The sequence below is a fragment of the Hyaena hyaena genome, unplaced genomic scaffold (genome assembly GCF_003009895.1).
Source record: "Hyaena hyaena isolate Hyena2069 unplaced genomic scaffold, ASM300989v1 scaffold_359, whole genome shotgun sequence".
NCBI lineage: Eukaryota > Metazoa > Chordata > Mammalia > Carnivora > Hyaenidae > Hyaena > Hyaena hyaena.
The window spans coordinates 1,255,136-1,327,224 of NW_024080994.1; the positions used below are offsets into that span (position 1 = coordinate 1,255,136).

At 41.1% G+C, this 72,089-nt stretch overlaps 1 long non-coding RNA gene across 1 annotated transcript; it reads left to right on the top strand.

Moving 5' to 3' along the window:
• The first annotated feature begins 21,937 nt into the window (after window positions 1-21,937).
• Window positions 21,938-42,669, top strand: LOC120243887. Its single transcript, XR_005531420.1, has 3 exons — window positions 21,938-22,064; window positions 25,047-25,164; window positions 42,610-42,669. It is a non-coding gene; the product is annotated as an uncharacterized LOC120243887 (long non-coding RNA).
• Window positions 42,670-72,089: the final 29,420 nt, after the last annotated feature.

Sequence of the window (72,089 nt, forward strand, 5' to 3'; positions counted from 1 at the left end):
ACTAACTCAGGTGCTTCTTTGCATGGCCTTGCCCCAGCCCCTGGTTGTGAAGGCATCCCGTGAGGGGATCTCCTTCCCCAGCCTCACATGAGAAGTGGAGAGACTTTTGACTTCCTTTTGACTTCCTTAGGCCTTTCTAACATACTTCTCTCCAGGACTTGGGCCCAGAGTGGGTGAGACAGTAGATACATTTCTCCTTCCCCTCCTCTGGGAAGCCCACAAGGCCTGAAAGATGAAGGCTATCTGTTTCCTCTCCCAGGCACGGGACTTCTCCTTTGTTACCTTGTCCCTCTTCCTCCTCCATAGGGTGTCATGCCCTGCATCTCCCTGAGCCAGTACTCGTGGAGCAGTGGGTGTGAGTACCGTGTGAGGGAGGAAGGAATCCCAAACTTAACCGTCTCTGAAATATTATCCCCCAACACGTACCTCTTCATTTCACTTCTCTCTAGTTGAAGTACTTTTTCCTATGCCTCAGTAAAATATGGCCAAGTCAATGTATGAACCGGAGTTTCAGGTTTCTTATAAAGTTGGACATCATCCGAGGTGTAGCTGTTTGAATGCCATCTCCCAGAAAGATACCTTGCCTTCTGGAAACTGTGGGAATGTAACCTTATTTGGAAGCAGGATCTGTGCAGATATAATTAAGCTAAGGAGCTCGAGAGGAGATCATTCTGGATTATCCGGATGGACAGGGCAGAAAAAACATAGAGAAGGCTGTGTGACCGTCAGGTCTTGGTTGAATTAGTGGCCACAAGCCACAGAAGGTCCACAGCAGCCAGAAGCTGGAAAAGGGCAAGGAACGAATCGTACCGACAGCCTGGAGGGAGCATGGCCCAGCACACACCTTGACTTCAGACTTCCGGGAAGAGGAAAGAAGAAATTCTTCTTGTTTTAAGCCACCCATTTGGTGGTAATTTGTCACAGAAGTGGCAGGAAACTAACACATGAGGTGATGTCAGATTGGTTTTTCCAGTTGTGGAAAACTGGATTTTGTGAGTGTTCGATAAATTCTACTTGACTGGTTTCTGTGCAATACTTCTCAATGGCTTCCCTATGCTATTTATGTTGTTGTTGTTTTCATAAATATCTCATTTAATTTTAACATTTATTGAGCGCCTACGAGATGCCAAACATTATACGCTAGGTGTGCTGGGAGCAAAGGATGCGTGAGACCCAGTCCTTTCCCTTAGGAAACCACACACCCATGCCTATTAGCATAAGAACGTAGTGTTGTGTCTCTGGCTTTACTCTGGAGTTGGGATTCTAAATGCACCTCTTTGTAAGCCTCTCCTCCAATCCAAAAGAATAATTTCTACACACGTCTGAGCCAAGAAATTTCAATGGTTCTCATCCCAGCCCAGTTTTCAATCTTTCTTCCCAGGAATGTCAAATTAGTCCCTGTTTTCTGACACCGACTCCCCAGAATAACAATAATAAGGACAAATATCTCTAGATAATAAGATAGCCTGGGAATTAAAGCATGTACCAGCATTCATTTTGCAGTGATTAGGCTGCGTTGACTGGACTGGGCCGGATAACAAGTACTAATCAAGTACATACATGCAGATTAGAAGGGTTCTGGGACTGTCTGTGGGAATCTTCAGAGATCACCAAGATCATTAAGTTCAAACACAGATTCGGTTTCCTTAGCCACATCTTTAATTTATTGAGTGCACTGGGAGGGCTGGGTTTACATGATAAACTATGCCCTGTTGGGTCTCCAGGGTGCTCTTGGGATCATGAGACAAGAATTATGGGCGTGGGTGCTGGGTGCTCTATATTAACAAAAGAGAAGAAAGCAAAAAAGCTGAAGACCTAGAAGTATGCCAGTGATTTTCTCTATATTTTTAAAGATGGCAAGAAGCTGAGAATCTAGAACTGAGTCATTGATTCAGGATTCCCACTCTTGCCTCTGAGAGAGGAAAGATTGGCCAGAAAAGCAAGCTTTGGAATAAAGTAGACCTGGTTTTAAATCGGGGCTCTGACATTTCCTACCATACAGTTTGGGGCAAGCGTCCTCTGTGCTTTTAGTTCCCTCACCTGAAACATTGAGACCCTGCTACTTACCTTTTGGGCTTATTAAAAGATGAAAACTAGCATTTTTAAAATGCCGAGCAGGGTGCTTGTCACTTTGGGGTCACCTAATGAATGAAAACTGTTATTTGTCTGCCTTTTGTTCCCGTTCATCAATTTAGCTGAAGCAGCAGGGAAGGAGAAGTGTCAGTGGAACACCTTTACTAGCACAGGGAGTAAGGGCTGATGGAGCAGTACACTCTGTAAAGGAAAAGAGAATAAAAAAGAGAGATCAGGGCCATTCAGTCAAGAGGCATCAGAGAGCATAGACAAGTGGCCTGGCCTGGGAGTCAGCCTTCTGCTGCTCATCTGCTGGGTGACCTGGGGGAGAAAAGGAATCACTCTATGTCTCAGTTTCCTCACCAGTGAACTGTAGGATTTGAACTACATTAATACTCCTAAACACCTTTCTGGGAACTAACCAAGTTTTCACTGGTATGCATTGATCTAAGGGAAAAAAAAAAAAAAAAGGACACTAAGGTAGTTTTTCATAACGTTAAGTGGATTTCCTTCAAAGGGTCACCTATAATCTGAAATTATGTCTACCCCAATTTTTTTACTTATAATGTACTTTCTTTTAAGAAATCATGGCGATAGTAGTAGATGGCAACTACATCTTGGCAAAATAAAAAAACCCGGAAACCTAATAAGTGCCCCCAAAGTTGTCAGTGTTTTTTTTTGTTTTTTTTTTTAACTCATTGGACCATGAAATCCCCAGACTTGGGAGCCACTGAGCTAGATGATCTCTCAAGCGCCTCTTAGCTGTAAAACCTCTGGCCATATGAAGTATCTCTAATAATATTTTTCTCTTGGGTTGCTTGCTGGAATGAGAACTTGATCCAAGAAAACTTATAGGAGGGATTGAAAGCAATTCTGGAAGGTGTGATTTGAGAAGGGAGTGTGGGAGCCAGTGTGTCTGAAAAGGGCCACAGCGGCTGGTAGGCAGTGGGATGGGCCACATCGAGAGAGAGGTCCTAAGATCTAGAAACAAGACATGTCCATCATGATTGAACTACCATTTGGAGGTGGAGAGAACTTGAGATCATGTAACTCAGTGGTTCCCAAGTCTGGTTCAATAAGTTAAAAGAAAGCCAAAAACCAAAAAACCTTGAACAGTTATAACGTTCCCCTTTTAAAAAAAATTATTTATTTTAATTCAAGTTAGTTAGCATACAGTGTAGTATTAGTTTCAGGAGTAGAACCCAGTGATTCATCACTTATGTGCAATACCCAGTGCTCATCCCAGCAAGGGTCCTCCTCAGGGCCTGTCACCCATCTAGCTCATCCCCCCACCTAACCTCCCTCCAGAAACCCTCAGTTTCTTCTCTGCATTTAAGAGTCTCTTATGGTTGCCCTTTTTTAAAAACAATTTTTGCCACAATGCTATTGTCATCCATTATCACCATCATTTCTTAAAAGACAGGGCATTATAACACCATTATAACCCTGAGGACACGGTCTCAGAGTAAAAGACAATCCTTTGAATGTAATCAGGCTGGTGATGTGAAAAGCCATAGCTTATGGAAGGAACCCCATCTGGTCCAGAAACAGCATGGTGTCCAGATGACATGTGGACAGGTGACGGAGGAAGGTCCACTCGGAAAGAAGGACTCTGGCTGCTAGGTGGAGGGGTGGGGAGCAGGCATCTCGGAGGAGACAGCTGGGGCTATGCCAACAGGCAGGCCTTGAGCCAGCATCAGGATGTTTGGCAGCTGAAAGTGATCTTTTCATTAAGAATGGGGTTCAGGGCCTCGCCTCTTGTCCTGGACAGGGTCCGATGGATGGATGGATGGTAAGAATAAGGCAGGGCCCCACTGCGGGAGAACTTAGGGTAAAAACCTGGTCATCAAGGAGATAAACCAGGCAGAGAGATACAAGACCAAGAGAACCAGTTACTCAAACTGGGAGACTGGGGGAAGTTATGGAGCCAAACTGGAATACAAAATCAGAGTGGGGCTGAGCTTACCAGCTAGGGGGGGTCTTACATCTGCTCAGCATATTCAAACAATCACTGCCCACGTTCTACCCCTCAGACTCTGATCAAAGTCTTACGGGGTTGGTGCTAGGCTTTGGCATTTTATTAGAAGCTTCCTCAGGCAAAGCTAATGTGCAGCTGGGGCTGGGAGCCCTTGGGTGATTCAGAGCTTCTGTGGAGAGGATAGTATCTAAGCCGATGGGAGAGGGCTGAGATGCAGTTGGGCCCTGCAAGTGGACAGGCAGTATGACAGCGGGGACAGCTGCTTTTCTGAGAGGAGAGAGCACATATGCAGGCATTGCTCCATGGCTGTCTGGACAGGAGCTCAGGGAAAAACTAGTTTGCTGAAAAATTCAGAGCTCTTTGCTATTCACTGGCATAAGCTAACACCCCCGTTGGGGAGCACTGGCTTAGCAAATATAGCTTTGTGTGTGTTAATTGCTTCGGTAGATGTAAGAAGCATGACAGGTATTCACTCAAGCAGAAAGATCAGAATTTCTCAGATATCTTCCACTCATTTTATTCAAAATTGAAAGGATATTCTGCCGTCAGCTGGGACATTCTGCTCTGCAAAGGAAACACAAAACCTTCATCACCTGCCTGATGGTCTCAAGCTGGAAACCTGAAGAAATGGGCACAGCACTGGTCGTTTCTACTACTCCTTGAAGTCAAATGTTAAATTCTGCTTTGAAACCAACGCAGTAAGAAAGGTTGGGTGGTGGCCTTTTTTTTTTTTTTTTTTTTTTGCTTTGGTAGTTTGACCAAGCAAAAGAAAACACCCATTAGAAGAGCTTGAGAATCTTTTGGTGGGAGACCCATGATATCAAATAATAAAAATCATAATAACAACAGTAGCCAACATTCACCAAGTGCTTACTGTCTTAGTCTGCTTAGGCTGCTATAACAAAATATCATGTATTGGTTAATTAAGCCAACCAACAGAAATGTATTGCTCGTGGTACTAGAGGCTGGAAAGGCCAAGGTCATGCCAGCCCATTTGGTTTCTGGCAAGAGCTGCCTCCCTGGTTTATAGTTGGCTACCTTCACTGTGTTCTTATATGGCAGGGGAGACAGAGAGAGAGAGAGAGAGAACTCTCTGGTGTCTCTTCTTATAAGGATACTAATCCCACCACATTAAATAATATCATTTAATTTTTTACCTCCTTATAGGCCGTCTCCAAATCCAGTCACATTGGGGATTAGGGCTACAACACAGAAGTTTTGGGGGACACAATTCAGTCTATTGCACTTGCTATGTGCCAGAACTGTTTTAAGAATTTTGTACATGTTATATAATTTAATCCTCAGAATCCTATGAAAAAGATACTCTAGTTATCCCCATTTTACAGAAAAGGAAATTGATGCTGAGACATTAAGAAATCTGCCCAAGGTCACATGGCTGTAAGTAATCTCTTTGAAATATGAAGTATGTAAGAAATGAAGAGACAGAAGTGCTTTTATTACTTTCCTTGATCCTTGTAGACTAAATCCTCTTGGTTATGTCAAGTTCCCCAAGGCCTCTATGCAGCTAATGAGCTCTGACACCCACGATTAGGAGAGTTCTATTGGAAATATTTGATACTTATGCCCACTCTCTTCACAGTGAGCCAAAAGCCAAATTCAAATGCCCAATATCATGCTTGTTTATAACACCATTAGGTCAATTCTACTTCCTTTATGAATTACACCAAAATATTTATGAACCTACACTTATCAGGCACTCAGACCTTTGTCTCTTCTCAAAGAGTTTAAGTGAGAAAGCCAGACATAGTTATAAATGATCACAGTGCAAGGTAATGACTGCCGGGGTACCTAGGTGGCTCAGTTGGTTAAGCGTCCAACTCTTCACTGCGGCGCAGGTCATAATCTCATGGTTGGTGGGTTTGAGCCCCGTGCTGGGCTCTGCACTGACAGCATAGAGCTTGCTTGGGATGTTCTCTCTCTCAAAATAAATAAATAAACTTTAAAAAAATCATTTTCAAAGTAATGACTGCTATAAAAAGTAGTATCCAGGAGCTGGGAAAGAGATGGGAGAGAACACAGGTCGCAGAGACCACCAGAGAAGAGGTGGTGCTCAGCTGAAGTCTGGAAGGGTGGATGCGAGACACCCAGTGATCCCTGCAGCAACAGCGTTCCAGGCACATGCAGAGACGAGCAGGCTGGGCACCCTGGCAAGACTGAACTGAAAGTCCTATTTGGGAAAGGATTTCGCCAAATCCCGAATCATGCAGAGCTTCTCTACGTTTCTGGGAAAACACTCCTGCTGGAGCTGTTTCTCTAAGCCTGGAAATGTGTTTTGTGTTTCTGAAGGATGATAGCAAAGACACCAGAGAGTTGAACCATCAGATTAAAGACAGGGAACCATTGCTGTAGATGTTGCCGGACATTCTGGGAGCCTGAACTCAAGAGCCAAGCGTGGAGATGGAGAAGCTAAAGCAAAAGTGGTCTTGATACTAATGATCAGTATTGAGGCAGTAAATCCAGTGGTACTCAGTACTTGCTCCCCATTATCTGATTACATGTAAATATAACTTCTTGGAAAACAGGAAGCAATTTGTTTCTTTCCAGCTTATGACACTCTAACTACCTTTCATCATCAAAAATAATACTATAAAATGACTGTGCACATGTAGAGCTCTCTGATTCCCAATGTGAATTGCCCTAGTTGCTGTACTGCTCTAGAGTTTATGGTCTGTTATACTTGAAACTCATTTAAGTCTTTCTTCAGATTTTTCTTAGTTCTGTTACTGTTGTAAGCAATAGGCAGATGGGAAGAGGTCCAGAACCGTAGTTCTCTTCAACTCTGTCAACACCGTGAGTCCGTTTCCTTAGCTCCTTATGCCTCACCTCCCAGACTTCTCTAGCTGATTGTAAAAACATTCTCTCTTTTACTTTCCTGAACTTGGGATTAATTGTTCTCTTGACTCCTTAGTTTGACTGAGATAACCCTGGAAAATTTTTTTAATGTTGGACATTTTTAAAAGGTACTTTATAGGGGACAGATTTCTTATCATACGTCAAGGAAAAAAATAGCCCCTCTAGATTTCCTTATGCATGACACAGCTCCCAGAATTTTCTGTCAAAGTACTTTGGCTTCTTGGAGGAATGGCTGTGTCATATTTTTTCTTAAAAGGTAAAAGGCCTCACTTTTTGCTTTGGTCACCAGGGAGCTCAAAGCCAAATTGTATCCTCAACTATAATAAATGTTAAGAGTTTACACTGGCTTCCTCCATCCCCAGTCTTTCTTTGCTTAAGTCCCATTTTTAAAGCTTTTAGTATGTGATCTCAAATCCTTTCAGGGAAGAAGTGGGCTACAAGCAAACTCTCATTAATAAATGTTTGTCAGCTGAGCTTGAGGCACACATGGATTTGCCTGGAAGAAGTTCTCAGGTGTCAGTTCACTGCCCTCCTGTCTGATTCAGTCACATGTAACAACAGCGTTACTTCTGTCTTATGGGACAGTCACTGGAAAAGTTTGAAGCTGTGTGCACTCTGGAGCAGAAAAGTGGTCATAAACAGGGCAAGTAGGTCCTCAAAGTGGGCACCTGTTGCCCTCTCCTCGGAGACCTTCCCCTCCCCACCCCCCCAGAAGGCAACTCTGCCCCCTCTTCTAAGCCCACAACACTGCTCCATTCCATGTCCTCGCCCTTACTTCCAGACTAAGAGGGCCCTAGATTTTTGCTTGCCTTTTAGAGCAGAGGCTACTGGTTTGTTTGGGCCCAGTCTTCAAACCTTTCCTGGTGAGGTCACCTAGACCTTGTACTTCCCCCAGAAAGAGTTCCTACTAATAATAGTTATGTTAGTCATCAACACATACTATCAATTTATCATATGCCCAGAATTGTGCTGAGGGCTCCCAATCCATTATGTTCTTAAATCCTCACTGACCTCCTAGGAGTTCAGAAATATTTTCATTCCCAGTTTTGAAGAGAATTCTGAGATTTAGAGAGACTCCATAACCTACTCAAGGACCCATAGCCAAGTAAGTTCAGATCAAAGCCAGGACTTGAACCAGGCTTAAACCAAGACCATCGGATTCTTAAGTGCCCATTCGTGAGCCTCACAGCAACCTTTCCCTGCAGGGGCGCGTCATGCCATGGAGTGGTCACAGCAAATTCTGATCATCACATATCAGGACACCATCAACTTCCTGGAGCAGTAACAGGTAAGAGTAGGTGTTTGTCTCACACACCTATTTCTTAATTTACTTTTAGTTGTTTTGTCATTTTTGGCTTGAGTCCAGATGGGAATTTTGTGTGATGTGAATCATCTTGTGCATGCTATTTCTGATCATTATCCTGCTTATGGTGAAACCCCATTTTTGTATTCTTTATATTTTCAGATTACAAAAATAGTAATTGCTTACAAATGTGAACTCATTCCTTCAAAGAAAATAATGAACAGGACTTTATTTTTGCCTTAAAGAGCTAACAGCCACTCCTCTCCATGTGTGGTAGACTTTCTCATCAGAAACTGCATATACAAAATGTTCAGAAATAAATAATAAAGGACAATGTTATGCAGGAAAAAATTCCTCAAGGTCAAATGACCATCACATTTAGAATATCTCAAATGTCATTGTTGTCTATCTGATCTAGCACACCGGGACTGGGTCTCCATATCCTCTGAGAGCAATTTTTAAAGTTAGTATAAAGAAGAACACCTCACTTTAGCAGTAAGAAAAAGGTTTCTAGTGCAGAATCTGTATCAGGTGGTGTTGTCCTGAGAATATACTATTCTCTCTCTCTCTCTCTATTTCTCTCTCTCTCTGTCTCTCTCTCTCTCACACACACACACACACACACACACACACACACACAGAAATCCTTAGCTCACAATACGCAGATACCCCTGAATGGGTTAAAAATAAACACAAGCCCTCAAAAGAAAGGCAGGAACAGTAATGACAGTTTTGAAGTATCCAGTACCTGTTGTGACAGGAATAACAAATTAATTGGGACTATAACGGATTCTTTGTAAAGGTGAAGTAAACACACTTGACTGTATATTTTTCACCATCAGTTAAGTCTCAATTGGTTCTAAAAATAAACAGAAGACATTGAACAGTTTTAATGGATTCTGACACCCAGGTATTATGCTGTCACTCCAGTATAAATGAATCATAACTTTAGACTGCACCCAGGAATTACTACACATTTGGAGAAAATTTATGGTGCACCAAGCTTTGAATCATGATGTGGTATCAAAACTAAAGTCAAAAGAGGAAAAAATCTGGGCATAAATTATTAGCCTCAATCCCATATGTATCTTCCAGTGCAACAGGTAAAGGTTTGAGGATTTAGGAATACTGCCAATAATTATCATGGGTGCTGAAACGAATTTATCCTTCTGAAGGTGGTTTATAGTTTTTTTAAAAAAATCCAGCAGAAGGCCAGTCTTGTACCCATGACAGAAATGTTTAATGTCTGCTCTGTGTGTGGGTTCCTCTGCCCAGCGAGACTGACCACTCTTGAAGGCACGGGTATTTGTCCAGTCTTGGGGTATCTCTCAAGGGCCACACATTTCTATTTTCAGTAAAAAGACCATCCACAGAATGAACGGCTTTAGTCACTGTAATCAGTCAAGCTCACTGTTTCCAGTGACGTAGGCATAAATCGGTACTTCTTGCTCTTCAAATGAACAGTTGGTATGGTCTAGACGTTGCCCCAAAGTCTGTGACTAATCAAGACAGGAAGGCCACCAGAGGATATGCCATTTTGAGATGAGAAAGCGGTGAATGAATAACTAGGTATTTTGAGACTCCAAACGTATCATCAGGAGACTGTTGAATGTTCATGTATTTATTTGGTCAAAATAAATGGTTTTAAAGAGAACAATGCCGAAAGATATCAGATTCCAATGTGAGGAGAACATTTTTATGAAGGGCTTCTATTGCACAGTGGAAATGATAATACTGCACATTTGTATGGCATTTTCCAAAGCATTTTCATCAGTAATACTTTATTCTGTCTTCTGTAAAGCACCGGGGCTGGCATATTACTCCATGTTACGGATACCAAAATGGAGATAAACAGGTTAACGCAATTGGTGAAGAAGCAGAGATATTAGAATGCTGGTCTTTGCTTTGAGGACCAGTATTCTTTCCAGAAGTTTGCTAATTTTACCTTTGGATAAATAGAACAAAATCTAACATTTGCACAGTGCTGTGCATAGCACTGACAGGGCAGGTATGCATATCCTCATTTTACAGAGGAGAAGACTGGCGATCTGAGAGATATAGGGACTTGTGCATGGTTGTACAGCTAGAACTGAGAAACTCCCACTTTTCTCAAAAGCCTTCTTTCATTTGCATCGGCTATGGAAACCTGGAGTATCAAACAGGGCTACTCTCCTTTCTGCTATTCAACTTACTGTATTTGGTTCCAAACAACCCGTTAGTCAACCCATTGGGTTTGTGGATTTTCTCCAAGACACTTTAGTTGCCACAGCTGAGGCCCTACAGAATACAGGTTGAAGGCTAACCATAGATAACCCCCTGCAGCTGGTTTATAAGTTGGTTCTGTCTGACGTTTGAAGAAAAAATGGCAATGCCTGTCTTTTAATGATATGTCTCATCTTTTAATGATAAATTTATCAATAACCACACATGTACCAAACTTTAGGAGACTCAGAGTGGATGTCCCCGAATAAGTTGCCACGTATCTTTTAGAGGTTGCTAGTCTGGGTCATGGCAAGGCCCAGAGGACAAGCCAAAGGCTGTGCGTGACAGGAAGGGTGAGAACAGGGTAACTGGGGAGGACTTGGGGAGGGGGGAGGTGGGAAACAGACTAGAAAAGGGCAGAGTGGGAGCGCCCCCCGCCCCCCAGGTCAACAGGCCGGGCCTGGGAACCTCCCCCCACCGCCCTGGCCTCACCTGCAGGTTGGCCCAACGACACCTTTCAGGTCTATTGGCTCCGCCCTCTTTCGGCTGCCATTTTGGCGGCGCGTGTCCTGAAATGGCATCCGCCCGTCTGCGATGTTCGCTCTAACTTCTAAGTTTAATCCATCCCCTGTGGCTACTTGTGCCGGTTCAGTTTCGATGCAAGCCTTTCTGCGTTGACCTTGTACAGTTATAAATGTTTTAACATCCATAAAAAAATAAAAACGTGCGCCCCCATAAAGAGCAGCAAACAGAAAACACAGTAAGTAGCGGGAAGATTTGAGGCCGCGCAGCGCAGGCTCCAGAAGGCCGGCGCTACCGCCGGCTTGCATCGCATCCCTGAAGTTTAATGGCTGTGAACACGGTTATCGCGGGCCTTTTAGAGGGCATTATATTAGTGTGACCGCCGGTAAGTGCCAACCTCACATTTTTATTTCCACCGCGGAGCAGATCATTTCCTACGCTCCTTTAGGAAGGGAAACGGGGCTTTGCAGCGTTTTTCACCCCCTGGAATATAGTCTGCAGCTGCAGTATCACAGCCCACCCGCCTCCGAGGCTTTGGGAGCTTTACTTCGGTTAGGAAGCTGTGCTGTTTCTGCCTGAACGCAAGTTTCCGAGCCCTTTTGTTTTGAAGATTAAAAAACACTGGAGAGGGAAAACAAAGCTTTTAAAGCGCCATTAAAGGTTGGGAGTTCACTCCTTTCTGTTTCTTGAGGTTGTAAACATGGTTGCAGGAAAAGCTCCATCTCGGAGCCTGGAGTCGGGAGACCAAGCAGCTATTTAAAGGGGTAGCACCTAAACTTGTCAATTTCCAGAATACCAAATGATCCTGGAGGGTTTTTTTTATTCCTTTAATCAGCTGTAATTTTCAGCTCTGATGCTGTCTGACAGGCTTCATCTCAACCCCCGTGGAACATTGCTCTTCTGGCTTCTTCGGTACAAGATATAAATAAGGGGGAGGGGATCTGAAACATGAACTGACAGCGTAAATTGGATGGGATCTCCCCAACCTGGAGGGACTAGTGCCACAGTTGGAGGGCGGGAGGGGAAGGGTTGTGCTGATGCCCTCTTTGTGGAAGGGGACACGTGCCAAGACTTCTTACGTGTCTTCCTTTTTTCTTTCTTTCTTACCTTCCGTATCCCTTCTCTCTCTCTGTCCCAGTTCTTCTCTGGATGATGATAGGCACACACATACGCATATATATATATGCACATACATACACAGCATGTATGCCGGCAGGCATATATGCCGAAATATATACACGCTCAGAGAAACACATACACGTCTACACTCACAGGATAGGCACTGAACAACAACAGTAAGAGTAGCTGTCACTTACTGAGAGCTTTCTACATGCCATTCACTGTGATCTGTGCTTTACAAAGCATCGTCTCAAATAATCTTCACATCATCTCCATGAAGCTCATTTTATAGATGAGGAAGCTAATAGAAGCCTTGGGTGTGGATGAAAAAGAGACCAGCTCCAGAAGTCCATGGCCTCCAGGTCAAAAATATCCCTCCTTGAAATTATATTCGCTCTCAGTTTTATCTGTAACAGGTGGTCCCTCCAGACACACTGACTTCCAGGAGTTGGACTTTGCAAGGAGTCATGTAGGGTCTGCTGGCCCCTGCGGGGGTGTGTCTCAGGTATAAGGGCCTGAGTTGCTCACACTCAGGTCCAAAAAGCTCATCTTTACTGCACCCAGATCTAGATGGAGTTGGCGGGGCAGTGAGATCAAAACTGTGGCCTTAGGCTCCAAGTGTCGGGATTTAAGGTGTGTTTTCCTGCCAGTATGAGGGAGGAAAGGTGATTTGGGGTGTGCTTTCTGATCTTGCACCTGGGAAAGGGTCATCCCAGTGCTTTCTGGACTACCTGTCAGATAGCGGGGAGACCTGTTTCCATCAAGTGGAGACCTTAGTGCCAGTTTCCACACATGTAATGCAAGAGTCTTTTCTCTCTGTCTCTCCTCTCAAGGAAGGCTTCAGGCCTTTCCTGGGGAAGGCATCCTAGCCTTAAAACATATAGATACACATGCCCTGAATTTCTTCAGAGTCATTTTCCGGAATTCTCTTTCGTTTAAATAATTGGTTTCCAAAATGTTCACTGCATTCCCACCTGAGCTTCCTTGTGAGTAAAATGAAAACCACGGATCCTTTTCTGTTTGGAAAAGATGATGCAAGAAGATACTAAGATAAAAATTAATGTTAATAATCAAATGATTTTAGATCTATATGAGTAGTAGGGTCCTATCTGATGTAATTTTGTCGCTGTATAGTGACAGTCCACATTATATTTCGTAGGTAGATCTGTGGGTATCCCAGGCAGCTTTGAATGAGGATATGAAAACCATACTTCTTACCTCTGTCCAGCCAGTGCTTTCTCATCTTCATCCTCCTCCTCCTCCCCGTCCACCTCCCTACCACAAAACAACAACAACAAAATAAAACAAGCAATTGACTAGACTTCCTCTTAAGCTCTTTTCTAGCTTAAGATCATACCTGAACAAGTTGAGTACAAAGGTCATACAATTCCAAAATGCATGTATTCACATTGTATCAGGTATTCCGGTTTTTCTTTTGTAAAAAAATATATACATGCAAAAAATCCCACAATTTTGTATAATTTGCTACTCTTCATCCAGGAGTAATTTCTTATGGAGGCATCCTCTCCCTAAATTATAGTTCAAGGTCATTACTGACTTACTAGTTCAATCAAATCTAATATAATCGTTGGCACTAGACCCCCCAATTCTTTTGCTCTTTGCTTACTCTTGTTAATTTGAAATCATACTGCATCTTCTAGCTACCAAATGATGTCAAAGATACAAAATACTACCTTGACGAAGTAAAATAATTAAGTGGGTTTTCAGGGCCTTAAACTTAGAAAAACACCTGTGCAGTTGCATGCAGGTGAGACCATCACACATCATGAAAAGAATTATGCTCTGGAATTATGGTAATTAAGTACCTCCCCAAATAGCTGATTGTACTTGGAACCCTCACGTGAGGAGAAGAATCCTTGAAATAACTACCGTGTTTATGGTTCTAATTTGGTTTGTGATGGATTCTCCTAAAAGCCATAAGCCAGAAAAGTGCTTATTTTACAGACCACGATATAACATTCATGAAAGCTATTTTAAAATTACTCTGGTGTCCTACCAACTTCAAGATCTTTTGTTTTCATAAATGATGAAAGGGAAATGTCACAAGTGTGCACCGTTGTGGGGCCCCAGCTCTGTTGACAGCTGTATGATGCGCACTCAGTGCAGCTGGTTGGGAGCTGAGAGTTTCATCAATAAATATGACTCTGATTGCTTCATGTCGACGGTCAAGGTAATGGCGTTTAGTATCTTGGAAACATACACCACTACCAGTCATATGTGGACTTGAGAGTTGAAATCCACAGTGTGGAGCTCATCTCATTCTTCCCTCTTGACAGAAATTTCACTTTTTATCTTTCTCACAATTCTCGATGATGATCTGTTTTTAATACAGTCATATTTCTTGCTTGTACTATACCACCACATAAGGCTGCTCATACATAGTATACAGCATGTGGAAATAAGAATTGAAGCTAATTTTGTCTATTAAAATAGAAGAAGGATTTCACTTCCCAGCCAGTTTTAGTTTTAGCCTGGGCATGACCACTGCTTCTCTAGATCCCTAAAGGCGATCAGATCAGATCAGTGTTTTAAAATATAAGAAAAGCAAACCACAGAAGACCAGGGAAACTAATCCTACATATAGGAAGAATCGTGTGAAATAAATCTCAAGGGCATGTTTTGTTTTGTTGGTTTTTTTTAAGAAATCCATATGAAAACATTTTGTGTGTGAATTAATTTAAAAATAAACTGCAGCTCTCCATAGTATATAAGCTGCCCTACTTTATCAATTTTTCCACTTACCTTTTATTCTTTCTCTGCAGATATCTCTACCATGAAGGATATTTTGCATGGATGTTATATCCAAATATGTACATAACTAGCCTCTAAATCCATTCATTTCATTTATTTTCAAAGTACATTAAAAATAAATGAATATAAAGGAAAATTACATTTGTTTACATTTTGCCTCTCTCCCATTTTAGTACAAGAGCTCAATATGGAAAATTGGTAGATGGAAAGGTATTTTTGATAAAAAGGGTTTTTTCAAAACAGAGATACTGTACTAAATATGGAAATCTCCATACACGTGGTAACTGAGGATTTTTATTTTCTGCATGCTCTTTTATTATGAAGCAGTTGTTTTCAGACAGTCCTTTGTTCATAATGCTCTGCTTGGAAACATTTTGAAGTTAACATGAAACACCTAGGTTTAAAATGTCACACACAAAAATAAGTTCATATCTCTGTGCCACTAAATTTTTGCTTCAAGATTTTCCGGTGTTGATTTATAACATATTTTTAATATCCACAGTCATCTTGACAGAACTTTCAGACTCTGAAATATAGTGTATTAATTTGACTGTGAATGTTTCCTTCAGCCACAAAACACTCTAAGGCAGGAAGTCGCGAAAATCCTCGCATCTGGGAAAAAGGGTGGTAGGTAGGTTAACATGTTATTGAAACTGTAGGGCGATACAGTTTTTGACATATGAATGTTAAGAACAAGGTCTTGTAGGCATTTAAACTGTGTTTTTTACCCTTTTGAATCTATTTTTACACCGACCATAATTGAAATAATGTTAAAGTGTAACCAAAAGAATTCTCAGCAAAAATGTTGAAAGGGACCAATTTATGTGTAAAAAGATCAAGAAAGACAAGCTAATTTTTAAAAAGCTGTATGCTCCCGGCATTAATTCTCGATCTCTGCAAAATTCATTTTATACTTATAATGACCTTCTGTTTTTCTAAAGAAAATACTTTTTCCTCCTTTATTGACCAAACTGTGATGAGAAAAATAAGAAATTTAATGCCAATGGATTATTCTTACATTTTTTTTTTCTGAAGACCTGGGAAAGAATTGGCTCCAATTAATGCCAAGACCACTTTCTTTGTGTAAAAAAATAACATAGTTAATAAAACGTTAGCTATGAATAAAAATGTAACTATAGTGAAATGCAAATGTGGGTACTGCTAATGTGCAGTGCTATATACCCATGTTGATTTCTCTAATGGAGAAAAATATCTATGATGCTCTTGGTAAATTAAATTATATCAGAGTGTGTTCTTTAGGAGGTTTTGGAAGCTTGAGATTTCAGACTTTAAGGCCTGCACACAAACTGACTTTAAAAAGCAAAGATTTGAAACAGATAAAGCAACATTTTGCCTAAAGTTCATTCATCAAAGGGCTGCATATTTTGAAAAGGGTAAAAGTACTACTAAACCCATCAGGGATAAGTAAAGGCTATATACTATAGATTATTTTAATCCCCCAGCTAGATATAAAAGGGATAATTACATATTTGTGGTTGAAGCCATGTGGTGGAAAAATCAATACAACTTTTTTGTATGACACTTCATTAGTGTGAAAAATTTTAAAAGCTGAGAAGAACTGCCTTGCAATTAAATGCCTCTGCTACTCCAGCTCCAGTAATGGGTTTGTATTATTATCTAGTTTATTTGAAATAGTGGTTGCACTATAGAAGTAATTGGAAAACATTGATTATGCACTTGTATCTGGAAAGCCTGGCAAATCATTACAGGGCCCGGCAACAGTTAGTTAGCCTTACTAATGAAGCACTAATTGCTCTAAGTAGGTTAACATGTTAGTGAAACTATAGGGAGATAATAGTTTAGAAAATTCTGAGATATCTTGCCAAACATGCATTTTCACTTAATATTCCAGAGAGAGAAGCCTTGTGGGGTTTTTTCCCCTTTGTTTTGTTTATGATGCTCTTTTGGAAGAAAAAAGAAAAAGGTAGCCCAAATTAAGTCCCCATATTCATTTGGCGTGAAATAACGTCATTTCCTCTCATGCTCTTTTCCCACTTAACCCAACCACTTCCAGCCAAAGGAGCTCAGCCACTATCAGCATGGTTGCCTAGAGCAGTTTTTTGGGTTCTTCTGTTCAGAAACCTCTGACATACCTCTCTTGGTTCATTCTCCCAGCTCAAGGGCTTCGTGATGCAATCCATGCAGAAGCTTCCTGCTGTTGGTCATAATCCCACTGTCCTACCTACACAAAAACCATAATTTAAAAACTATATACTTTTTCACACGAGATTAATTTAATTAGTGGGATGCAAAACAGCTTTAAGTACAGAAAGAGAAGCAGTATGTTCCCCTACTTGCCATTCTTGGGATTTTTAAGAGGGAAAGACATTCAGTGCTGGAGAAATTCTTGCATTTGTGCACCGGGAGACCAAGACAAGAAGGTCATAGCAACAATATCTGCAAAAAAAGCAAGCAAACAGAAACACTTGAAACCACTCAGTGCCCATTGATAGGAATGGATAAATAATTGTGTTATATTTGCACAGTGAAGTATTATGCAGGTGGGGAACATGGGTGACACACAGGCACACGAATTACTAATGAATCTTTGGGCAAAAGGGTTGAGTGAGAGGGGTGCCTGCGTGGCTCAGTTGGTTAAGCGTCCGACTTTGGCTCAGGTCATGATCTCACGGTTCGTGAGTTCGAGCCTCACATTGGGCTCTGTGCTGACAGCTCAGAGCCTGGAGCCTGCTTCAGATTCTGTGTCTCCCTCTCTCTCTGACCCTTCCCTGCTCACACTGTCTGTCTGTCTCTCTCTCTCTCAGAAATAAATAAAAACATTTAAAAAACATTTTTTTAAATGTTGACTGAGAAAAGAAAGTTTCAAAAGACAACACATGATATGATCAAAAGCCCCCAAATAAGCAAAGGTAAATAATAATGATATATACACATATAGCAAAATTATGCTTTTAAAAACCTATGAAATGGTAAAAAATCAAAGTTCAGGATAGAGGTTATCTCTGGAGATGAGGTAGGGCCAATGTAGGAGTTACCAAAGTTTTCGGCCATGGTGTAGTTTTTGTATTGGGTGGTAAATTCATGGGTATTCATTTTAATATGATTTATAACTCAAATTTCTGTTACAGATATTCTTTTATATATTACAACAAAACTTTTTAAAAGGAACTATCTTCTACTCCTTTAAAACTTACGTCATTTTGCCATGTCAGATAACAAGGACTACCCACCCCCTTTGGTTTTCTAAGGGAAGCAGAGGTAGAATGTTGTCATTTAAAAGTTGTTGTATTTTCTGGCTAATTACTGAGACTATGCATGTAAGAAACCAAAGGAGAAAAAGATTTTCTTTAATGGAAAAAAATCTGCATAAAAGTTTTTACAAATACAGTAATTCACTTTTATATGTTTACAGTTTATTCATAAATGTATTTTTCTTTACAAGGCTTGGGTAGTCCTCTTTACAAATGAGTAGGGAGTACATCAAGGTTTATATCTGAGTAGCGGATTTATCTTTTGGGGCAATTAAGGAAACAACAGTGGTATAAGGGCTAGAAATGGCAAGTTTTTGCCATTCTTAAAAAAACCCACCAAACTCTTCTTTATTTAGCATCATTTAGCAGTATAAAAAGCCATTGAGTAAGATGATCTCTCTAAGGTGTCCAACGAGCTTGCAGGTCATTGTGAGAGGAATGAGTCTATTTCATGTATCTTGCAATCCTTGCCTGGCTATTTCTTTCTTGCTGTATCTAACAGAGCTTGGCATATAGCAAGAGGTCAGTATATACTTCTGAATCAAACTTTTTGTCGAACTTTTTGTCTTTTCAGAGGAAAAGACAAAATTTTCCCGAAGATAGATACCTTGAAATATGTAATTATATTTGAATGCCAAAAGTGATCATTTGCAAATAATAAGACAATAGCTCACAGAAGAAAAGTTGGCTACCTCTACCCCTGAAATAAGTGAGAAAAACTCTCCTCTGAAACAAACCAGAGATTAGCAACGCTCTTGAAGTGTTTCTATTTTCAACATGTGATAAAATGGTATTAATGTAGAGAAATGCAGCTCATGGGAAAACGTATCCGCAAAAGTCTTAAAGGCTGTGAGGTTCAGCTATTTCCTTGACCTATTAAAAAACTACCAAAGAATTCTTATCTTTTAGAGATTCCTGCTGGAATGTTTACAGGCATGACCAATGAAATAATACTTAGGGTTTACTTCAAAACAGTACAAGGTGGGGGAGTGAGTGGAAATACAGATGTAACCAGATTGGTCACCAGCATGAGATGATACTGGTTGAAGCTGGGCGATGAGTACATAGGGGTTATTATATTGCTCTGTCTCTTTTTGTAGCTTTAATTTTTTCTATGCTAAAAAGCTTCAGATGTGTGGGGACAGATTTACTGAATTTCTCACGTGAAAATTACTTTGTTAAACGGTTAGTACCTCACTAACTATTCATTCTCTCTCTTTGGGTTGGAAAAAAGAGGCAGATGCTCATTCTGGCCACCGATTCCTCTGAAAAGACTCACTCGTTTATTTTAAAGGGATACTGGATGGTAACAAACAGGGGCCATTAGGTGATGCCAGTTGAAATAGAACTCTCAGACTTCAATAAGGGGTTTGTGTTTCCCTCAGTGTTGATTTTTTTTTCCTCTTGGAGTTATTGGAAGAATCTGGCTGGGGTGGGCAGTTGCAAAGAGAAAGAGAGGGGATTATTGTTTAAATGGGACCCTGTTTCCAGCATTAAGTCAGAGGAGAGCCATTCCGATTGCATTCCACATTGCAAAGAAAAGTAACAATGCTCTCAGAGAGCCGCTTTCTACAAAGCAGCTCATTATTGTAAATGGTGCATGTTTAGACTGCTAAGGCAAATCATAAAAGTACGGCCTCGACTGCAAGCTCCTCTGGCAGTAAACACTGTCCTCGGGCCAGATACACTTCTGGGGAACCCCCGCACCACCAGCCTGCCCGGAAAGCTGGTCCAGTGGTACTGAAATGCAGAAAGTGGAGTTATGGACGTATAAATGTGCATGGTGCACATTATCTGCAAGGTCTTTTATGTTAAGGAAATCATGACACCTGCCAATCTTTCAAATTCCAAAGGGTAAAGCATGAGGCCTAGTAGGCTGTCATTGAACATGACAGGCTTAATGCCAAGTTTATAACAGAAAAAGGGCAATCTTATTGTGGTTTATTCGGTTTTATGTTGCTGGGTCTGTAGGAAGGCGCTCCCTCTCTCTCTCACACACACACACACTCTCTCTCTCTCTCTTTTAAAAATCTAATTTATAACATTTGAAATACCAAACAGATTCTTTACATATCTCCTGAGCCCCGGCTCCTCTTCACTACCTCCAGTCTCTTCTTTAGGGAGCAACCCTAAATCCTTCCAATTTAGCATCTTTGTGAGGCCAGACAATGGTGTTAGTTGAGCATTTCCTTCCGTTGTTATAGAGCTGTTTCTAACTGCAAACATCTCCGTTTAATTACTGCTCCTGACTGTTGCTGTATTTTCACCCAACCTGCCCCTCGCTTGAGCCCATTGGGCTGAAGAAAGAATTACTCCCCATGCTGGTCCTTAGCCCTGCTTGTTCGGATCTGTAATTGGCCCTGTGTTTTTGACTTTTTGCTAATAAGCAGCTTACTTTCTCTCCCCCTAGACTCAACCCACCACTTTTGTTTCATGAATTTTACAAAGGATTTTAATAGATGCTTTAGGCTATGCAAAATGTTATATGAAGGGAAGCATTAATGCAACAGCCTTGACACAGAGGACGTGTGAAAGGCTGCTTATCATTACAGTCAGGTCTCAAATTTTCATTAGGAGTTCTGGAGGACAAAAGAAGAAAAAAGTGCAGCTATATGAAGGAATATTAACCTATACTGTGTAACCAACTATAATTGCTTAGCATTTTACATTAACTCTCTTCAGACACGGCCTCTCATTATTTTTACACATACATAATAACTGCTTATTACAGCGGTATAGTTCATGTCCATACAGTGTGGATAGGCTGTGTCAGCACTTCTAATATAAGACCCACTTTCATGGGTTTAAAACAGCTGTAAAATTTACCTCCAGACCAAAGATTGGTAATCAACTTTCCACCTGGAGAGGGAATTTTGTTTAAAGTTAAAACACACACACACACACACACACACACACACACACACACAAACTTTCATTAAGAGAAAAAGTTTGCTTGTTTTAAATTATGGACATAAACAAAATGAATGAACATGCTAAGACTTTTTCTTTTTGAATTTTGAATATGGAGATTTGTCTAAACCTATTCTGAAATGCACTTTTGATGCTAAACGTAAATACATAAATTTTAAACAGCGCCCAAATTAAATACCACATCCATAATAGAGTTTATTGAAAATATTTATATTCCCCGCAGATTGCATTTTATACTGCAGTGCCAGGAACTCCACAAGTATTTTCAAGAGCACAGCCTATAGTTTTCATCAGAAAATGAGTAAAAATATTTATCCATCTCAAATGTTAAGAGCCCACAAACAGTCATCCACTTATATAACAACGTACAGGCTTTTAGAATAAGGCTGAAATTCTGTTTTCAGGAAGTCTGAACAAACTTGTTCTAAGGGAAGGAGAGTGGGAATTCAGCAAAACACTGATCTTATTGTGACCTGAAATTAGGGACTGTTAAGAGTAGGTCGTAGATGCATCATATGAAAAAAATGAATCCATTTGCCAGGGTTTGGGCTTCTGACAGTAATCCAGAGACTGTTATTGCCAATTTTGGTTAACCTTGCAAAACACTCCAGTTTTCTGCCCCCCACGCCACATTTGTTATGACTTAGACACACTTGTTTCTAAAGGAAATGTAAGCTACAGAATAGCATATAATCTCTTGGAGTTATCAGAGAAACCTTTGTAATGAGCAAATGAGAACTTACACGGACATGTTCACTTAGGTTTAAAAAAAGTTTAGAAAAACATTTTGAGTTAAAAAAGTTTACAAAAACATTTGTACTGGTTCTGTGGCACCAGTTGGAAATACTGGTGGGCATTATGTTCATGAACAATCGATGAACTCTATCAATCACCAAGGGGATAAGAAAGGTCTTGTGTCCTTAATTTCCATTAAATTTCTAATTTTTCATCTGGTTCTTTCTCCCTTTAGCTCAAATGAGAAGAGCCAGTCGTAGCTACATTTCTCAGACTTCGCTGATTTCCCTGACACAGCCCAAGAACCACGGAAAACCGGAAAGTAAGAGATGTCCACTTACAAGTACAAGCCCACTTAGAATAATATCAGATTCTATAAAGTAGTTTAGTCTACTACTTTTCCTTGAAGCGACAGCTTGCAGAAGGTGGAAACACGGACTGAGAGTGGCTCACGGCGCAAAGACATTAATGTTTCACGGTTTTTGTGTACCCAAGAAGTAGCAGCTCGGTCCCTAAACTGTTGGAGTGAAGGGTTCCCGGCTGGCATATGTGCAGTGACTCCTCTGCGTTGGAAAAGCTGCAACTTGTTAGTACAGTTCCAGTAAACAGAGAGCTGGCCTCACATAGCTAATTAGCTGTGGCCCCGACTCGCCTGTGCTGTGTAGTGACAGTCTAATCAGAGATGATTGTCATCAGATATCACAGATGTCTCTCTCTTGCTGCTCAGCCCAGGCAGGCGCTCGTGCAGTTTGGGGAAGGAAGCGCTGGATACTGTTCAAAGACACCGGGTCTCTGGGTGTCTCAGCTGCTGGTTACAGGCAGCTCGTCACTCCTGCCTGCTGCGAGGAAGAAAGCAGGGTTAGGCAAGGGGAGTATCATACCTGTCGGGTTTTCCGGGAGGCAGTGATGCAATCAGTTTGAAAGGAGCGGTTTCAGAACAAAAAAATATGTAAGTGGAGCTCCTCGGGACTCTTTTTTGAGCCACCTGGGATTCTAGGGGATGACAAATGCTAATTCTCTCCATTTATTATGTATGTTTGAAGTGAGAGGGGTGAAGAAAACAGGATTAAAGATTTCCAAGCTGCAATCAAGTTTGTGATAAGGAAAATAGAGCAGGCGGCAAAGAGGTGGGGCTTGAACCTTGAGGCAAGAATCTGATGGCCCTACGAGGCCAGTCCTCTGCCTCTCTTGTTCAGCCTGTCCTGCCCAGTGCCCCCCGCAAGCTTATGATGCTGTCCCCTGGCCTCTGGCCCCTCTCCCCAGCGTATCGCGCAGAAGTCCTGCCACTTCCTCTCACCGGGCCGGCTGGTCATCGTCCACTCTGAAGACCCTCGGCCTCCTGAGCTTCTCTCCAAAATGAAATGGCCACGCTTCCGCCCTCATCTTTGCCACCGTCCACGTGGCTTCTCCAGCACTCCGTCTGCTTTCCCAGCCCTTCTTGGGCTCCGCCCGGGGCCCGCTTCCTTTCTTCATCCCTAACGCTGGAGCATCAGGGGCTCCGTCCCGGGGCATGTCTTGTGCCCTCTTCGGCAACCGTCTCCTTCCAACCTCCTCCACGACTATGGCTTCAAACACCAAGCCCACTCTAGAAATGCCCTCATTTTCCTCCCGGGCCTTCACCGAAGCGTCATGTCATTATTGAGCATATTCACTAAATGTCCCACGGACACCTCATATTTAACCTGCCCCAGGCCACAGACTTGTTTCTCCCGGGCCCCCGCCTGTCCTTATCCTTTGCTTCTCCCTCTAAACCACGTCGTCCATCATACTTGCCGTCCTGGTGAGTACTTCACTCTCTCTGGGGTCCCCTGGGTCAGAAATCTGAAAGCACTGTGAGCTCTGGCTTCCTTTCACCCCCGAGGCCCAGCTCTCCAAAAGCCAGGCCGTGTCCTCTTCCTCCGACCTTTCCTCCTCCTCCTCGTCATCTCTGGATTCACTCCTTCCTCCCCATTTTCTCTGTCTCTGGCCTTTGTTATCTCCCTGCTGGCCTTACTCTTGGCATAAATATGCCCGTCACCCTGCATCTAGCATGGTATTTCTGGAATGCAATCTGACCCTGTCATTCTCTCATTCAAAATTGTCAGCAGATCCCTAAACTTTGAGGAAAGCCCTGTGTGCCTGTGTTCAAGGCTCCGTCAGTGGACCTGCTTGTTGCTGTCCCCCACAGCATGGGAGGCTACCGTTCCCCCACGGCCCCATGCACCCCTCCCCTCCACACACCTACCTGGTCACAGTCTGGTCATGTCTTTGCATATTTCCTAAAATGCCCTTCCCTGTTCTGCTCTGCAGTGTAATCTCAGATTCACCTCAGAGGTGTCTCTCCTCAGAAGCCTTTACTAACATTTCTAGTAGAAGAAAATGCTACTTCCTAAGTGCTCCTGGCACCGCATTTCCATATTTCTGTCATAGCTCTGGTTACGTTCCTAGGAAATGTTAACATCTCTGCCTACTCCACTTGTCCGGGAATCCCTGGAGGGCAAGTAATGTTCATCTCTGTAACTCTTCATCTGGCCTGGTGCCTGGCACACAGCAGACCTTTAAATATTTGTTGAATGAGGGCACCTGGGTGGCTCAGTCAGTTAAGCACCCGACTTCGGCTCAGGTCATGAACTCCCGTTTCGCAAGTTGGAACCCGGCATTGGGGCTCTGTGCTGGCAACCCAGAGCCTGGGGCCTGCTTCAGGTTCTGTGCCTCCCTCTCTCTCTGCCCCTCCCCTGCTCATACTCTGTCTCTCTCTCTCTCTCAAAAATAAGTAAAGATAAAAAAAAAATTTTTTTTAATATTTTTATTTATTTCTAGGAGAGAGAGAGAGAGACAGCGTGAGCAGGGGAGGGGCAGAGAGAGAGGGAGAAACAGACTCTGAAACAGGCTCCAGGCTCTGAGCTGGCAGTCAGCACAGAGCCCGACGCAGGGCTCAAACCCACGAACCGCGAGATCATGACCTAAGCGAAAGTCGGACGCTTAACCGACTAAGCCACCCAGGCGCCCCTAAAAATATTTTTTTTTAATTTGTTGAATGAACTAAATAAATGTGGGGATGAATGAATGACTAGAAATGTATCATTGCACAGGATCAGGTACACATAAGACTAACACCTCGAAGGTTTCTTCAACTTTCCACGAAGTCTTATGGAACTCAGCCTGTGTCAAAATGAGAATGCAAATAGCAGCTGTAATACTGATAGTAATAATAACCGCCATTCATTAGGCACTTACTTTGTGCTAGCCACTATGCCAGATTCACATGAAGTATCCCATTCAATCCAGTTTAAGTACTATTAATAAAACTTTATCTCTCTTACAGACAAGGAAACTGAGGTTCAAGGTCGCATACGTAAGCCTGCCCTGGCTGCATTGTCCAGAAGTACGGTCTTGAGAGTTTTGCACTTTGGAATTTAGGCTGCAGCAGAGATGAAGAGGAGGTATGAAGAGCACTCTTTGTACTTTGGGGTGAAAAATAAGACGGTGGTTCTTATTAAAAGCTGGCCAATCTATTCCTTCAGCTAATTATGCTGGGGGTTCTGTTTCTCTGTCAGTCAGCTGTCTTTCTCAGCTTTGGGGCCACAGGTGAATCCCTTACTTGAAAATCACAGGCCTTCATTGATGAGTGGAGATCAGGAGGGAACTGGGTTGAAAAAGCATTTAAGTTTGCTGACGTAGAAGGGCATCCTTGCCTGGGAAGTTCAACAGAAATGTGACCGGAACGCTTGGTTTGCAAACGAAACATTTTCGCAACCCACTTATTATTTGTTAGACGTGATGTTTTTCAGCCCGCGAGCTGAATAATGGAAGCCATGGTTATTGTAGCATGGGGTACACGGACCCCAACAGCGCGTAGCATAAAGAATGCATGTTAGAGCAAAAGCGAGAAGGTGGGAGGGTTGTTGCGTGTGAAACTTCTGGATGCTTGTAAATGAAATTGAAAGGCTGTTTTCCAACATTTAATTGGGTGAAATATAAGGGTCTTTTTATTTCAAAAAAATTTTTTTGGAATGGGGAGGAAGTGCTGGAAAAAATATGTCTTTGGCTTTGGCACTGAAACCATAACGTTCTTGTACCCTTCTTCTACCCCCTGCCTTTCTAATATGTTTACTACATTTTTCAGTCTCTGGTTTGAACTTTATGCAGTATGAAATTTCCTAGCAATTGAGGTAGACACTGATTCAATTTAATCTGAACCGTTCTGCTGGGCTCATTGAAAACAACAATGGTCTTAAAAAGCCACGACCCTGTTAAAAAGCACTGTAAGGAACAGAGAGGACCACTAAAGGCTCCTGATCTGAGTGTGAGTTCATAAGTTTAATCATACGTAATCTATTATTTTTACAGGGGAGTCTTTTTTTTTTCAGCACTGTGATTATATGGTAGAAAAGTAAAAGCAAAATATGTGTGGCCAAGGAAATAAGAATAAGTTAAAGGGTCTAAATAAGCGAGTGCCAATATCAATTCGATACATAACCACATAGGGTAATACTATGATCACAATTTGCTTTTGTGGTACATCGCGGTTTGGAAAGTGCTTTCATATAGATGGTCAGTCACATATGGACTATAGGCTTATTAGGTTGGCAGATAAGTATTCTCATCCCCAATTTAGAAAAAAGATAACAGGTTCAATGAGGTGAAGTAACTTTCCCAGTACAGGTAGGTTTTCTGAAGCCTAGTGCTTTCTTGCCCCTGGAGCCACACAGCATCCAATGTGCATGGGCCTGTGTGTGCTGGAAGCTATTCTTGGAATGCACACTCAAGTCTAATTCTGTAGCAGGGTTAAATAGTAAGCAAAGTCAAGATTGTGCAAAAGTTGCATATCTGGTCCTGAAGCCTGGTTTCATAACAGCAAATCGGCCTTGATTATTGCCTAAGTAAATGAAAGTGTTAATTAATCTCGCCTCCCTGGTCAGAAGTGAAAGCCTGTGAAATTCAAACATACCTGAGGAATGTGACCAGGCAGCTGTGAACTTGTGACAAGGGTGTAGGCACATTTGCTTTTGTTTGCCTGGTGAACAGCAGTGTGGAGACTGCAAGATAGTAAGCACTTAACAAGTGTAGAAAGAAGGAAAGGAGGGGAAAATAGAAGGGAGTGGATGAAAAATTAAAAGAGGGAGAAAGGGAAGGAGGGAGAGACCCTTCATTCGCTAATTGGCTGTATTCAAGGTGAATATTAACGAAGGCATGGTTTGGAGAGTTGCCAATTTGTTCTTCCTGCCTCAGCCGTTAGCTGACTGCCTTTCATTAGGTCTGAATATATATCCACATTCATAGAAAAGCCAACAATCTGTATACACCCACACCTTCTAACACATGTGCTCTCTCTCTCTCTCTCTCTCTCTGTCTCTGACAGAGCGTCCTATCTAAAATAAAGGGTCCAACAAAGGCGTGATCAAAGAGAAGGATAAAAACATTGTAGATGAGGAAGGGATAAGAGGGAACATTTTGGTCGCGACTTATATTTCCTTGACTAATTAAGCTGATAAAATTGAGACGCACACATATGCACACCCATGGAGTGTCCATAAACTTGGAAAGTAGAACGAGATGAGATGACATTTTGGCTGACATGGGGTTAAAAATATTCACTGAGATATAAGCGCTGCTTAAAATAAGAAGCTTTCCACAAATCGTAACAGAGGAGAGAAGAGCCCAACTTCAGAAGATGCTAGCCAAATTATGATCTGTTTCCAACAGAGGGATCCACCTTAAGAAAGGTCCAGAGAGCTCAACAGAAACCAAATACAGTAAGAGGAAGTTGGAAGTGTGGGTGTCAGGCTGTCAGTAATCTGACAGCTGTGGTAACTACCCTCTAATCCAGCCAGCTCCAGCCATGCTCTCCGCTGACACCGCCAGGACTGACTGACAGCTGAGGAGCAGGCACTTTTTACAGGCTCAAGTGACATCCAGTCTATTAAGGCTGACAAGCACAAAGCAGAGATTTGCCCTGAATGGTTTGGTACTGAAGCCTAGTAAAGGGGTTATTTGAAAGGTCTTAGAGAAAGTGTCAGACTCCGGCTCAGATGATAACAATATTGTAATGATGGTACTGGACAATGAAGTGTTATGATTGCCCATACGGGCCGGTTAGACTGTAGGCGAACAGGGAAGGCAGAGAAGAAGCACACAGAAGCCGATGGATGCCCCAAGGCCAGGGCACCGCCATTTAAGGAATTCCTTTTGGCAGTGTGTTGGCCTGGGCCCGGAGACATTTCCCAAAGTTGCATATTAATGGTGTCATTTGCATGCAGGGTGGGGGTGAAGAGTAGGCTGGAAGGGAGGGCTGGGGATAAACCATGCAACACCTGAAAGAAATGTTTACCTGCCTGCCTTTGGGTCAGCCTTCAGTCATCGAGGGGCATTGAAAATATTTTCTGGAAGAAAATGAATGGTAATACTCAGACTACTGCTTTGCTTATTAACTCTGGTTGAAAAGTATATTAGCAAGTGCAGTGATACCGCCGCGATGATCATCATTGCTGTTCTTGACCGCCCTGGCTCCCACAGGTGCCAGGCGCCGTGCCAAACACAATGCTCAGGATTTATTCAGTGGGCTTTTCTCCTAAGGACAGTAAAATGAATTGTTTTTCCTAAGTGTCATTTCGGAGTTCTCTCTGTGAAATAAAGAAAAAGGGCACATATCATCATAATCCTGTTTTACTGATAGGAAAATGTCTCCCACTGTCACTATGAGCTCTCATCTGGATGAGGCATATCCTTATGTGTATATTTATTTGGTGCCCATTTACTTACTTATTCCATACATATTATTTCCTTATTATAAGACAAGTGCTGATGGACGTTCTGAGGATAACACAGTGAGCAAGGAAATATGGTCCCTGTCCACACAGCTTAGAATCCAGGGCTAGAGTTGATGTTCCACTTCTATGTACCACTACCAGCATGCCAGCTGTTAATATATTGACATTCTTTTATACTGGCAAATAGTCACTGCTCTGAGCCCCAAGAAGTGGATCCCATTCCCTCTGGAATCTCTGGCCCCGCCCTCATGACTCCTTTAACCTCCTCATGATCCAGCAACAAAAGAACAAATGCCTTGCACATCAGGGCCCGAGGTCCCTGTCCAGGCATTCTGCCCGGCGTCCATTCCGATTACTCATTCTGACATTCATGTCTACCAGTTGTGAAAGAGTTTAAACATCACCAGCTGGTGAAGCTCATAATTTAAAACTTCACGAAAAAATTTCAGACTTTGTTTTCAGACTCCCAAGTTTACTTTTTCAAAATTTTTCTCAAAAAGGTTAGCTTCTGGGGCACCTGTGTGGCTCAGTTGGTTATGCGTCCAACTTCGGCTCAGGTCATGATCTCACAGTTTGTGGGTTCAAGCCCTGCATCGGGCTCTGTGCTGACAGCTAGCTCAGAGCCTGGAGCCTGTTTAAGATTCTGTGTCTCCCTCTCTCTCTGACCCTCCCCTGCTCACGCTGTCTCTCTCTCAGAAATAAATAAAACATTAAAAAAAAAAGTTAGCTTCTAAAGGTTTTCCCACATTGAACATCCTTGGGGGTTCTCTACATAGGAGAGTTGAAGGGTGAGTGTGAAGGGTGAGTCTTTAAAGTAAAGAATCTTTAAAATTTGAGAACATGGCAAAAACCCAGGACCACAACCAAGAAAACAAGATTTTGCTCATAGAAACCTGGACCTGTCTGCATGACTTTCATTTAAAATGGCTTCAGTTCCCTTTCCCCTCCCCCATGGTCTTCTGTTAAGTTTCTCAAGATCCACATTTGAGTGAAAACATACGATATCTGGTATCTGCCTTTCTCTGCCTGACTTATTTCACTTAGCATAATACCTTCCAGTACCATCCATGTTGCTACAAATGGCCAGATTTCGTTCTTTCTCATTGCCATGTAGTATTCCATTGTGTATATAAACCACGTCTTCTTGATCCATTCGTCATTTGATGGACATTTAGGCTCTTTCCATGAAGTTACAGAGAGGAAGGGAGGTAAAGCACAAGTGATTCTTAAAGACTTAGAACAAACTGAGGGTTGATGGGGGTTGGGAGAGAGGGGAAAGTGGGTGATGGGCATTAAGGAGGGCACTTGTTGGGATGAGCACTGGGTATATATGTAAGGGATGAATCACTGGAATCTACCCCCAAAACCAAGAGCACACAGTATACACTGTTTGTGAGCCAATTTGACAATAAATTATATTAAAAAAATAAAAAAATAAAATGACTTCAGTTCTGCTCTGGCTTCTCCCAACATTTCTCTAAGCTTACCCAAAAAAAGGACTAAAATTTATAATACTTCCCAAATGTTAGGAAAGATAGTGATTATTGTTTCTAGCATGTGGGGATAATATCCTCAAAGCTGTGCCTTCCCCCCGCCCACCAATGATGCTACAATGAAGAACAAAACTGAGGACCCAGCAGTGCTACGCAGCTGAAAACCAGTGACACCTGCCATCAAAAAGGTAAATAGGGAAATAATATATTCCTCTCCATCTGTCTGCCCCGTGGCTGAGAAACTAAAAAACTACACCAATCAAAACACTCAGCAGCCCTCCCTTCATTAAATGGATGCCACTTTTTAAGTCAACTGGTGTGCTGTACTCTTGTCCTTCTGTCCACTTTCCCTGATGTGAATTTTGAGACTTCAACTTCTAGAAAATGATGTGTGAAAGTAAAGGCTGAAGGTGGTGCTTTGCATTTTTGAAGGCACAACACAAAAAAAATAAAGTTTGAGATCAAAGCAAGAAAAAGAATACTAGAAGCAGTGTTAAAGTGTTTTTAAAATAGTTTTTAATGAGAGAAATATTTAAGGGCACAAGAGAATCAGGAAATGGAGAGAGAAAAGGATGCATGTGGCCAGCATTGCCAGACAAGATTAATGCTTAATAGTAGAAGTCGGTCTAGTTGTGCATATTCAGCTTCAAGAGGGCTAACAGTGGAGTCGCATGTTTTCTAAATAACCACACTATTGACAAACTCCAAACCTGGAAGATTTCCGCTGGGCATGAAGTACAGAAGAAGGCAGAGGCCACCTGGAATTTGAATCCCGGAGAGAGCAGAGCCAGTCTCACTGTGACCAGTTGGGGCTGAGGAGATAATGCTAAGCCATGAAAGTAAGAGGAAGAGGAAAAGTAGCAGCAAAGAGACAGGCAGTGGAACCTGGGCTCACCTTCCCTAAAGGAGGCTTAGAGGGGCAATGAAATGTCATGAGGGCTTTCTAAAGCTCCAGTATATTCCTGGGAATCTAGAAGTCCATGTACAAGTATAGGACTGTGCACGTGCTTAGGAGTAACCTGACTGAGAAGGCTCTAGCCACTCATCTCTGGCTGACTCTGAGGGTCTGTACAAGCAGCAAAGTGAAGGCTAAGGCAGAGTTGTCAACTGCCTGGCTCAGTGTTGAAGATGCACCCCCCCCCCAAGTGCACACCAAGCCCCTCAGCAAAGACAGAGAGACATGTTGTTCTAGACATTTAAGAAAACCTCTCTCTAATCATCACCTGGACCACTGAGATGACTGAGCAGAGATTTTAGTAGCTACACCTGACAAATAACATAGACTTTACAGAATAATTCGGGTGTCACTAAATAGATAATAACTACATCAAGCAGCAATATCAACAAGCCCTGAAGAGGGAAAAATCTGATTTCTACAGAACATAAGAGTATATAAAATGTCCAGTTTTCAAGTAAAAATTAAGATACATGCAAAGAAACAAAGAAGTGTGACCAATATACAACAACAACAAAAAGCAATCCATAGAAATGGTCTCTGAAAAAACTTAGAGGTTGTATTTATGAGACAAAGACTTTAAGTCAGGTATTTTAAATATATTCCAAAAGCTAAAGGAAGCCATGTAAAAAAAAAATAAAGTATAAGAACATTGTCTCACCAAATACATAATATTAATGAAGAGATGGAAATTGTAAAAAATAAATAGAAACTCTAGGGTTAAAAATTATAATAATTTAAATGAGGGGTGCCTGGGTGGCTCAGTCGGTTGGGTGTCCGACTTTGGCTCAGGTCATGATCTCATGGTTCATGGGTTTGAGGCCCACATCAGGTTCTGTGATGACAGCTCAGAGCCTGTTTTGGATTCTGTGTCTCCCTCCCTCTCTCTCTGCCCCTCCCCTGCTAATGCTCTGTCTCTGTCTGTCTCAAAAAAAAATAATAACAATAATAATAATTTAAATTAAAAATTCACAAGGTGGGCTCAACACCAGAATCAGACAGGCAGTAGAAAGAATCAGCAAACTTGAATACAGGTCAATTGAGATGATCCAGTCTGAAGAACAGAAAGAAAAATAAATTTTAAAAAGTGACCATAGCCTCAGAAACTCAAGAAACATCATGAAGCACAAAAACATAATGGTAGTCCCAGAAGAAAATCAAGAGAAAGGGGTAGAAAAAATATTTGAATAAATAATAGCAAGAGACTTCCCAAATTTGATGGATAATACTAATATATACATCCAAGAAGCTCACTGAATTCCAGGTAGAATAAACTCAAGAGATTTATGCCTAGTAAGTAAAAAGTGTCCAAAAACAAAGGGAAGATCTTGAAAGCAGGGAGAGCAGCACACATGCATCATGTGGACATGGTCATCAATACAATTAGCAGCTGATTTCTCATCAGAAACCATGGAATCCAAAAGGCACTGGGATAATGTGTGCACTGCTGAAGGAAACAAAGCTGTCAGTCAAGATTTTCATATTCAATAAAATTATCCTATAAAAATGAAGGAGGAAATAAAAAAAAGATAAACAATAAACAGACCAAAATAAGAATTTCTAAATAACCACCAAAAGATTCTATTGCTATGGATAAAAATTGAGAGACATTTTTGCTAGCAGAAATGCTAGCAAAAGAAATGCTAAAGGGAATTCTTCAGGCTGCAATAGAAGGACACTAGCTAGTAACTCAACTCAACGTGAAGAAATAAAGCAACTATATAAAACTATAGAAGCAACTATATAGAAAAAGTAACTATCTAGGTAGTATATAAAAGACAGTAATAATGTACTTTGTGTTTCTCACTACTTTTCCCTCTATCTGATTTCAAAGACAGCATCCTAAATCAGTCATTATAAATAGATGTTGATGTGTACGTGTATGAAGACGGAATTTGTGACAAAACCAGTATCAAGGAGAGGAGCAATGGAGCCATTTGGAGCAAAGTTTTTGTCATTTAAGTTAAGGTGATATTAATCAAACTAGACTATTATAAATTACTATGCTGCAATCTCTAGGGCAATCACCTTAAGAAATATATAATAAGAAAAGGTGGTTAAAATGGTACAATAGAAAATATTTAACACAAAAGAAGACAGTAATGGAGGAATATAGAAACAAAAAGACGTAAGACATACAGAGAACAAGTAAGAAAATGACAAACATAAATCCCCTTTATCAATAATTACATTAAATGTGAATGATCAAACCAATTAAAAAGCAGATATTGGCAGAATCAATTAAAAATAGCATGATTCAACTACATGCTGTCTCATGTTTTTGTTTATTTTATTTATTTATTTTGAGAGAGAGAAGGAGAGAGAGAGAAAGAGAGAGAGCACATGGAGAGGCAAAGAGAGAAGGAGAGAATGAGAATCCCAAGCAAGCTCCACACTGTTAGCCCAGACCCGATATGGGGCTCAAACCCACAAACCATGAGATTATGACCAGAGCCAAAATCAAGAGTTGGATGCTAAGCCACTCAGGTGCCCCACAGAGCTGCCCAGGCATTGTTCAACTATATGCCATCTAAAAGGGACACACTTTAGATCCAAAGACACAAGTAGCTTCAAAGTGAAAAGTTGAAAAGAGATATACCATAAACAATAACCAAAAGAAAGCTAGAGTGACTACACAATATCATACAAAATAGACTTTAAGATAAAAACTGTTAATAGAGACAAAAAAATTCTGGGTGGCTCAGTCGGTTGAGTGTCTGACTTTGGGTCAGGTCATGATCTCACAGTTTGTGAATTTGAACCGCAAATCAGGCTTTCTGCTGTCAGCACAGAGCCTACTTTGGATGCTCTGTCTCCCTCTCTCTGTCCCTCCCCCACTTGTACTCTCTCAAAATTAAATAAACATTTTTTTTAAATTACATTTTACAGTGTAAAAGAAGCAAGCCATCAAGAAGATATAATTATAAACATGTATACATCAACAACAGAGCACCAAAATATATGAAGCAAAAACTGACAGACTTGAAGGGAGAAATAGACAATTCAACAATAATAGTTGGAAATTGTAATATTCCATTTTCATTAATGGATAGAACAACTAGACAGAAAATCAGCAAGCAAGTAGAAGACTTGCCCCAAACTACAAACCAGCTATAAAACAAACCAAACATCTATGAAACACCCCGTCCAATGACAGCAGAGTACACATTCTTCTCCTGAAGTGCATATGTAAACTTCCCCAAAATAGATCATATATTAGGTCATATAAGAAGTTTCAATACACCTAAAAATATTGAAATCATTCAAATTATATCCTACAAACAATGGAATGAAGTTAAAAATCCATAGCAGAAAGAAATTTGAGTAATTCACAAATACGTGAAAATTAAACAACACATTTCTAAATAATGAATGGATCAAAGAAGAAATCATAAGGGAAATTACAAAATACTTCAAGATGAGTGCAAATGAAAACATAACATATCAAAATTCATGATATGCAATGAAAACAGTGTTTAGAGGGAAATTTATAACTGTAAACACCTAATTTTAAAAAAGAAAGCTCTCCAATGAATAGCCTAAGCTTGTACTTCAAGAAACTAGGGGAAAAAAAGAGCAAATTAAAACCCAAAGCAAATAGAATAAAGGAAGTAATAAAATTAGAACAGAAAAAATAAGAAGAGAAAACAATAGAGAAAATCAGCGAAACTAAATGTTGGTTGTTTGAAAAGGTCAACAAAATTGACAATTAGCTACATTGACTAAGAAGAAAAGAGGAATCAAATTACTAAAAAAAAAAAAAAAAAAAAAAAANACATTACTACTGACCTTACAGAAATAAAAAGATAAGGGACTGCTATGAATACTCATATGCCAATAAATGGATAACCTAAATGACATAGAATCCTAGAAAGGCAAGAAACTAATAAAACTGTTTCAAGAAGGAATAGAAAATCTGAATAGACCAGTAGCAGGTAAAATAATGTAATTAGTAATCCAAAACTCTCCAGGGAAATACAAATCAAAACCACACTGAGATACCACCTCACGCCAGTCAGAGTGGCTAAAATGAGCAAATCAGAGGACTCTAGATGCTGGTGAGGATGTGGCGAAACGGGCACCCTCCTACACTTTTGGTGGGAATGTAAACTGGTGCAGCCCCTCTGGAAAACAGTGTGGAGGTTCCTCAAAAAATTAACAATAGAACTCCCCTAGAACCCAGCAGTAGCACTGCTAGGAATTTACCCAAGGGATACAGGAGTGCTGATGCATACGGGCACATGTACCCCAACGTTCATAGCAGCACTCTCAACAAAAGCCAAAACATGGAAAGAGCCTAAGTGTCCATCAACCGACAAATGGATTAAGAAGATGTGGTTCATCTATACAATGGAATACTCCATGGCAATGAGAAAGAATGAAATCTGGCCATGTGTAGCAACATGGATGGACCTTGAGGGTGTTATGCTGAGTGAAATAAGTCAGGCAGAGAAGGACAGATACCATATGTTTGCACGTATAAGAGGATTAGGAGGAAATTAATGGAGGACCATGGGGGAGAAGAAGGGGAAAAATCGTGGGGGAGAGGGAGGAAGGCAAACCATGAGAGACTCTTGAATGCTGAGAACAAACCAAGGGCTGATGGGGGTTGGGGGGGAGGGGAAGGAGGGTGATGGGCATGGAGGAGGGCACTTGTGGGGGTGAGCACTGGGTGTTGTATGGAAACCAACTTGACAGTAAACTATTAAAAAAAAATAAGTGCCTTATACTATGGAAAACAATAAAATCCTCCATGATCATAAAAAAAAAATAGTAATCCAAAACTTTCCTACAAAGAGAAGTCAGAGCAGGATGTCTTCACTGATGAGTTCTATTAAACATTAAAGAATTAACACAAATTATTCACAAACTCTTCCAAAACACAGAAGAAGAAACACTTCTCAACTTATTCTATAAGGCCAAACACATCACAATAAACAGAAACAACCGATCAATATCTTTTATGAAAATCCTCAAGCAAATACTAGCAAGCTGAAGCAGAAACATACAAAGATGATTATATGCTATGACAAAGTGGGATTTATCCCAGGAATGCAAAGTTGGTTCAACATGTGAAAGTCAGTCGCCATAATACACCATATTAAAAAAGTAAAGGTCAAAACCCACATGATTATCTCAATAGACATAGAAAAAGTATGGGACAGAATCTAAAATTCTTTCATGATAAACAGACTCAATAAATTAGAAGGGAAATTCCTGAACCTGATAAAAGACATCTACAAGAAACTCACACTTACAGTGGAAAGACTGCCTTTTTCCTAATTTCAGGATTAAGTCAAGAACGCTCACTCTTGCTTTTACCAGTTTTATTCAGCACTGTCCTAGTTAGAGTAATTGGTCAAGAAAAAGGAAGTTAGAAGGGAATATTGGGAGGGAAGCAGTAAAACTATCTCTATTTGTAGATGACATCATATTGCACCTAAAACATACTAAGGAATAACAAAAAAATATTATAGTCAATAAACAAGTTCAGCAAGTTGGCAGAATACAAGATTACTCTGCAAACATTAGTTGTATTTCTGTTTACCAGCAATGAACATCCAAAAATGAAATTAGGAAGCAATTCCTTTAATAATCGCACCAAACAGAATAAGTAGTAATAAGCTTAATACTTAAAATTAAACATCATTGAAAGAAATTGAAGACCTAAATAAATGGAAAAACATCCATTATGGTGGATTAGAAGATTTAACAATGTTAAGAAGGCAATACCCTTCAATTTATAAATGAAATGCAGTACCAATCAAAATTTAAGCTGTGCTTTTTGCAGAAATTCACAGACTGATCCTAAAGTATGGAAAATGCAAGAGATCCAGAATAGCTGAAACAATATTGAAAAAGACCAAAATTGTTCATCACAATTCCCAATTTCCAAAAGTACCACAAAGCTACAGTCATCAACACTGTGTTGTACTGTCGCAGGATGGGCTTACTGATCAGTGTTATGGAACTGAGAGTCCAGAAATAAGCCTATATGTTTATGGCCAGTTGATTTTTGACAGTGGATCCAGGATGATTCAATAGGGAAAGAAGTCATTTGAACAAATGATACGAGAACAACTGAAACTCTTCAAGCAAAAGAATGAGGTTGGATTTCTATTTCATGCCATATGCAGAGATGAACGTAAAATGTATCAAAGACCTCAGTAGAAAACTATAAAATTCTTAGATATAAACATAGGTATAATTCTTCATGACCTTGGATTAAACAACATTGTCATAGATATGACACCTAAAACACAAAGAAAAATAGATAAATTTGATTTCATTAGAATTAAAACCTTTTGTGCTTCAAAGGCAAGAAGCACATGAAAAAATGCCCAATGTCATTGCTTATTAGGAAAATGCCAAACTACAATGAGATACCACTTCACCTCTACTAGAATGACTATAATTTTTTAAAATCAGACAATAACAAGTATTGGCAATATATGGAGAAATTGCCTTATGTCTTGCTGATAGGGATGAAAATAAATGGTGAGACCACTATGGAAAATAGTTGGGAATTACTTAAAAAGTTAAACATAGAAGGGCACCTGGGTGGCTCAGTCAGTTAAACATACAACTCTTGATTTCGGTTCATGAGATGGAGTCTGTGTAGAGCTACACACTGACATCACAGACCCTGCTTAGGATTCTCTCTCTCCCTCTCTCTCTGCCCCTCCCCCTGCTCATGTGCTCTGTCTCTCAGTCTCTCTCAATATAAATAAATAAACATTAAAAAAGTTAAACACAGAGTTACTCTATGACCCATCAGTTCTAATCCTGGGTATATATCCAAAATATTTACAGCACATGTTCACATAAGATGTGTATACAAGTGTTCATAACAGCATTATTCATAACAGTAAAAATGTGGAAACAAGCCAAATGTTCAACTAATGAATGGATAAACAAAATGTGGCATATCCTTACAATGAAATATTATTCAGCCACAAAAATGAATGAACTATTAATGCATGCTACAATATAGATGAACCTTGAAAATATGCTAAGTGAAAGAAACCTGACACAAAATGCTACATTTCTATGAATTCATTTTATATAAAATGAATTTGTTATGGCAGGAATAAAGAAAAACTAATATAACTGTATATGGCATCGTTGAATCACCATATTTTACACCTGAAACTAGTACAGCACTGTATGTTAGCTATATTGAGATTAAAATTTAAAGAAAAGAAAAGAATGTAACTGTGAAAGCCAGAGTGCTTTTTCTAGGCAACAATTTAATGCTACCACGTTTTGATCAAGTAAAACTAATTTTGTGGAAGTAATTTAATGCACTCTTCAAAGAGTTCCAAGGTTTCACTTCCGTTTGATGAGAACCAAGATTGAAGCACAGCGAGCTTCCCATGAGAAGGACACGGAAGCATGTCCTTCAGCATGTCTCCCAGCAGGCAAGGCCCCCAGAGTATATCTGTGACCCTTTGCCTTAGAAGGACCCTGGCCAACATCAAGTGAGCTTGATTTCCTGCTTTGTCTCTACCTTGTATCAGTCATTCAGCACCTTTGTCAAGTGTATTCCAGAGAGGTCATTTGTCTGTTCCTAAGGAAATTCCAAATTAGTAAGACCCTAGCCTTAATTAACCCGCAGTAGTGGTAGAGATGCATATAAATTTCCTACCATATGATAAAGACCAATCATTTAACATTTCAGCAGAGTAGAAATGTCAGGGAAACCCTATGTGCCTTGAAATTTTCCTTTCCAGTTGAGACTTAAAAAGGTGGATTCTGGATGATTCCTGAAACCTGACTGAGAAGTATCTGAAGGGAAGAGGGGCAAGGAGGGAAAGTAAAGATGGAGGATGGCACTGGGCACAACGTAACTGGTTCTTCTTCTAAAGACAATCAGTATTTAACCTTAACTTTGATTCCTATAGACGATGTAATTTGGAGCAATCCATGAAATTCTTCTGTGCTCTTGTTTCTTCGTATAATATAAAGATAATAATAACACCTATTTCATCTGATTATTTTGGTGATTAAATAAGGGACTATGAAGTGCTTAGCTGAGGGCCTGGTACAACTTCATAATTATTCAAGCCCATTAGGTCCCTCCTCACCCAATTGATTCTGGAGGCATCTGATGAAATAAAGCTGGCATGCTATGTTTTTAATGAGGATTCCTGCTTGGAGTTAAAAACTTAAGGCCTTTTGGAGAATTTTATGATAGTTATAGTTCACTGTTTTTCTTATGTATCTTGGATGGCTCTCTCTCAATCTGTAACTCTAAATCTGGGGCTATTAGTAGAATTCTAAATGTTTACTATTACCAATAATGCCAAACACCAGTTAAGCCATCTCATCTACCCTTGCTGGGCTCATCTGTCATTAATCCTATATATGCAATTTATACTTTTTTAAAAAGTTTATTTCCTTTTGAGAGAGAGCCAACAAGCAGGAGAGGGGCAGAGAGGGGGGGACAGAGGATCCCAAAAAGTCTCTGCACTGACAGCAGCAAGCCCAATGTGGAGTTCAACTCATAAACCGTGAAATCATGACCTGAACTGAAGTTGGATGCTCAACTGACAGAGCCACCCAGGTGCCCCACAATTTATACTTTTAATATAACAATGTTGACTCTCCAACACTATGATTCAGAATAATTCCAGATTTCCAGATCTTAATAAAATGATATAAAAGCCATTAGCTTTAAAGCCAGAGCTTCCCTCCTACACATTCCAGAAGGTTAATACTATTTTTTATTCTGGCTGGCATGAATATTTATTGGCTCATAAAGTCATGCTGAATAACATGGAACTGAAAACAATACAGACTTGCCTAGTGGCCCACCCCCTCTCCAGTATAATTCCTGATTATGGAGACTCTTGACCATTGGAGGAAAAATTTGACATAAAAGGAGTGTTTGAAATACGAGTTAGCTGATTCATTATGCTCTGAATTCAAATAGATTTTTACACGTCATTAACAATGTCCAACCAGTTAGTTACCCATATTTTGGTCATTTCACTTATAATATTTTCCCTTGATTTCTATCTATTAACGCTATCACTTGAGTAGCCTTGCAGTCTTCAAATTAAAATTGCCTGATCCTCAATTCATCAGAGTAACATGAATCCAGGATCTTTCAAGGTCATCCTTCCACATTATCTAAGAACCCCTGATATTCCCTCATTCTAGAAAGGCTTAGTCCTGCTTCTGGATGCGTCTCAGAGAGCAGCTGGAGAATCAGACTGAGGGAGCTGCCAGACAACGCAGCTTGAAAATGACTTCCTGTTCTTGTCGATTCTATACTCTGCTACGTGTTTGTGCAGTGTTTCTCTTTCTGGTTCTGGTGTTCAGACCTTATCAGTGCTTGGGATAATAAAAATTGGTTCACAGTGACATGTTGAGGTCTTATTCTCAAGGCAGTCCACATCGACTTCTCTGAGTCCACGTGTGGCTGATGAGCCAGGAGACGGCGTACTCTACACTGCTTTCCCTCACTGAGATTCCCCTCTTGGGTGGTCTTCACTTTCTTCTCCTACCAGTAGATATCAGTTGAGACTCTGAATCTGGCAGATCTAAAGATGTACAATCCCAAAAGAGCTGGGAACGTGGTAGAATTGGTAACCCCAGTTTCCTTTTATAAGGCTTCTCGATGTCCATGAATACATTCTCATATTTCCCCACAATGATCAGATCTACATACCATGTTGTTATTTGGAGAGGCTGCCTTTGTCAAGCACAGAAAGGGCCTATTACTCTCCCCCAGGGGCATCAAGGCCCAGTTGCTCAACGGTTACATAATTGAGAGTCTTTCCAGTGGTCTCCCAGAATAGGTTGCAAGGGAACTTGCCATATCTACCAATTGCTAGAGCAGATTTTAAAAGATATCTTGTCTGGAAGGAAAGAAAACAAATATTAGCATTCCAGCTGGAATGCTATGCAAGGACACTATGCAAGGAATGCACAGAAAAAAATTCAGTGAAGGGTAAGTCTTAGAGTTAGCCTGATATCTATCAGATTTAATCATGATTCTGCCATTTAACAGCTGTGTGTGTGCAACAAGTAACTTGATCACTCCGAGCCCATGTAATGGTGCAGTTAAAAAGGATCCGTGGCTTTGAGTCATTGAGGAACAGAGAGTATTAGCTTAAACCAATTAGAGTTTTCATTTTTCTTCCATAAGAAGTACATAAGTTAGCAATTGCAGACATTGGTTCATAGCTCAAGATGCCCAAGGACCCCACATTTCTCTTGGTGTTTCCCTCATCATTGCAAGACGACATTTACATGGCTAGCTGGTGGATCCCATCTCAGGCAGTAGCCAGGAGAAGACAATGGGAAGAAGGACACGTCAGTGCTGGTTTCAGGAAAGCAAGAGCGTCCCAGAAATCCCTAGCCGACTTTGGTTGACATTTTATGGGCCAGACTGTGCCACATGGCAACTCCTAACTTCAGGAGAGTCTGGGAATGGGAATTTTAGCTTCCTAAAGTATTAGGAGACACTGAAAAGTGGGTGTAGTAGTAGGGGTGGAATAAATCAACCTGCCCTATTGGGCACACGAGCAAAGACCCGAATTAAAGACGATAGCAGCAAGATGAAGAACTATGGACAGGATTGAAGCTAGAGCCAACAATGTTCTTTGAGTAACTGAGAGCGGGTGATGATGGGGGGGGGGGGAGAGGGGGGCGTAAATCAGGAGCCATATCTCATTTGTTTTTAAGTAGCTTCCTGAAAAGTCCAATAAAGTCCTCAAGATGAAATAGACTGTCAAAGATTGGTCCCCAAATGATGCTCAGAGTTGTGATTCTGTGGGCATATAGCAGGACCCTTGACCCCACTTCAGGGAGCCAGGCCTTGCAGAATCGTGGGAACTACCTGTTAGCGCTTGCTTGACTTTTAGGCAAAACTTAGGCCAAAATATTTCTTTCGGGACCTTTTCCTGTCTTCAGTTAGTGCCTTTATGTTAATGACTGATTCAAACACAAATTCAGTCACTTTGTATTAAAAGGTACTTTCATGGCATAAATGGGATAGATAGAGGGCTTGATTACCTCTGGAATCCATTCAGGGGCATTGGTGAGTGAGCTTGGCTTCCATGAGAACCAGTGGGTCAGTCTCATGGAGCCCCTTTTACACGGGTATCCTATTATTTAACAGGCACTTTAAATTGAGACCGGCATCCTGATTCTCAAGCAGCCTGGCTTTTATGGGAAGTCTCTGCCACGTTCAAACATCTTTAATACATTTTAAAAATAGAATTGTAAAAGGCAGCAACCAGACTTCAAAGCATAGACATGTTGGCCAGAATTGTGAGGCTGGCGACAATTTTCGCTGGTTGTAAAGCTTGTGGAGCCTCTTTCAATCCCCAGAACAACTGACGAGCAAGGAGCTCAGTGTACATTCCTCCTGAGTGTATCCCAGATGGGCCTGCGCAGACCAAGTGTGGGACACAGAGCTGGCAGAATAGGGAACTAACATGCCTCTCTCAGGTCAGAGCAATCAGGCCCCAGCAGAGCTGTGAGAAACTGGGTCGAACTGAAAAGAAACGAAACGTGAGAGGGGACTAGCCACCCTTGCTGAGCTCTGGTTCCTCACATTCCTCATTTCCTGCCCAGGTTTTCCTTCTGCGTGAAGACTCCAGACATCCTCTGCCCTCAGGTTAACTCTCTTTCTCGCCCTCTCTGAATCCTGTACAGAGGCTCATTCCACATCGTATTCTGTCTCCTACTGCCACCTCTGGACCGTGAGCACGTTGAACACAAGGCCTGTCTCTTATTCATGTCGTGTACACAGCAAATTAAATGTGTGTTTCAAGAAAGTTGAGTCTCGTGGGAGAAGCTGGTCACCAGGATCTGGGTTGGGAAAATTATGAAGGAAGGCTGTTTGCCTTCCCCGAACCAGAAGCAGAGGTTCCCAAAGTGTGGTCTCTGAATCAGCAGTACCAGCATCACCCGGGGGCTCGGGACATGCATGTTCTCGGGCCTGGCCCTAGACCCACTGAGTCAGGAAGTCTGTATGAGTCGGGATGCTCCAGAGAAACAGAAACAATAGGATGTTTATAGAGAAAGATGTATTACAAGGAATTGACTCATGCGACCATAGCAGCTGACAAGTTCCAAGACCTGCAAGGTGAGTCTGCAAGCTGGAGACCGGGGAGACCAGTGGCTTCCACCTGAAGGCCAGCAGGCTAGACACCCAGGAAGAACTGATGCTTAAGCTCGAGTACCAAAGCAGGGGGGGGAAGCCCATGTTCCAGTTTTAAGACAAGTCAGGCAGTGAGGAATTTCAGAAACCCACGTTTTAACAAAGTTTCCGGGTGATTCCATTGCCCACCAAAGTTCAAGAATCACTGACAAACTTTCCAAATCTCTGTTTCCTCATCTGTAAAATAAAGCTAATAAACATGACCTCAAAGGGCTGTTCCATTATAAAATTAGATGACGTGTGTAGAGTGCTTATTCCAGAACCTCATGCATATTCATCACTCAGTAGGATAATTGCAGGGCAAACATATTTTGGTTGACTTCCTTTTGCTGGAATTGACTTTTGGAGAGTATTTCCAATATTGGCATCACCCCATGGTACATTTGGGTTACTCATACAAGAGTTTCCTTTGGTTCATCTAAGGTTCCAAGTTTACCTAGCTAAGCCCTGTCCTTGCAAAGTCCTTGTAACTTGGCCTGAGCCAAGCATGAATCCTGTTTACCTCATTAGGCCCTGACCCTATCCCTCAGGCACCAGACAAGTCGGATCTCAGGTGGCCATAGCTGTTTGTGCTGTAAAAACCACAATCATCTGGAGCCCCAGCTAGCCTAAGCGGGAAAGGAGGGGACCTCAAAGAATGGCTCTTAGAAGAAAGTTGAAGCAGAGAAGGATCTGAGGCTGGTCCCCCTTTCCCAGAAGCTGCTACACAAAGCCCTCTATGTGGGTCGTGCTGAAGCACCACAGGGGTGGTTGAAAACAACCAAGCTTCTCGAACTTCAGGCCAATGAAATCCCTGTCCTGCCACTCTCAGAGAGATAAAGCTTTGAAAATCATCATTATTATTATTATTACAGTTCTTTTAATGAGCCAGCAATGTCTGCCTGCCCCCCCCCCCCCCCCCACTGATTTCCATTCATTTTCCTGTCACAGCCCAGTCTTTGAAGCTGGCATCTCCCCAAACAGGTAAAGATGTAGCACCCTTCTCTGCTGGGCTGACCCTTCCTGGAGAGCCCCAGCGGGGGTGAGGTACCACCTGGCGGGACTTTTCTCATTAGCCCTGCTGGCAGCATGAGTTCCAGCCTGGTCAGCCTTAGGCTCTAAGCAAAAAACTCCAAATATTTTGCTAGAAATTAGTTAGAGGTGCTCAGAGTGTGACAACTAGTTTATTACTACTGAATCTCCTTTGTCTGAAACTGGCAGAAATGGGAAAGGGGTGACCACCACACTCAGGTGACTGGGTAGAAGGAAGTAGCCAGGGGAGAAGCCAACAATTGAATCCTTGCTATGACTGTGACTTGATCCCCATTGGCTAACTGGCCACTAAAACAAATATTGGAAACAAGTTTGAAAAGGCCACTAGCTGAACAAACAGTGCGAGGGCCATAAAAGCCAGAGTATCATTTTTGCAACAAAATACTTTGTTTGACTTGGGACTACAGGATAGACAAAGATGACTGAGTCATGGCCTCTGCCCTCAAGGAGCTTGCAATTCAATATGGGAAATAAGACACCTACCCAGGTGTGCCTGGGTGGCACAGTTGCTTAAGCATCTGACTTCAGCTCAGGTCATGATCTTGTGGTTTGTGAGTTTGAGTCCCACATTGGGGTCTACACTGACAACACAGAGCCTGCTTGGAATTTTCTTTCTCCTTCTCTTTCTGCTTCCCCCCTCTCGCCCTGCCACTTATTCTCTCTCTCTCTCTCTCTCTCTCTCTCTCTCTCTTTCTCTCTCAAAATACACAAATTAATTTTAAAAAAGAGACACAAATGTTACAAAAACCTGAAGCAGACAAAGATCAAGGAGAGACATTTAAACAAAAATACCATAGGCATTCAGAGAGAAGAGACTTCTGTCTGGTCAGAGATTGGGAAAGGCTTCATGGAGGAGGCATTTGAATAGAGCTTTAGAAGATATACTAATGTATTTCAAAAGAGAAAATATAGGAGACCCTGGTGCTTGTCTCCTTGTGTCGGTCAGCTTCCCCATTTACTTCTTTCCTAGAAGAGCCAGCCTTCCAGTTTAGAGAGGGGCAATGCCAGATATTCACTTTCTGAGTCTTCCTTGAAGCAAGAATGTAGCCTTTTGACTCAATGTTGAGTAACGGTACTGAATAAAAGCTGGCTAGGGGGCCTTTGGGAAAAATTTTATATCTTGATTTTTAAAAAATGAACAGAAACTGTCTTTCTCACTGGCTTGAACATTGTCTCCCCAGGATGTGCCGCTTGGAGCTGTGGGTACCGTCTTGGTATGTGGGGAGAAAGCAAGAGAATTATAGAGAAGCAAATTTTCATCCTGGACATAACCAATCCCAGAACCCCCTGCTTTTTGACTTTTTTTACATGCAATTACAATTTTTTATCATTATGCCCACTTTTTATTGGATATTCTGTAACCTGCAGCTGAAAGTATCCTAAGTGATACACTAAGATTATGGAAATCCATTCAAAAAGGGAGAACATAAGGAGCAAAGATTAGGCCAAGTAGCTGATGCTTATTTTGTCAAATGCTTTTAGAATATGGAGAGGACTAATATAAAAAAAAATTCCAGGAGAATTCTCTGACTAGGATAAGGAATATGATTTTACTCTGAAGTAACAGTGGGGAGACCTGAAAAGCATTTAAGCAAGTTACTGCCCTTACAGAGCAGGGCAATAGGAAACTTAATTCCCAGGCTGAGCTAAAAAGGAAGAGAAAGACAGGGAAACACGTAGGATTTCTTTTACAAAGAATCTGACTTGGGTTATCAAGCATGTGTTCGCATTGCACTCCCCTGAGGAAGCTTTTTAAAGTCGTGAAATCTGGGTTCCTCCCCCAGAGCTACTGATTCAGTTGGTCTGGGCCAGGGAGCTGGCTTGGTTCTGTTGTTGTGTAAGCTCACTACATGGCCCGCTGTGCAGCCACTGTTGAAACCCCCGCCACGGCTGAACGGGGACCGTGGCGAAGGAAAAGAAGACGGGAGAGAGACCGTGGAAGCAGAATGGGCAGGACGTAGGAGCCAAAGAAGAGGAGAGAGTCAGAAGTCTCAAAGACCTCTTTCAATATGGAGTGACTGGGAGAATGACAGACCCTTTATGGAGATGGAGAAGCCCGGAGAAGAAGTAAGTTTAAGGAAGACAAGTTCCATTTGGAAATACTGAGTCTGAAATGCCAGGAGCAAGCTCTGGCCTGTATAGAGAGAGCTGAGGTAAGATTACTTACATTGGGGGATTGCTGATGCTTTGAAAGGTGTCGATGGGACCATGGGAAGAGGGAGCCTGGAAAGAAAGAAGAGGACCAAGAACAAAACCTTGAAGAACATTAAGGAGAAAGGGTAAAGAGAGAACATCCCCAAAGAGAAGCCACTTTGTGGAGTTAAAACTGAACGCTTCTCATACACTTAGACTCATGTATTGATGCACAGGTTGCTGGTGGAGATTAGACATCAAATGTGAGGCGGGAGTTGTTACAGAATAATTCAATAAAGCTGCCCACCCCTCCTATCCAACAGCATGGCTGAGTTGGAACATGAAGTTACTGTCCAGCCTTACCTTCACAATAGAAAAAAAAAATACTACCCCTAAGAGTAAAATTGATATTCAACTGCTAAAAACCAGTGGAAAAGGTTTCAATTAATATTCTTATTCAAATGAATAAGTTCCATGCCTTAAAAAAATTTTTTTTTTGTAGTTTTTGTTTATTTCTGAAACAGAGAGAGACAGAGCATGAGCGGGGGAGGGGCAGAGAGAGAGGGAGACACAGAATCTGAAACAGGCTCCAGGCTCTGAGCTGCCTGCACAGAACCCAGTGTGGGGCTCGAACCCACAAACCACGAGATCGTGACCTGAGCCGAAGTCGGAAGCTTAACTGACTGAGCCACCCCGGTGCCCCAGTTTCATGCCTTTAAAGAAAACAAAAATCAAACTTGTTCTTCTCCCCCACCAATGAGACCACAGGTCTGACAAACAGCTGGTCAGGACTAGGAGACTGAGATTTCCTCCTCAGAAGATTTTAAAATGCCTAAAACTCTTCACTCATCTTAAATAGCTTTGGACAATACATCTTCCAGACCTCCCCAGTTCACTGTCATAGTAAATTTGAGAATACTTGGGACCACTGAGTAATAATAGTATTGCATGAATTATTGTTATTTAATGACATTCATTTCTACCTATTAATTACTAGTATTAATGAAATAATACTGATTCAATTAATTCTATTAATTATAATACAGTTATAATCAGTATTAATTATAATGTATAATTAATATTATTAAATATCACCATCACGTAGATGGAGCCAACATTTGTTAAATAAAAACTTCCTTAGGAATGTAGCTCTTGAAACTCAAGCAGGTAGAATGAACCTTCTTCAGATGGTATGGAAATGGTTTCTATTATTTCGCTTTCTCTCCGCAAACCATATCATAAAAGGTATACAAGGTGGTGATGACGTTTGTGGGATAATAGAAAATCATAGGCATGTTTGTGAAAGTAGAGTTTCAGGCAGTTTCTATCAGGGTAAAGGAAGAAACTGCAGAAGTTATCAGGTACTTTTATAATTAAATTTAGCATCAATTCAAACTTCTCAAACTTTGAAGGAAAGGTCTAATGAGAAATAACCCATGGTTCCTCTTTCACTGTTTGGTAGTAATTGCTTCATTGTAAAATGTTCACAAACCTGAACTGCTTTAGGCAAAATTTCTAATTAGGATTTCTATCTGGGATAAATGTACATTTGCTTAAAATCAGTCACCCATTATGCAAGATACAAAAAAAGTTTTGGCTACAGCCAGGGTTAATTGCCTTTAGTCCTCAAACGAAGTTGGTTGCTATAATGGTTATACCACTGAGAAAAAGATAACTAAATTCATGCATTTCTCTGGAGCCTTCTCATGTTCATATGACCTTGGAGGCCCTTCCCAGCTCCATGAACCTAGGATTCTACAATGAATAGTACCAGGCACAACTTTCACCGCTGTCTTAAGGAAAGAGAAATTTGGCTGAATTCCAGCTTACTTTTTACTTTCAAAAATATGCAAGTAGTTTCATACAGTGATATGTTTTTAGCCATTAAAACTATGTGTTTTAAAGAAAACTTAAGGACAAAGAAAAATACTATGCACACACTATATACACTGCATGATTGCCGTTTTTATCTAAAAATCTATTATATAAATACTGTCAAAAATTTTGATGCAGTTATAATGGTTAACTCTGGGAGATGGAATAATAAATGATTTTCAATTTTTTTAAGTTTATTTATTTTGAGAGAGAGACAGGACATGCATAAGTAGAGGAGGGGCCAAGAGAAGGAGAGAGAATCCCAAGTAGGCTCTGTGGTGTCAGCGTAGAGCCTGCTGTGAGCTTCAATCCCAGGAACCGCGAGATCACGACCTGGGCTGAAATCAAGAGTCAGATGCTTAACTGACTGAGCCACAGGGGCACCCCGATTTTCAAATTCTATATTTTCTATTTGTTGGTAATTTCATGGAGCATATAGAACATACCATGATCAGAAAATATGTTGAAATACTGATGCAGTTTACCCAACTCTTATTTATAATCAATAACCATAGTTACCATGGAGAGCTATCACCACAGAAAACACATACATACACACATGTTAAGACAGGGGTACAATTCCTTAAAGAGACATTAAGAGTGTTTTGAAAGAACTCATTTAGAAATGCTGAAGTCAACTTTCCTTGGGCTTGAGGTTCACAGAGTACAGCAATGATAACACTTGGCTTGGGCTGGAAAACTATACATATACTGCAACTTTGCTTGGATCCCTTAGAAGACAGAGATTGGCAAAGTTCTCACTTGGTAAGGATATTGTTCTCCTTAATTCATTCAGTTTGATTTCATGAGTTGATTTTAAACAGTTCTAGGTGATTTTTCATCACCTGAACAGAGTGCCCTAGCAATCATCTGTCATTTACTCCCATATGTGAAGGACAGGTTTCCCCAAGTGAGTCATAACCAGCCAGTTACAGGAGAACCCCGTGACAGCCACAGGCCTGCTCTTAGACTGCTCTGCACATCTTGTTGGTGTTGAGCAGAGACCTTGCCAAGCAAAGAGGAGGGAGATCTTTCCTTTGGTTCTTATCCACCAAAGCCAAATCAAAACAAACAAACAAAATAAAACCACACACAGAAAACATGCTTCCCATTCGTTAGACACACAGATAAGTTCATCCTTCCCCCTTCTTCCTTTCCATATGGCCTTTTGTGACTTTTTCCTATAGAAGTCTCCCTCATACAGTCACTAGACCCAGAAATGCCCAGCCCATTCCAGGGAAACCCTGGCCCAAAGCGTGTTACTCATTTACTGAGTCAAAATGGGCTTTTTAGCATTTAGTGAGGAAAGACTTCCTAGATTCAGCCTCCATGATTTGGGAGATTCACACGATGAAATTGACCTGTGTGGATTGTTATAGACAAAGCATCAGAGCCCAGCTGAGGAGGAGTGAGTTATAGGAAGGGGACATACAAATTAAACGTTTACTACCTTTGCATCAGTATTGATCATAGTTGAATTTCATTAATTCATTAATTACGTGTTTAATGTCAGGCTCCCTGCTGCACTCTGAACTTCATGAGGGCAGGGACTAGGTATTACTTTTAACCTAGCAGTGTGCTGGGCACACTTCAGGCATTAAAAAAATATCCATTGAATGAATAATTCTGGCCTAAATGGGAATAGTGGCCAGAATGGGAATAGTAAGCACTTCCATGTTTAAATAGCTATTCAGTTGTCTAAATTACCAGAAGCGTCATACAAAATCTCTGCACATGCAAAGTGCCCTATTAATGAATAAAATAGTGACTAAAATCTTATGTTTTCTCTGAAATTCAACATGTAAATTTGATTTATATACTAACCACTAATAATAATTATGATAATTGTTTAAGCATTTCTGTGACCAATTATGCTAAGCACCTCACCTATATAATCTAATTTAATCCTCCTGATGAACACATGAGTTGTCATCAATTTACAGATGAGACAGTTGTGACTCACAGTGGTTCAGTGATTTGCCCTACATCCCACATCTCTGATACCTACCCAGGTCTGTCTGACCCCCAAAGCTAATGTGCTTAAGCACAGTGCTGCACTTCCTCCCAATTGGATTTGCGTTAATAGCATTATTGGTCACCTGGGTGACTCAGTCGGTTAAGCATCCAACTTTGGCTCAGGTCATGAACCTGCAGTCTGTGATTTCAAGCCCTGTGTTGGGCTCTGTGCTGACAGCTCGGAGCCTGGAGCCTGCTTCAGATTCTGTCTCTCTCTCTCTCTGTGTCCCTCCCCTACTTGTGCTCTGTCTCTAAACTAATAAACATTAAAAACAAAACAAAACAAAACAGTTACACTTGATCTAAGCCAAAAGGCTGAGAAACAATAAAAAATGGTTATAAATATCATGTTATTGGAGATTTTAATTCACTTATCCAGGAAACTTTACTGAGTATCTAGAGTGTGCAAGGAATTGGGGATTTAAAACTTGAGATGAAAGTCCTCAAGGAGCTCATAAGTCATGATAGCAGAAATCTACAATTGTAAAGAAATAATTGCAATACTATGGTAGGTCTGTCATGCTAGATATGTAAACTGCAGAAGGGGCATGGGAAATTCTAACTGGAGGTCAGAAGAGGTTTCTCAAAAGAGGTCCTACAAAAGCCTGGAAGAATGAGTAGGATTCTGACATGCAGATAACGATGAGGAAGGCAGTTAGATGGGAGGATCATCAAGCATGGTGCTGCTTACGACCTACAGATTCATCCTGGCCATATCAGATGGCATAAAGAGATGAGGAGATAGGGCAAACCAGAGACAGGAGCCTCGGAGTCAGTTGTTTCCAAAGGGTAGTCCCTGGACCGGCAGCATTAACACCCCCAAGGAACTTCATAGATATGCAGTACTTGATCTCTACCAACACCTACTCAGTCAGAAACTCTGGGGTAGGGCCCAGCGATCTATAAGTTAACCATCCCTCTGGACGAGTCTGATTGAGAACCAGTGGCCTCAGGTCATAAGCAGTCAGGAGAGTTACAGAAGGCTCTACAAGCTTGTTTGTTTCCCTGCACTGTTGCCTAAGTAGAGCAAATGATCTTAGATTGTCAGGACAATGGAATTTTCTTAAAAGCAATTTCGTAAGTCTTCTACCAAATTGTTAGTCTTCAGTGCTTGTTTTTAAAAGTAGCAGTTCAATGACCATTTACAAGGCACAGCAGAACAAATGGTTTCCAAACGCCTGTTTGTGACCTGCATGGGGCCCCAAAATGCCCTCTCATTGTAGGACATTATGGGAAGAAAATGAATCGACATGATGTATAAATGGAAAAATGGTTTTATTGCCTTTATATGACAAGTTTGTGGCAAATGGCAAATAACACTGTTAGTTTATATTGAGCTATAACAGCAACTTATTATTTCCAAAGATTAAATTAGAGTCTAGCAAAATGAAATGGGCTACATGGTCACTTCTCCATGGCATCCTTTTCCAGTGGAAATTTTTAAATGTGCAAGTTCAGCTAATTGAAAACAGAAGCAGTTATCTTCCAAAGAGATCTTTGAAGTAGCATCTGATGGTTTACAATAATGGTTGCACAGAGTGATCAGTCTGAGAGCGTCTTCATTTGGGCTACTGACCTCTGAAAGACGATCCAATACATAAGAAACCTAGAGCCATAGACCCTGCCGTGGTCGACTTGCCAGAAAAAGATAAGCAAATGGCAAGTGAAAACAAAGCCAACAAAATGCCTCTTTAAGCCCTAGACTCTCAGAGATGGCTGATTAATGAGACTGAGGATGGCCAGTATCCATTACCAGAATAACAAGTCAAAAATGGAAATCCACTAAAATCGTTGTTTGGCGTGTTTTAGACCAGACAGCAGGCTGAGCAAAGATTTTTTTTTCTTTTCAACTCACTGTTTGACATTGGCACTCATACACGTGTCCTGTGGCTCTTTCCAGACCCTCTCCATCCACCTGCTCACATTCTCACTGCCCCTTGGCTTTATCTAAATCCATCTACATTGATGGGGTGCCTGGGTGGCTCAGTCGGTTAAGGGTCTGACTATGGCTCAGGTCATGATCTCATGGTTCATGAGTTCGAGCCCCGCATTGGGCTCTATGCTGACAGCTAGCTCAGAGCCTGGAGCCTGGGTCATGTTCTGTATCTCGCTCTCTCTCTGAACCTCCCCTGCTCATGCTGTGTCTCTCTCTCTCAGAAATAAATAAAAAAATAATAAATAAATAAATAAATAAATAAATCCACATTGAGACTCCCCTCAAGCACCCATCCCCTCAAGAACCACTCTTACTAGTTAGTCTGATCTCATGGTTCTGCTATAGCAAGTTCTGTTGCGTTCATTGTTTCTGTGTTTCCCAAATTTCACCCAAATTTATATTACCATCTTGAAGACTTTTGTTGGGATATACCACCTTGTTTTATGATTTACACGAATACTTAGATATTTTCTTTAACTTGATTCCCTTTTTGCTAAAATAAATGTATGTAAAGTTAACCGGATATTGATATTACAAATGGAAAATCAGCATCTGTCAGAAACATATTCATACACATGAACACATAACTATTTAAGTTAAAAACTAATTTTTTTCCAGGAGCACTTTAAATGATCTTGCTTGTTACCACTTGTCTTTCAATGGAGTTTAGGACACATTCTATAATGTCATATGGCATGGATTCTCAAAGTGTGGGCCCAGGAGAAGCAGCATTGGAAACTTGTTAAAAAGGCAAAGTCTCAGGCCCACTCCAGGCACACTGAACCAGACATTCTAGAGGCAGGCCCCCGCAGTTTATGTGTCAAGTCCTCCATTCTATGCGTGCAAAAGTTTGAGAACCACTGGGTTAAGAGATTGATTTTATTGGGGAAATTCATAGCTAAGGATCAGCAAGAAGAAACACCGGCTCCCTGTTATATGCAGAGGTGCTGGGGCAGGAGCTGTCAGACACACAGTGGGTCTGTGGCTAGTAGAGGGACCCTCCCCCTTTTTGCTTCTCCTTCTTAAAAGGCGAGCCTGAGAGCAAACCTGTCAGGCTAAGGTTTGGGCACCAGCTATTTCCGGGCGTTGTCTGGGAAAGCCAGCTGCCCAGCCTATGTGGGAAGCTGCATCCATTCCTTCCAGGGAAAAGAAGCCATCAATCCCATGGGGAGTTGAGAAGTTCATGTGCAGCCTCATCCTTGAGCAGAAGGAGGCACTCCATGATCTCAGCTGGCTTACTGGGGGGATTATGAGGCAGTGCCCAGGGCCACTTTTAGGTACCCGTGCCCAGTGCACTGTATCAGAGGCACTGTGCACACTTTGGGAAACACCAGCCTCTATAAAGTTATCCAAATTTCTCTGTAGTGCTATGCTCACATTATTAGGCAGCCCTCCCTGATTTTCAAAACTTTTTTGTATTTTTGTCCCCCAGCTCCTTCCTGGTTTCCACTGTCTTTCCCATGGTACTGAGGAGGAGGTTTTGTGAGTACCCAGTAAGTATTTAGAACCACAACATTTTAGAACTGGAAGGGAATTAAGAAATTATTTAATCCAACCCTTCATTTCCAGGTGAGAAGGCTGAGGCACAGAGAGGTTAAATGACTTGCTCAAGTTCACACATTTAGTGGTGGACGGGGCGAATATCCACATCTTGATTCTCAGTATGGCACTCTTCTACTTTAAACCATAATCCATCGATGTGGTTACTTTCTCAAAAAGGTATGGCTACACCCCTGCACATCACTCCCTCACCAACAGTGGAGAAGTGTGTTATATGTGAGGTTTCTTGACATTTACTCCAATGCTCCCTCCTCCAGAAGTATTTACTAAATGTTTATACTGCCTATGGAGAAAAATTATTTATAAGTAACTTATAAAGAGGACTTACTTGACCAGCCAAGATTATTTTTCTTCTGAATTACATCCTAATATGTATAGCTTCTTGCTCTCAGCTTACTCCATTTGGAGCCATGCCCAGTACAATTTACGTCTATGAACTGCTGAACATTTAAGCAAATTAAGTGTCCAAAAAAATCAAACACAAATTGTATCTTGGTGATTTATGCCTTCATAAAGCAAAACACATACAGTGTGCTGAACACAGGCCAGATTTATAGCTCCACTGGTTAGGTAAAATAAATAGACAACTCCTAGAGAACGTGTTGACGACCACGCATATGTATTTAATTCTTGACCATGGGGATTTTTCTCCAATGATATTTATCTTACAAATCATCTTCAATGCTAATATGCAATGTAAGCTGAGAATGAGAAAGATGTACACGAATTCTGGATAGAGATTTAGAAGCCAGTTAACTTTCACCAGAACCCCCCTAAAAGGCAGGCAAACGAACAACCCTGGGCCTTCCTTTTCCAACCTAACCTAACTTCTCCAGTCCCTGGGTTATGCTACCCTCTCTTATTAGTGTAAGCTAAGCAGCTTCATTTAAACATTGCAAGGTAGTGAGAAAATAAATCAAGAGAGCCAGAGTAAACCAAAGAAGCTAAGAGTTGACTCAAATCTCTACCGAAATATTTCTAGGACCACATGACCTTTACAGAGTGTCCCACTGAGAACATCGTTCAGGGAACAAGCGTACATGCATGGAAGTCAGAGAAAGAAATTTGTATCTCAAACTCTTGACTTACTGGCTGTGAGTGTCTGTTTTCTTATCTGTAGATGGGGATTAGCAACCTCTACTTCAAAGAGGTGTTGTTTGAATTAATGAGATAATGGTTGTGTGGTAGCAGCCTCTAAGATAGTTCCCAGTGATCCCTGCCTCTTGGGATTCATGTGCTCCTCTTGAGTATGGACCGAACCGAACAACTCCTTGTGTACAGAATATTGCCAAAGAGGTGACACTTCCAAGATTTGTTTCCAAAAGATTCTTGCTACTGTCTTGCTTGCCCTTTCTCTCACTTTGATGAAAGCCAGCTCTCATGTTGTGAACTGCCTATGAGAGATTTAAGTGCAAGCAACGGAGGGAGGCCTCCAGCCAACAACCAGCAAGGAACTGAGGCCGTTGGTGGAGCAGTCCGGGATGGATGGAGTTGTGCCAGCAACTGCATGAGTGAGCCTACATGTATACATTCCCAGTTGAGCCTCAAGATAATAGAGTGAATACCTTGATTTTAGCTTCTAAGGGGTGCTAAGTGACACCAAGATTTCTGACCCACCAAAACTGTGAGATGATAAATGTTTCTTGCTTCAAGCTGCTAAATTTTGGAGCATTTTGTTATGCAGCAATAGATAACTAATACGTGTTGTAAAGTGACCGGTATAGTACTTGAGACACAATACATTCTCTATAAAGACTGGCTATTATTGTGCACATGAAGATTACGTACTGATAATTTAATCACTCTGCTTCCAAATAAAGAAGGTTTGGGATCGCCAAGAAACTTTCAAATTTGTGGACAATGTTTCAGCCTAAATAATGAACATTATGCCTTCTCAAAGAGCAGACTTTATGGAAGTGCATATGACAGAATGTCCCCTTTTGAGCTGAGAAGCACCATCCTGCAAACTGTCCCAATCCAGAGGTACTCCGGAATAAATTTGTCCTTGGTGAGTTGCAGAATGCAGGCAGGCATTTTTTTTTTTTTTTTTACCACAATTCACTGTGGCTGAAATTTCAGGTAGGTGCAAGAGAGTCAATCTTGTGGGACATGCTTATTAAAAACCTGACATTCAGACCCTACCATGTGTTTTCTGTTGGAAAAAAGTCACAATATAATTGAGTCCTGGACAAACAAAGATATTTCAATCCAAGGTCAGGTTGTTTATTGCTGTTATCAAAGTCAAGAAAAATTTACCCTCAAAGAGTGACCAGAGATATCAGAACAGATTTATGTACAAGGATGTTCATTGCAGTGTTACTTACAAACATGAAACAAAATGGGAGACAACCTAAATGCCCAACAACAGGGGACTCACTGAATGATTTGTGATGTGTTTGTACGTTGGAATACTATGAGGCTATTGAACATGTTTTATAGGAATATTTACTGAGCTGGGGAAATGCTTGTAAAGTATTGTTAAGTAAAAAAATAAAAGGTTATAAAACAATTTGGTAGGATCCAAGTTTTGAAGGAAAAAAGCGTATAATTGTGTGCACACGTGTATATGCTGGGGTATACGTGTATGTGTGAATGAGTTTTCCTGGCCTTCCCTCTTTCCTGGTTTGTTTCCATTTCCTGCCCAGGTAAGTCTTGTTACAACCACTGTCTCGTTACTGTCGTCAGAAAACAGAGAAATACAGGAGAGAACAAAGGAAGAGGGGAAAGAATTAACAAAGAGAGTAATTTAATTTACATAGTGGGGAAGGAGGGAGGGGAGAGAAACAATGACAGTGAAGTGGGCTAAAGGTTGACATGGGACAAGCTGACTCCGTGCTTCTTTATTACAAACCGCTGATAGAAGCACTAAGCAAGGCATCTGAACAGAAAAGACTGAGCATATGGCCCCTTTGTTAGCCTCTAGGGGGTGCCTAACCCTCATAGCCTAATGCCATCCCTTCCCCTTAAGGAGTCTAACTTAGAGGCGAGAGGATGTGTACTGAGCCCTGGTCCTAAGGGCTGTTCTTCAGCATAAAGGAAGAGTTTAAACCAGTGTCTGTGGACCGTGACTCCGTCTTGAAATCATGTCTCAGTTTTCTGACATGCAGTTGGCGCAGTAAGATGAGAAATACCTCCTACACGGGAAGGCCCAGGGCAGCCCTAGACCTTGCGAAGAATTTCTCTTCTTTGTTGTGTCCTTCCCGGTGCCCTTTCCTTGGCCTTCGCCTTTAGTCACTAGCCAGTTGATAAGCGCCAGCAGAGCTTCTCAACGGAGTAGCAGGGCCAACAAGTCAGAATCTGGCGCGAATTCTGATTTGGAAGGTCTGATGTGCGGCCTGAGATTGTGCAATTCTAACAAGCTGCCCCATGATGCCGGTGCCACCGGTCTACGGGTAGCACCTAGTCCCGAGGCATAAGGAGTGAGGTCAGGGTTTGTGCATACAGGAGACGGGCCAGGGAGGCCGTCTCGCCTGCTTTTAGTGTAGATCTTTCACAAAGGCACAAAAGCAGTCTTTGCGGTTTCCATGGGATCCTGAGTCATCAGGTTCTCCATGAAGGTGTAGCTTTTAAGCATTATAATACTGAATAGAGTGGCTTTGCCTAGAGTGCCTGCTCTACAGAGTTCCTCCAGTAACTGAGGGCTGCGGCGGAAGGAAGAGGATTCCAAGATCCAGTGGTTACCTCCAGCTGCTGGAAAACAGGTGCATAAATTTTCTCCTTTGTGCTTCTTTATTCTTATTTTCTCTAGGAAACATATATACTTCACTGAAAAAAACAAACAAACAAAAACAACCAGGTAAAAGCTCTTGGCTGATATCTCATTACAGAACCTTTTTGGTTTTTATTATTTTGTTTCTTAAAAAATGTCATGTTCTTCATGGTTTTTAATGATCTTTCATTTCTGGGAGCAGCTAATGACTGGCCAGGAAATAAGGACAACAAATAGAACAGCACTGGTTCCGCTTGAAAAAGAGACGAGTCAAGAGGAGTTTTCAGCATTATCGGAGTTAAGTCCACAGAGGACAGGGCCTGTTTATTCATTTTTTCCCCATTGAGGAAGGAAGGAAAGACCGGTTTGTATTTCAGCAGAAGGATCAAGATTAGCGTCGGAAAATCATTTCCCAGTGGTAAATGTTCTTAAATGGAGAAACAGGTTATCAAGGGAGATTTGTAATCTCTACCCTTGCAGACCTTTAAAAAAATCCATATATGTGAATTATTAAATTTGTAGATGATGTGTGGGACGTATAAACTCCCCAAATGATATATCCTTCTCCCTTATCATACTGGGCTGCTTCCATTTGCCAAAAATTAACATGAAGTCAGGGGGTGCAAATTAATGCTAGTAATCACAAAAGAAAAATGTAGTTAGGATCCCAGCTGCTATAAATAGTTTAAATAATGCCATCCAAAAGCAAATATAAATGATTTTTGGTTAACCACAGTTTGGGATTACCCATGCCACTGCTCTATTAGTACAGGTAATTGAAAATTGACTCTGTAATCAATCCCCATTTCTTTGATTTAATTCAGGTGAATTCCTCACCAGGGCCAAGGGAATACACCCTATGGCCTCACAAAGCCCATGTGGCCTGATGCACCTTTGGTGAGGATTTTGAAAGGCGACAAATTATTGACATAGCAAAATGATTCAAAGCAAAGTGGTTAATTTTTTCCCCTTTGATACCAATATACTTCCATTAAAATTTAAATAAACTTTTAATTTTATTGAATCAGGATGATATCTGTATATAAGTTGCTTTGGTCTTTCTGGGATCTTATGCAAGACTGCAAAAAATACCGTCTTCCTCTTTTCCTAAGGATCCATGTCCCTATGGTTATGACAAGCTGACACCATCCTAAGAGTGGGCAGTGGTGTATCACAGTAAATGTGACCCATCATCTTCCCCGGCTTGTCAAGACCTGACCTTCCCATGAGGGATCCCATCTCAGGGACAAGCACCACGATCTACCCACTGTCACGGATGACACTTGAGAACCACATCTTTCTGCTCAACCTCCCTCATATCCCATGTCCTTCTAATTACCAAGCCCAGCCAATACTACCTTTTCTCCATCTCCTTGACCACTGCCCTGGTCCCGGCCACCAGATTCTCTCATCTGACTCTTTCTACAATTCCCTAATGGATCTCTCTGCTTCTAGAGTCACCATCCTCTCCCCTTTCTAATCCAGGCCACAATGCCAGCCAGGTTTATCTTCCTATACAGCCAATCTAAGGGTGCCACCCCCTGGCTTAAGGCTCTTCAGTGAAAGATCACTTGTTGTGGGATTCTATTTATAGAGGCAGAACATAGATTAGCAGCTACCAGGATTAGAAGGATTGGAGGGTAATGGGGAGTGACTACTATTGGGTATGGGGTTTCTTTTGGGGATGATGAAAATATTCTAAAATTGATTGTGCTGGTAGTTGGACAACTCTGAATATACTAAAAGCCATTTATGGTGCACTATAAATAGGTGAATCATATAGTATGTGAATTATGTCTTCAAATGCTGTTTAAAAAAACAATAACTTTGCAATGGCTCCCAATTACTCCTCACATAAATTCTGAGATTTTTGACACAGTCTGTGATGCTCTAAATGATTTACTCTCGGCTCCAGCCTTATTTATACCCTATGCCTATGTACTTGAACCATCTTGCATTTTGTTGGGTCTTTATTAAACTTGGCATCCTCTTTCTTGCCTCTGGAATATTGCACTTGTTTCCTCTGCCATTCTCCCTAGACCTACCCCCTTCCCCGCCCGCCACGGCCTTCTGCTGGGTAATCCCACATATCTTCAGTGCTCCATTTAACTATTACTTACTTTAGGAAGCTTCCCGAAATCATGCTATTTGGATGCTCTCTATATATGCTCCCTGAAGTCTATACGTATCATATGAGTGTGCATTTACTTATTTTTCCCCTAACTTCCTTGTAACTTCAAGAAGTTCAGTGAAATGTCGGGGACAATGTCTCTTGGGATCACTCAGAGTCTAACACAGTGCCTACCACATATTGCATACTAAAGAAATGAGTAAGTTGAACAAACAAAGGAATGAATGAATGACTTATTCAAGTTTAGTTCAATGGCTAACATTTTTTTAATTTTCCACTAGGATTGTGTACCCAGTATGGAACTGACTTATTAAACAGTCATACATATATATATATATATATGATATATATATCATATATATATTAAACTGACTGTTTAATAAGTCAGTTCCATATTTTCTTCTATTTTTTCACTAGCTATATACTAGACCCTCTTTGTAATTTTCATAACTCTAAGAAGCTCCATCTCAAAAGTTACCAAAATGCAAATATTGAAGCCAACGAGTGGCCTTTTCTTAGGTTTCATTTTTCCCTGACTTTTTGGCAGCCATGAATGTTATCTCCTTCTTCTACCTAAGTCAGTGCTTCTCAAAGTGAGATCCCAGGACCAACAGCAACAGGATCACCTAGGACCGTGTTAGGAATGCAGATTCTCAGGCCTTCCCACATACCTGCTATGTCAGAAACTCTGGGTGGGGGGCAGGGTCCTCAGCAATCTGTGTTTTAATAAGTGCTGCTGGTGGTTCTGACACCCGCTAAAGTTTGAGAACCACTGTCTTAAGCTAATTTGCTTTGGTGAGCTGGACCTTCTTTCATAGCAAGAGATAGAGACAGCAATCCATACAGCAAGCTCCCCTGCTGTCCCTAAGCCAAGCTAATTCACAAAAGCTCTATCATTTCCAGCTACGGTTTTCCTTTCATGCAGCGCTGGCTACCAGTTGGTACCAGTTAGACTTTGTGGATCCTCGAATGTACACTTTATTTTCCCTGACCACAACGACAAAGGCAGCAAAAACAATGAATACGCATTAGGTAAGAAAATCTTAAGTTCACACACTCAGTATAATCACTTCTATTTATAACTCAAGTCAATCTTTTTTCGAGCTTATCCTTTATTCTCTGCACAAACCTCTCTCAAAGGCTTTTGCAGACCTTCAAAGAAGGTGAGGCTGTCCAGATCACAGGTTGCTCCATTCCCAGTTATGGTTGGCTTCATTCATATTTGGTTTTTCTCATTAGGGTACCATTAACACAAGGAGGCCCTGCAAGTGGCACCACCAGGCATAGCAGGCAATGCAATTGATATCAGATAGACTCTCCTCCATTTCACTAAACGCTAGCAGAGTGCTATGATAGAATGCCCACTCCCAGCTTCCCGCAAATTTCTCTTCTCTGTGATGCTGATTTTCTTCCTATGTTGACCATTTTTATGCTGGTTCTTTCTCTCTCTAATTAGATTTCAGTCATTTACCCTCTTCCACTCTGTTTTGGAAGAATCGTCATCATTTGGCTATCATCTCTATTTAAATGACTCACAAAACTGTATTTCTAGTACTTCTTCCTAACCTTGAATCCATACAGTCAGTTATCTGATGAATGTTTCCAATAGATTCCTTTATGATTTCTTCGAATTCAACAATTTCTGAAATCAAACTTGTTTTCCTCCTGCCCTAGCCCATCATGCCAGCATCCCTTTTTATTTAACCAAAGTTGGAAAACTTAGAACATACTCTCAATTTCCCTTCTCACGACTCTTTGCATTGCAGCTTTGGTTGCAATGATATGCTAACAGACTTATTTACCTTTGTTCCTTTTCCATGCCCCGATCCAAATCCCTTCTCCTTAGCGTTGCCGTTTTACTGCCTTGCTCAAAAATCCTCACCAGTTGTCCATGGTCTAAAGATAAAACCCAAAGTCTTTGGTCTGACATTCAAGAGACTTCATGGATTTGGCCAGAATACCATTTCCAATCTCAGCCCCCTCTATTGCCAACACACTCTCTCCCCTCCCCTCCGAGTGGCCCTACTAAGATCACCACCACCATCACACCAAGCAACAACAGCTAACATTTACTGAGGGTTTACTGTGTGTTAGGCACGATGTTAAATGCTTCAAATTCATCATCTCATTTAATCCTCACAGCAACCTTGTAGGGTTAATATCACCCTCATTAAGTAGATGAGGAAACCAAGAATTACCAAAAGTTAAGTGACTTGCTCATGTTCCAATAGCTAGTAATGGGTGGAGATCCAACTTAAATATAGATCTGTTTATGCCAATAGGCAGAAACTGTAAATCCTATGAAAGTAAGGACTGTTTCTACTATGCCATGTGTAACTCAGTACTTAACCCACATGATTGAGAAATATTTTTAATAAATAGATATTAAGTAAATTTCAGATTCCATCCTCCTAACTGTTGCAATCTTTTACTTGTATAGTCCTTTAAATATATTTTCGTTCATTTCTATTTTTATGTATGTTTTACCCTTGCTCTATTTTGAATATCCATACAGTCATCTCTGTCTTTCCTACCTTATTTTCAAGGTACTCATAAAATCGGGCATCCTTCACAATCATTTTCCAGTAAACCAGTCTATCTCTGAGATCCTAGAAGAATTATTTCCTTTTCTATTCATCTGATTTTCATCATATTTTGCTTTGTGTGACTCCTTAACTTTTCGTATGTTTTTCACCCAAAGCAGGGTACTGATCCCATTAGAAGAGAGACTTTGAAGTAACTTTCAGTAATTAGCACCGAGTAAATGAATGGATCTACAAAAGATGCTTTGGTAAGTACCACCCAAATAGATAGATGAGCATTCGCAAATTTGTTTTAATGATGTTAATCTTAAGGCAATATGCTTGTTCACTGCCTCTAAATCATATGCTAAAGGCAATAGCAGAGGAGTCAGTGATGCAGTAGAACTTGCCTCTCTGATTTTTTAAGGCATTTTATTTCTTTTCTCTAAGTCATGGAAGGCAAGATGAAAATGTAACCAAATTATAGAACTTTAGAGCTTAGAAATAACCTTAGAGACCACTAAGCCTCAATGGTTCCCAAACTTTTCATCACTGAGGCCCTCCCTTGTTGTTCTTTAATTCCCTCCTCTAAACCCCATATTGTGAGAGATGCTTGCCTCTCAGATTTCATTTAAGGAAGAAAAATGGCTTCTATTTATTGACTGCTAACTATATGCCAAAAATGTACAACGTACTTAATGTTATTGTCTATCAGTCTCACAAAAAGTCAGCGGAATAGATATTATGGTTCCCATTTTAAAAGTGAAGACATTGGGACACCTGGGTGGTTCAGTCAGTTAAGTGTCCAACTTTGGCTCAGGTCATGATCTTATCATTCATGGGTTTTGAGCCCCACATCAGGCTCTTGAGATGCTGTCATCACAGAGCCCACTTCAGCTCATCTGTCCCCCGCCCTCTCTGCCCCATCCCACCTGTGCTCTCTCTCTCTCAAATAAATAACTTTTTTAAAAAAAATCAAAGAAATTAAGGTGCAGAGAGGTGATGTTGACTTACCCAAGGTAAGTGTAAGACTGAGCATTTGATAGGAAGGTCACAGAATTTGAACCCAAGTCTAACATGAGGCATCAGGTTCTTTATCTACATCCTCTACTGCCTTTCTAGTTAGGTAATGCTCTTTCTTCCAAGTTTTGAGCAGCATCATTTGATAACCTTCTAAACAAAATCAAAGAAATTAGGTGGACATAACCCAAGTATCTGTCAGCAGATGAACTGGTAAACAAAATGTGATCTATACATACAGTGGAATATTATTAGGCCAAAAAAGGAATGATGTTCTGATATACATTACAACGTAGATTGATCTTGGAAGCATTACACTGAATGAAATAAACCAGATGCAAAAGGACAAACGTGTGACTCCACTTACATGAAATACCAACAGTAGGCAAATTTATAGAGACAGAAAGTAGATTAGAGTAGACGGTAGGGGAGGGAATAATGGGGAGCTATGCTTAATGGACATAGAGTTTCTGTTTAAGGTGACAAAAAGATTTAGAAATAGACAGAGGTGATGGCTGCACAACATTGTGATTATAATGAATGCCACTAAGTTGTACACTTAAAAATGGTAGAAATGGCAAATTTTATATTATATATATACCTAAGTAAAAAAAAAAATAAGGAAACTGGATTGTTTTGTTTACCTAGATAACCTTATTGTGTGTACCCATGATTTCAATTTTTCTGTTTCAGCACGTTTTTTGAAATGTAAAAGGTCTCACAGGAATGTTTTTTTAGTGGCCCTCCAGGCACTCAGGGAGTCTGATGTGAAGACAATGCCCAACTTCTCACAGTCACACACTTAGATGAATAAAAAATAGGTCTCCTGACTCCCAGTCACTTATTATCCTAAATATCAGGAATAACACACAAGCAAAATGGTGCATCCTAGTAATTACCTTTGTAACCCCAGCAATCTTGTGAGAATCTTGGAAGCCCAGTGACTAATAACTCGTTAGTCCTTCCCCCTGGCTGGAAGATCAGAGCCAAGGACATAACCAGTCCTGATGGCACCTATCCCGCCCCTCCTCCACTCTTCAGAAAAGCATGGAGGACACATCATGAAGGAAAACATGGATGGGAGATCAAGAGAAGCCATAGAAAAGGCAAATGAAGACGATCATAGATATCAGAAAGGACTGAGGAGAGGTGAAGAAGTGTGCCTATGATGACACAGAGAAGGGGGGAGCTAGTCTCCTATGCAGGCCTTTCTCCTCTCCCGGTGAACACAGCACAGAGCCGTACAATGAGCACTTGGTGGGGAAAGCCACTGATTATTATTGTAAGCTAAGGGACTTACAGATACTTAAATCAACGCCTTTGGGGTTCAGAGGGCTTAGCACTCTTCCAAGAGTTTCTCTCCCTCCTTACATCTCTGTTGTTGTCCTACTTGCCCCTCTCCTTCTCCCTCTCCTCCCCCTCTTTCCTCCCCCTCCCTCTTCCCTTCTCTTTCCATTTCATGCTACTTTGAAGGTACTCTTCCCTTACTGGTGCTGAGAGGAAAGGTATGAATAGGAGGGAGAGGAACTTGGGTGGGTGGGTCTTTGTTTACAGGAGGATGAAGATTCAAGAGCACACAGGTATTCTACCCTCCCCTCTATTCCCATAGGACCTCCAACTTTTCTCTCTTCTTTTATTGCTTTGTAGTCACTTGTCTCTGCATGACCAAGCCTTGGTAATTCCCAACTTTGTCTTCCCCGATGCTCTCATTCATTGATTTCTGCCCACCTGCACCCAAATCCCATATTCTGAAAAACGACTACCACACTGTAACCTCCTTAAGGGCTGGGGCATCATGTTAGTCATCGTCGTATCCCTGGTATCTAGAAAAATGCTGATGCTCAACTCATTATCTGCCAACTGAATGGGTAAACAAATGTGAGTTGTCTGAACAAAGCACTAAGACTTAAGGATGGTTTCATGCACGGCTGATTAAGGGCATGACACGAAGGGATATTTTAAATGAGGAGTATCCTAGGAAATCAGGAATAGTAGAGCCCAAAAGAAAAAGGGGACTTTTGAGTTTCCCTTCTGTTTACTGACGAGTCCACAGTCTGGAGAGGACGGAAGTTTTTGCTGCAGCGTGTAGAGTGATAATGACTGAGCATCATGTGTGCTGAAACTTCTGTGAAACTACATAAGGACGAGTGGTCACAGAGGATGAGGAAGTTAATGACCAACATAGTAGCCCTTTTCTGAACGTAGGGGAAAAGAAAATTAAAACTTGAAAAGCTGCTGCGGAGGCAGTAGAGCATTTGGGTTATTTTCAAATCAGCATTGAAAGCTGCTCTTTGTGAAAAGGTCTACATCAATAAATCAGAAAACCAGAGTGAAGAGAGCACTGGGGAAGGCTCATTGGTGAGCTTTGCCTCACTTGTCATCCTTGAGGAGGCTCTGGTCTGGCTTCCTCCCATGGGAAGCAAAAAGGGCCAAAGGGGTGCTGGTCTGGGCTCAACTCTAAGTCAGCTGGACCCAATAGGTGTGGGAGCTGACCTTCAAATGGGTTTGGTGGGGCCAGCAGCACTACATCCAGATGCTGCTGTGCCCACAAAGAAAGTCAGCCAGCTGCAAATAAACCAGTGTGCCCATTCCCCTCTTTGGGCCAATTGGAAGCCCTGGATCTCACTTCTGTACCGCCGCCAGCACCCCCTTTGTTTTGGTCCCTTGGGTATGGGCCGTGAGAAATCTTCAGAATGGTGCCGTGTTCTCTCTGCCTACTGATGTGGAGGACAGATAGGGTGCTGGGCACCTTGGTGAAGGGTGAGGGAAGACCATGGGGACAATGATGCTCTAAACGTAAACTATGGCAGCCTATGATTTTTAAAAACTTATTTAAAAATTAAAAAATCCAAGGCAATAAAAGGAGAGACATGGGTTAGGGAGATTTTTGAGGAAGATGTTCATTTTAATAACACCTGTGAAATATGAACCACCTAAAAACAGCTAGTGAGCTTCAGTTACAAGATGTTTTCGTTCCACTGAAGGACCAAGCTTTTAACAGGACTGAGCATGCGAGAAGGCTGCATTTCCCCTCTGTAACCCTTTCTAATTTTTATCATTTTAACTCTGCTTATGCCAGTCTGACTGTTTGTAGCATTTTTGTCCTCTCTTTCCTTCTTGTCATGACTGAAAGTACCGATCACAACCTTTCATTATTGCTCTGGTGATAATACCAAATGCTCCAAATGTGGATAATCTCACATTTCCTATGATATTCAGATAGAATGTGTAAAAACAGCCTATTAAGCTGGAACAGAAGAACAGAGAATAAGAGTGTTAAAATCACAAGCCATGCTCTTCTGAGAATTGCAGACACTTGCTTTTTGGATCCATACTGTATTATTTTTTTCCTTACCATTTAAGTGTAAGCAGGCGAGTTCCAGGTCTCCAGAAAGCTCTTTCCTTTTAAAGCACTCTTTACTATTTAAACAGATACAGGATAGATATTTCAACGCAGAGCCCACATAAAATCCCATATTAGGAATGATACCAAACTTAAAGAATGTTGTAAAATGAGAAGGGAAAAAAATGTACAAAATGAATTCCTGCCCATTTACATGCTTTCAGTCAGGCTACTAGATACCAAGCCTCTGTCTTTGTGTTAACACTGCAGATTAGGTCAAGTTTTTACCCCTCTGAGCTCTTTTCCTGTAAATGACGGGTTTTGATGTGAAACAAGCAACATGTCAAAGCGAGTTGAAAGATGTAGGCATTTTATGCCATGTCACAATGACAGGCCGGTGAATATTTGGGCCATTAGGGGCTTATTAGTGAATAAATGACCAGATGGTTCAGTGATGCACGGAGATGGACAGAGCTGGATGCTCCTAATCAGCACTGTCTGTACTTGATGTCAAATCACATGACACAGTAACCCATGGATACCAAGGAAGAGTTACCATTAGCAAGTCAATTTGATATCTGGGTGGTGTAAACAGACTTAGAACCGCACTTCAGGGCTGCCTCTGTTCGGAGGGAGGAAAACACAGTACAGCATTGTAAGGCGCACACACAATAAACTCTAATTGTTATTTGATAATCAGACAAAGAATTTCTATCTTGGCTCTTCCTCTCTATTCTTGAGAAAGGAGTGATGCCCAGATGCACAAGGAAAAGAGATGGTCAAAAATAAAGAGGTTGAACTGAGGATATATTTAAGAGCTAAGTGAAAGACATAGGAAATAATAAGGTCGTAAGGAGTGGGCCATTAGTGGAAAGAACGAAGGGCCATCTTCTCGTGCTTTGCATAGGGGGTGAACGACAAAGTTTAGGCACAAAGCACATTCCATACACAGATGCTGTTTGCCTTTGCATACTGCACACTTAGCTCTTTCCTGCTTGTCTCTGAATAATGTGGATCGCCTGAAAAGCCACTGTGGGTTATTCCTGTAGGATTGTAGAAAAGTGTTTTTCAAGAAGAGTGCATGTTTCTTCTTCCCTAGTCATTTTCAGTATTTTCAAACTGACAAGTATACCTTGCATCATGAACACCGCCAACTACTACTAAAGAAAACACTGGTCCTGCTCTTGAAACCTAAGGGAAGAGACAGGTTGGGGTGCCTGGGTGGCTCAGTTGTTTGAGCATGTGACTCTTGATTTGGGCTCAGGTCACGATCCCAGGGTTGTGGGATGGTGCCCTGCATCGGGTTCCGCACTGAGCGTGGAGTCTGCTTAAGATTCTCTCTCTGTCCTTCTGCTCCCTCCCCTGCTTGTGCTCTCTCTCTCTCTTTCTCTCCCTAAAATAAAATAAAATAAAATAAAATAAAATAAAATAAAATAAAATAAAATAATAAAAAAGAGAAGAGAAAAGAAGAGAAGAGAAGAAACAGGAAATAAACTCTTACTTTAGTGTTCTTTCAGAAACCAGTGAGTTCAAGGCCACTGATTCAATGCATTATGCATCTACAATGGAAGTGTTGATGGACATTTCCTCACATGATCATCCATTAAAGCAATTCACTGTGGAGGGAGTAGGAAGTAAACGGTATCACTGCAAACTTCTCTTTTAATAACACCTATTGTTTGTATAGCAGCTTTCCTTTGTATCCGTATCATGGATGTTGTATCTTTTTAGTTTCCTTTTAGCCAAGTATTATTAGTTTAATTGATAAATCCTTCCTGGGCATCTACTATGTGTCTACTTCTGGGTAAGGTGCTGCGGACAGAGGGAGCAAGGGGCAGAATTCCTCAAAAGGCTTAGAGTTGCACTACATAGGGCTTTTTAATGGGCGTTGTGTAGCGATTGATGCTCACAAAAAGATTATATGTAATATATATGTTATGAAAAAAATGTTTAATAATTGACATCTGTGACCCCACCATCCAGTAGAGGAACCAGAACACCATTAACATTGTTAAATCTATGGATGTATGCATCTCACACACCATCCCCCACACCCACGAAGGTGACTACACTCTGAATGCTGAGTTTATCATCCCCTTATTATTCAAAAATAATTTGACCTCACATGGCTCTATATCTAAGCAAGATATTTTTAATATGCTTGTTTTATTCCTTTACAAAAATGGAATCACATTGTATGTATTCTCCTGAGAATTGCCTTTTTCCCCCCTCTCAACAATGGATTTAAAAGTTAACCATGCTTTTCTATATGGCTGAAGTTCATTCGGTTTCACTATTTTCTTATGTTTCATAGTGTGAATATCCCACAATTGATGTATTCATTCTCCTGTTGGTAGACATTGGCTTATTTCCGGTTTGGGGCTATTACAAATAATGCTACAAAGAACATTCTTACACATATATGCTGGTATATGTATGCACAAGTTTCTCCCCGTGTGGATTTTCTGGGTCATGGAGTAATGGTCATATTCAGCTTAACAAGATAATGCCAGTCTTTTCCAAAGGTTTACCCAGTCTGCACTCCTACTGGTAATGTATGAAGAACATTCCCATTATTCTGCATCCTTATCAACACTATTTTCAGACTTTTAATTTTGCAAGTCTAGTGCCCGTACAGTCAGCTTTCATAGCCACCCAGAGAAGTGGTAATTATTATCTATATCATACATGTAAGGCTCAAAATCACAGAATTGGTCGGTATTAAAATAAGAACTTGAACCCAGTTCCCCAGCCTATAAATACAGAATTCTTTCACTGTTCTGCCCTGTGCCCGTCACCTTAGTCCCCATTGACTCATGCCCCACATTTATAAGTACAGATAGCATCCAGGAGGAGTATTATGGGTTCCATTTAGGTATCGGCCACTTGTTAATTATGTGACTTGGGCAAATTACTTGACCTCTCTGAGCCTTAGTTATCCCATCTATAACATAGCAGTAATAATAGAATCTATTTTACAAGATTGATATGTACATACTGCATTAGGTTGCAAAGGTTAAACGAGTGCACACACGCACACACATACACACACACACACACTATTAACTAGACATTGAAATAAACACTCAAAATTCCAGCTATGCCAGGTAGAATGCAGTATATCTGCCCTCTTTCTTTCCAGCAAGTGGCATTTTCATCCACTACATTGCACTTCCATGTTGTTGGCTGGCAAACGCATCCCTGTTTCATATGCATTTACATTGAAACAAAGAAGCAACATATTTACATTGAAGCATTCACATCTGTGCTCCAGCATTGTGGAAACTTGATGCCGGCACAATCAGTTTAAAAATTATTTTAAACGTGCATTTTGTAAGCTGGGTGATCTCAAAAGTCGTTTTTCAGGGTGCCTGGGTGGCTCAGTTGGCTAAGTGCCTAACCCTTGATCTCAGCTCAGGTCTTGATATCGGAGTCGTGAGTTGGAGCCCTGCATTGGGCTCCACGCTGGGCATGGAGCCTAGTAAAAAAAAACAGTTCTTTATAGTCTTTAACTGAGTTTGTGTGTCTATATTCCTATATGTGACAATTAAATGTTTTGTCTACCTCATTAGATTGTTTCTCATTTTAATCACAATTACATCCTCACCCTTAAAATTCAATAAATACTTGTGAATTCAATCAGTCAATGAATTTTAAAAAGCAGATTAAGTGATGTGTTTTGCTGAATTTACATGTCAGTCAAATGCTCCTTTTTAAAAAGATCTGCAGTGTTTTGGGGCACCTGGGTGGCTCAGTCGGTTAAGTGTCCGACTTTGGCTCAGGTCATGATCACAATGCATGGGGCTCTGTGCTGACAGCTCGGAGCCTGGAGCCTGATTCAGATTCTGTGTCTCCTCCCCACCACGTCCCCCCACCCCTGCCGCCCCCACTCACACTCTTGTCTCTCTCTCTCAAAAATAAACAAACATGAAAAAAATCATAAAAAAATGAAAAAGGCTCCAGTGTTTTACCTGAAGTCCTTGAAGCCTGATGTTTTTCAGAATTTAGAATTTTTCCATTAAAAACAATACTGCATAGGGGCGCCCGGGTGGCATAGTTGGTTAAGTGTCCGACTTTCGCTCGGGTCATGATCTCGCGGTTCGTGGGTTCGAGCCCCGCGTCGGGCTCTGTGCTGACTGCCAGCTCAGAGCCTGGAGCCTGTTTCAGTCTGTGACTCCCTCTCTCTCTGACCCTCCCCTGCTCACGCTGTCTGTCTCTCTCTCTCTCTCTCCTAGAAATAAATAAAAAACATTTAAAAAAAAAACAACAATACTGCATATACATGCTGCCTATTATATGACATCTACTGCAGGCCCTGGACACCACTCAATAATAAAAGACATTAAAATTTCTGAAGCAAAGTATATGTCTAGGCACTCAGGAAGAGGCTTGAGACCTCTGAGACCACAAACAGCATCACATCAGTTCAGGTCAAGCCTTCTACCAATAGTTATGAAAACACCTACTGTCTTCACAGTCTTGCTCTATAAATTTAAAATTTATAAATGGGTTAAAATTGTGGACATTTAAATCCGTAACTCCGGGGTCCCTAATATACTTTATTCACACTGTGGTGCATCTTACTCATACTTCATTCCTTGCTTTCCAAGAAAAACTATACTAGTTTATAGTGCATTGACACTTATGTTAAAGGGCCAGTGATTATCCTATTGCCCTGAGGCCAGGGAAATGTACAGCCTATTCATAGGAGAGGCATAGCTGAATCTTAACAAATAATAAAAGCTATTCCAAAAATTAAGAACTGGGATTCTTCAGTCAAGAGACTTCTAAAGTATTTATTCACAATTTGGGGGGAGGGGGTGAAATTACTAATACCTCCAACATATAATTTTTTTTAACTGTCAAAGTTTTGATCATCTTTCCTAAAAGGTGTTCTCAGAGAAGGAAGCAAGTTTTAAATTTGATATTGATAAAACTCAAAGCTCACTGTATTTTATGGAGACCTAAATAGAAAAACTCAGTTAGTTTGAAGACCATGAGAAGGTCTAGACTCTAGAGAAGCCCCTGTTATGGCCCTCAGGCATGAGCAAGAATAGTGTTGTGGAAATCAGACAAGTCATCCGAAGCCAAATCCTTCAGCACATCTAAGTTTAAATGCGCTGAATGTACAACTCTGAACTTCCAAATGCACACACACATGCACACGCGAGGTTCTTCCTCATCTGACAGTATTTTCACCAGGAACTGCCCAGGCCAAGGCAGTGTCTCTCCTTCTTTCTTTCTTTCTTTTCTTTCTTTCTTTCGGTATAACATAGGACTCAGATGACATCTTTACCCAACTCTTGCGACCTGGGCATGGTGAAGTGTGCTAACTCAGGGGTCACATTGGTGAAAATCAGAGCTTAGCCATTTACAAACTCTATGCTATAAGAAAGTTATTTCTTACAAATCAAAACCACACTGAGATACCACCTCACGCCAGTCAGAGTGGCTAAAATGAGCCAATCAGAGAACTCTAGATGCTGGCGAGGATGTGGAGAAACGGGCACCCTCCTACATTGTTGGTGGGAATGTAAACTGGTACAGCCCCTCTGGAAAACAGTGTGGAGGTTCCTCAGGAAACTAACAATAGAACTCCCTTATGACCCAGCAATAGCACTGCTAGGAATTTACCCAAGGGATACAGAAATGCTGAGGCATAGGAGCACATGTACCCCAATGTTCATAGCAGCAC